This window comes from Chiroxiphia lanceolata, chromosome 8 (genome assembly GCF_009829145.1).
Source record: "Chiroxiphia lanceolata isolate bChiLan1 chromosome 8, bChiLan1.pri, whole genome shotgun sequence".
Taxonomy (NCBI): Eukaryota; Metazoa; Chordata; class Aves; order Passeriformes; family Pipridae; genus Chiroxiphia; species Chiroxiphia lanceolata.
Window position 1 is genome coordinate 2,053,278 of NC_045644.1, and position 71,903 is coordinate 2,125,180.

At 39.9% G+C, this 71,903-nt stretch overlaps 1 protein-coding gene across 2 annotated transcripts; it reads left to right on the plus strand.

Annotated features, from left to right (window-relative positions):
* Window positions 1–1,904: 1,904 nt before the first annotated feature.
* Window positions 1,905–41,995, plus strand: WDR11 (WD repeat domain 11). 2 transcript variants are annotated; one of them, XM_032695152.1, is made up of 29 exons: window positions 1,905–2,097; window positions 3,722–3,833; window positions 7,506–7,659; window positions 9,448–9,621; window positions 10,542–10,728; window positions 12,512–12,677; window positions 13,049–13,163; window positions 14,088–14,283; window positions 15,302–15,405; window positions 16,510–16,689; window positions 18,373–18,457; window positions 23,097–23,203; window positions 25,029–25,104; window positions 26,508–26,616; window positions 26,929–27,053; window positions 27,430–27,577; window positions 28,398–28,504; window positions 28,951–29,065; window positions 30,769–30,940; window positions 32,530–32,638; window positions 33,391–33,453; window positions 34,343–34,408; window positions 35,114–35,285; window positions 35,551–35,646; window positions 35,988–36,153; window positions 37,165–37,262; window positions 38,136–38,281; window positions 38,719–38,798; window positions 39,822–41,995. In XM_032695152.1, the coding sequence occupies exons 1-29, from the start codon at window positions 2,012–2,014 to the stop codon at window positions 39,977–39,979; spliced, it is 3,672 nt and encodes a 1,223-aa protein (XP_032551043.1). In that variant the 5' UTR covers window positions 1,905–2,011; the 3' UTR covers window positions 39,980–41,995. The 2 variants fall into 2 exon arrangements, with proteins under 2 accessions (XP_032551043.1, XP_032551044.1); XM_032695153.1 differs by having other exon boundaries at window positions 1,922–2,097; window positions 16,513–16,689.
* The last annotated feature ends 29,908 nt before the right edge of the window (window positions 41,996–71,903 follow it).

Sequence of the window (71,903 nt, forward strand, 5' to 3'; positions counted from 1 at the left end):
GAAGATCCTCTGGTTCTATTGTGCAATGAAAGTTTCAAAGGACCATTCTCAAAAAAAACCCCAATCCAACAAAGCAAGATCTCAAAATCCTCCAAAAATATGAGCAGCAGCAGCAGGTTGGCCAAGGACACTGAATAAAAACACACAATTAGCAAAAAATAACTAAAATTAATGAAGATGGTGCCTGCTTGGGCTTTCACAAAGTTGATCTCTGGAGGTGTAGATCATGTTTCTGAAAAGATAACAAAGGAAAGGGAACAAAAAAGCCCTTTACTTCTCCAAACAGTGAATTTTCAATGTTAAGAGTAAAGAGAGATCTTTTGGGATGAGACGGTTTTGAGAAATTAGTTCCAATGTTAAAGTGACCCGAAAAATGGTACTGAGCAATCTATTGTGTCTCAAGAGCAGCTTTCTTTAGAAGAGAGCTGGAAAAGGTGTCAGCTGCAGGTTGTTTCTTGAGTTCCCATTCGCACAAATTCAACTGTGATTAGAATGAGGAGAAAAGAGGATCAGCATTACCGAATCTTCTGTGACAAAGTGACAGTGCGGCATGGTAAAAATGTGTGGCTGGCATTACATTCTTGCCATCTTTGGCCATCTAGTGGCATCTTTTTCTCTATGAAATATAACAAGCAAACAATCATTATTATTTTGAAGAGAACCCCCCCAACAGTACACGCATGTTAAATAACACGCCTGGAGCTGCGTGATCCTGGTCATCTTATTAATGCTGTGGTACAGAAAACTATTTTGGAAGCCTTACAGAATCAATTAGGTTGGAAAAGGCCTCTCAGATCACCGAGTCCAACCTCAATGCTCTACAGCCTGCTGTGCCCAGTGCAAATGCTCAGTGTTCTTGCTCAGGGATGTGTTATCCCAGGTGGCTTTTCCTGGCACTAGTGACAGCTTGGGGACAGCTGGAGGACAGGTTGCTTAGGTAGGGCTTGGTGCCTTGTGGTGCTGCAATACAATGAGTACCGATGAGGACAACCTTCACTGTCCAAGCACCTGGAGATGGGACGGGGAACCCTGTTCCTGCTGAGGTGTCTCGGGTGCACAGCTGTCCCTGGAGCTGCTCGGCCAAGGCTCACAGGGGCTCTGGCATCCCCACGGAGCCTTTCCCTTCCCATCCGTGTGATGTACAACCAACACAGCACCCTGTCCCCCACCCCGGGGGCTGTTCTGGGGTGTCCCTGCTGTGTCCAGTTTGGGGCTGTTCAGTACAAGAAAGAAAAGGAGCTGCTGGAGGGGGTCCAGCAGAGGCCACAAAGATGATGAGGGGTCTGGAGCATCGCTGTTATGAGGAGAGACTGCTACAGAGCTTAATTTAGAGAAAAGAAGACTGAGAAGGGATCTCATTAATGCACATAAATATCTCAAAGGCAGGTGCCAAGAGGATGGGGTCAGGCTCTTTTTGGTGGTGCCCTGTGACAGGACGAGGAGCAACGACCACAAACTACAACACAAGAAGTTCCACCTCAACACGAGGAAGAACTTTAGGGTGAGGGTGGCAGAGCGCTGGAACATCCACCTCAACACGAGGAAGAACTTTAGGGTGAGGGTGGCAGAGCGCTGGAACAGCTGCCCAGGGAGGTCGTGGAGTCTCCCTCTCTGGAGACATTCCAACAGCCCGTATTCCTGTGTCACCTGCTCCAGGCCACCCTGCCTTGGCAGGGGAGTCGGACTGGGCGATCTGCGGAGGTGCCTTCCAACCCTAATTATGCTGTGATTCTGTAACCGGGGTGGGTGGGCTGGAACCACACCCCCCACACCCCCCAGGCACCTCATACACCTCACACAAACAGCCCGGCCGGGGCAGGGGGTGGTGGCGGCCCCGGAACGGCCGTTCCCGAGCTGCGGGGCCCCGGCGGAGGTCGGAGCGGCGGCGGAGCCGAGGCGGCGCTTCCTGCGGGGCGGGGCCGGGCAGGGGCTGCTCAGCAGCGGCAGCCGGGGCTGGGGTCGCCCCGCCGGGCTCCGCTCCCCGCCGGGCTCGGCGCTGCCGGGGCTCGCCATGCAGCGCTTCACCGTCAACATCAAGCTGCCGGCGCGGACCCTGACGGGCGCCCTCAGCGCGCCCAACCGGGGGGCTGCGGACTGGTGAGGGGCCGCGGGCGCGCGGGAGGGGGGTCCCGGCCCTTCGCCTCAGCCGCGGGTCGGGCTCTGCCCCGGCACTGCCCCCGCCCGCTGTCCCCCGGCCCCGGGCTGTCCGCGCAGCCCCGCGGCCCCCGCTGGCGGCTGGAGCGCGGGGATAGCGGTGGATCCCCGGGAGAGGCCGCAGGCAGGAGCCCGGGGAGCTGCTGGTGTCCAGCGCTGTGCAAGAACAGAGCCATGGGCGAGCACGGCCCAGGCCTTCCCGGGTTCGGATTGAAAGAGAGAAGGTTTAGATTAGATATTAGGAAGAAATTCTTCCCTTTGAGGGTGGGCAGGCCCTGGCACAGGTTGCCCAGGGAAGTTGTGGATGCCCCATCTCTGGAAGTGTCCAAGGCCGAGGTTTGGAGTAACCTGGGCTAGTGGAAGGTGTCCCTGCCCATGGCAGGGGGGTGGAACGAGATGATCTTCAAGGTACCTTCTAACGCAGACCGCTCTGTGATTCCCTTCTCTGGGCGGAGATCTTGCCGGTGTGGTGAACTGTAGAGATCAGAGCAGCTTATTCTGGTTTCTGTTCCTGTTGCCTTCGAGACTTGGTGTACAAAGCCAGTACCTGTACTCTTGTATTCATTGCTCTGAGCAGTGAGTTCGCTCAGCTGGGCTGTAATTCATTGCCCCAACACTGCTGAACGCCAGGCAGCCAAAATGAATGAGCTGGACCAAGGCATGGTTTAAAACTGTAGCGTTTAGGTTCGTCAGCTTGCAAAGCAGTGAACATCAAAGTACTCAGAAGTGCTTAGTTTGAAACTTTTTCTGCTTTGACTGTTGCCAGTTGCCTGGTGTTCACCAAAGCTCGTAGGTGTCATTGGTTACCTGAAGGGAGCCTGCGGGAGAGCTGGAGAGGGACTTTGTACAAAAACAGGACAAGGGGGAGTGCCTTTAAACAGAAAGGAAGTAGGATTGGATTAGATATTAGAAGAAATTCTTCCCTGTGTGAGTGGGGAGGCCCTGGCACAGGTTGCCCCGAGAAGCTGTGGCTGCCCCACCCCTGGAAGTGTCCAAGGCCAGGTTGGATGGGGCTTGGAGCAACCTGGGACAGTGGAAGGTGTCCATGGCAGGGAGTGGAATGAGATGGTCTTCAGGGTCCCTTCCAGCTCAAACCATTCTCTGATTCTGTGATAAACTTCTGAAGTCATACAGGCCAGATTTTTGCTGTTACTGTAATAAATGTTTTACATGCTACTTTTTAGTCTCAGAATAAATGAATGAATAAAAGAAATGCAATTAATTATATAGTGGCAAATATATTTCTCACCTGTGTTCTTACATGTAAAATTTGGGAATGCTCTTCATGAATTCCTGTGCAAAGTCTTAAATTTACAGAAGAGGATTTTTGCAGATGGGCACAAAGAGATGCTTTGTGGTGGCTGAGGGTTCTGTCAGCAAGTGGTTCAGCAGACATGCAGTGACATTTTATAGTGCTTTTATGTTATTAAATGGTATTTACCAGTTGCTAAACATAAAATATTGTGTCCAGTAGCATACATCCAACTCAGCAAAAAAAAAGTCTTGTACTTGATTTGCAGAGCTTTTGTTGTTTTTTGCTTGTTGATGATGATATGTGCTTTTCCAGGGGCTGGCAAGGTTTGATTGCATATGGATGTCATTCCCTTGTGCTGATAGTGGATGCCAATACTGCTCAGACTTTACAAGTTCTGGAAAGACACAAAGCTAGTGTTGTCAAGGTGAGATGTGCATGTTTTAAGGTATATTACTTGATTCTGGTGTATATATTATTTTTCTAAGTCACTGTAAATACTTGACATGATACTGGACTCGATTTTCAGATAAAATGTGTTGTAAAATACCCCTATTTTACAAGAACTCTGTTACAGCTGAGTCAAACCATACATGCTGAAATTTGAGCTGAGGTTGGTGGCATATCTTTATAGAATATATAGAGGTTTTTGAATATCAAGAAAAATTTATTAGCGTTACAGAACACAGAAATGTTTTTAGGAAAGCTTTTAACGTGAGAGAATTTCAAATGGACATTCCAAATATATCACATGAAGCTCTTTGTTGATGCCCTTTCTGATCTTCCCTATGGTGGGAAGTGCACCATTTGTCTAGAAAATTACTTTTAAGCTTTTTTTTTCTGTTCCTACCTAGAGAACAGGAACAGTAGCAGACAAAACTGAACATTTATTTTAGTGATATAAACTGGCTAAAATTTAAGTTCAAGTATAGGGCACCTGAACTTTCCTTTGAAGGTCCTTGACTTGAAATTGCAGAGTTTGAGTCAAGTGTGGAACAGGATGTATGTCTTTGATACATCATTTCTTTGATTGTGGGCAATGACAGATTCAGCTGGGGTTTAGAGGGATGTTTGGCTGGCACACATAGTGTTTAACAGTCCTTGGCACAAGTGCTGTTTTAGAAGGCAGTCAGTAATGTATGAAGAATAACAGGTCCTTAGATAGGGGGATTTTGGTGGGGTTTTTTTGGTAGTAAAAGGTTGAATGTGCCTTCTGCAAACACACTGTTTTTTCCCACACGGAATTTTCTTTAATATCTATTTCCATATAGATACACTAGTACTGTATCAGACATGGCCACTCTGGTATTTTAAAATTAAACACAATTATTTTGTCTTTAGGTTTGGTAATTTACTGACTTCTGAGGTATCATGTTATGATGATTTCTTTCTGCACACTAAAGTAGTTTAGTCTGCAGAAAAAGATTTGCCAATTTTTTGGTGAGTGGCTTTGAAATTTCAGGATATTCAGTAGTTGATGTTGTTTGCATATCTTTATATGGTATAATATATATTTTTGTGCTACAGAGTCCAGTCAAGTGAGCTTTTGAATAATAATAAATGGACTGCTCAAATCCTGAGTGAAAATTTTGGGTAGGGCAAAACTGATACAGGTCCATACAAAGTCTTGGCCAAGAGTCGTACAGATAATGACACTGTAGCTTTTAAAAATGCTTGTAAAGTTCAGGAATTAGTTTTGCTTGATTAGAAAGAATTTTTAATTGACTGGCAAAAAAAGGAAGTTATAAGGGTTAGGTTTCAAAGCAGATCCTTTATGTCATTTTTTGAGACTTAGATAATAAATTGTAGCACAGTTAGTTTTTTTTTATCCATGCATCTTAATGTGTTTTGGTTACATTCACTGGCATTGAGGAGTAACACCATTTCAGTAGGAAACCAAATACTGAAGTCCATTAATTTTTAAGATAATTTTTCAAAACCACTTCCTGAAGCTCTAGGAACAGAAACATGCTGTAAGAAAATGACTAATTCACGAGGTGGAAGAATGAAAAGAAATTCCCTTCTACTTTAAGAAATAGGCATTATATAGGAAATTATTATGAGGTCATGATCACTGCAGATACCTTTACACCTCTAAGAAATTTTTCTTCAATTCCTAATATTTTTTAAGAGTTTATAAGTGCTAAGAGTGTAAATAAGCTGGAGGGGATCTGACAGAAGTCTGCAGTGTATGTCTGACAAACTCTTTGTAGCAGAGGCTCACACCAGCAAACTCAGTGTTCCAGGGATCTTCTCCTCAAGAACCTGTGCTTCAGTGCTGAAAAATGTCAAAACACACATCACATCTGTAATTTAAAAAGCAAAGAATAAAACAATTGGTTCATAATCCTTCTGCAGTGCATTTTACTGGTTTACTTTAAATACTTCCTGGCCTTTGGTTGTCATAACTGTGTCTGGAATAGTTAATGGATTCACTGAGAGCTGATCTGTGTTAGTTGCCCATCTGTACAAAAGGTGTTTGTGGGAGACTGATGGCCTTGTACAGAGTGGATTATATCTGATTTTACCTTTAGGAAGAGTACTTGAAAGCGTGCTTCTGCAGAGGAAAATCTAATTACAAGAGAAAGGGTTTGATCTGTCACTAGAATGAGAGGATTGACATTACATTTGTATCCTTTTTGATGTATTGATAAACAGAGATAATAAGGCATTATAAATGAGATGAGGTAGACTGTGAACATTAAAAAGTCACCTCTGGTTGCTGTTTCTGACTGATGCTGCTGTATTTTGAAGTCAGGGTAGACAGGCAGTGACCAATATCATAAGAAAATAATTTGTTTTAGCAGAGGGTCAGGTCCTGTGTTGGACCTTGTTGGAGCAGAGAGAAACGAGATTTATGTTGTGAGAGCACCATGTGGGCTCTGGTTAGTAAAGATCTCCTTTTTGTTGTTCATAACTTGGTGACAACTCCTCCCCTGAGAAATGATGTCTTCCAGACTTGGAATTTGCTTTGAAGTAATAAGTCTTTACCTGAGGAATAAATGGCTTTGTAGGTTTTTACAGTTACAATAATTGCAGATATCCTCATGGGTGATTCTTTTTTGAACAGCAGGGAAGCAGGAATTGCAAAAATGAAATTTGTAGGTAGAGAAGAGTCTCTCTAGAATTCTTTGTGTTTCAGGTAGAAACATGCTTTGAGTTTATAACTAGAAAAGTTCTGTGTTTGGCCTCCCCCTTTCTCTCTCAGGTGGTGTGACAGCACACACGTAGTGGAATTTTTGTGGCAAGTAAATTCCCATTAGCTTTGCATTAAGGTTTCTTTATTCTGTCAGTGTCTTCAGTCTCTCCTAGTGACAGAAGTTCACCTTAAAACCAGGTAGCAAAACAACTCCATATTAAAAAGATAAGGGAGAAATCAGTGTTGCCTGTGCCCTTTTAATCTGGGAAGACTTGAAGACAAAATATTTCAGATTTCAAGACATGGAGTTTTCACAGGTGTTGCCAACTTGCAAGCCCATGAAGCTTGAAATCCCAAACCAGAAAGTGGTGTGTGGAAATCAGTGGGCTGAAAAGTTAGCAAATGTCAATAATACCTTCTTTTTTTGATTATTTAGCTATGAGACAACACAGAGATGAAAGACTTAACCTTCTTTCCTCCCCAGTACCATAATACACCTATATTTGTCACATTACAAAAATGACATGTTTTAGGGCGTATAGAAAAATTGGATTATAATTTTTCCACTTCCATTTGTTTGGAAATCAGTGGGCACAGGTTTGTGGATGCCCACAGAACCATAAATATTGCCACTTAGTTTCCTCTAAATATTTGAGTGAACTGTTTATATACATAAGGTGTATGTTTGGGTTGCTGTAGTTACCTTCAGGAACAGGGATTGTTGATTTAAGTAATTGGAGAATATCAGCCATGCAGTCATGCAGCTAAGTTGGGACCTACCTTAAATTTATTTGCACAAGTGATGGAAGCTTAAAGATATTTTACACAGGTGCTGTTGACATTAACTATTACAATGCTTTTTATTGAGTTCATTATTCTTTGCTTATCCATCTGAAAAATATGAAGTGTGTGTGTTGTATGGGTTTGTCTCCTTTGACCAGTTTCCCTCTGTGTGTTCAGGTTAAATGGGCTAAAGAAAATTACCATCACAACATTGGCTCCCCGTATTCCCTACGTTTGGCTTCTGCTGATGCCACAGGGAAAATCATTGTGTGGGATGTGGCAACAGGAACAGCTCGCTGTGAAATACAGGAGCATTCCAAACCAATTCAAGGTAATGAGAGTGGATGGGTTTTCTATGGAAGGTATTTTATGGAGCATTTTGTGTACAAATCCATCACCTGTGTTTTATAAACTGGGCTCTGTTCTGACAGTGAATTCCGCTCCTGGCATTGCCAGCCTTCTGTATATTTGCTTGCTCTTTTTATGAGGAAATGTAAGATTTACTGTCTCCCAGAGGAATGTTGTGAGATTTAATTCATTATGGTGATGTTTTCCAAGACAAAAAGTTAGCATCCACTTTTATGGATGTTATTGATTGCAGTAATAACATTTACAGTGTCAAGTACATCTTCCTGCTTTTCAGTTGGGGTTGTGGAGCAGTTTGAATTGCACCTGAGTGCTGCTACCATCTGAGGGGGTGCAGTGCTTTAACAGCATTACATTTATAGAAATTAAAGGTTTTGATTGGGCACATATATTTTGACAGTTATTTAGATAGCTCATTATGTAGCTACTTCTGATCAAATAGATTGGTATGATAACATACATTTGCAATCTAAGCAGAGAGAGAAGGTTTTTTTGAGCATTTCAACTATTTCAAAAACTTGTGATGATGCTTTATTATACCTGGTGTTTTTTTTAAACTCCTATTATATAAAAGCCTGCTTATGAAAATAAGTTGTTTGTTTTTTGTTATTCTGGTTTTATAAATCCTGTGAAAGAAGATAGAATATTGTAAGTCTGATAGTGAGTCACTGCAGTTAATTTTATTAGTTTTATTACTTTTTTGTTTGTGTGTGCATTATGAGTTGGGTTTTATTTACTCCTGACGCTGATTCACTGAATATTTGGTGGAGTTTGGGTGGAGAAATTCGGAGATTTGTCCATTTTTTCAAACCCAGTGAAGGCTTTCCAAGCTTCAGGGCAAGGAAAAAGGCTAATAAGCAACAGAATTAAAAATTCTGGGTTGTCCTCAGTCGCTGATTTGATTCAGCAATAACCTCTAACAAAAGCAGCTTCTTTTCCCTTCCTTTCCACGTGTTTCTGAGGCCTCTGACTTTCTCCAAGCTGTAGAAAGTGGTGCAAATACAGAGATTGAGCACCAGAGTGATCTGGTTCTCTGGGTTATCTGCAAGAGCTTTGTGGGATGACAGCTGGAGCCTCAGGAAAAAAGCCTCACACTTTTCTCCTCACTGTTTCAGGGAGGAGAAAAGTGGTGCATCAGTGTAAGGCACTCTCCTTTTATTTGATGCAAACTTTGCATTCAGCTGAGGAGTTAAACCTTTTGTTCACTTCCAGTGTAACAGATTTGGACACACGTGGCTGCTTTTTGTCCCTCTTTTCTTCCCTGTGAAACCCAGGGAAAAGCACTTACCAGCTCTGAAAAAGTGTTTGAAGTGGAGAAGACATTTGTTTCCAGGTCCAACACTGATACCATCTCAAATATTAATTTTAGATGGTGTTATGGCTCATGGTGTCTTCCCAGATATTAATTGGGATGGTGTATGGTGCTTTTAATTTTAACTCTGCAGTGGTTCTGTACAGTGGGTTGTTTCACATAGAAATTCAGTGGCTGAAAACATGTGGTTTCTTCAGGTAGGACATGGATTTTGTGCATATGTGTAGACATGTGCAACCCAGTTTGTTGCTGATTGTTAAAAACATAAATTCAGGCTATAATAGGAACTTAGGTTTTAGAATGGTGAAATAGAAACATCCTGTTGCTAACAAGCCACTATTAATTCTATTAAAGATGAGGCGTAGAAGAAGAGTAGTTTTAAAATAGAACAACTTTATTTTTAAATGAATTTCACTATTGTTCCTTCTTTTCTTTTGACAGACATGCAGTGGCTGTGGAATCAAGATGCTTCTAGAGATTTGCTGCTTGCAGTTCACCCACCTAACTATATTGTACTGTGGAATGCAGACACAGGCACCAAACTTTGGAAGAAAAGTTATGCTGAAAACATCCTGTCTTTCTCATTTGACCCCTTTGATCCATCACACTTAGCTTGTAAGTTTATCTGTGTAAAATACTGTGACCTGGTTACGTGTGACCAGGAAAAATGTTAGGCTAGAATGTTAATATTGAGATTAAATGCAGTGGATTGGAGAGAATAATGTCATAAATGCCATGAAGGAGCCTCAAAGCAAAGATAGGGAAGTCTTTGGCCAATGTGAAATGTAAAAAGTGTGAGAGGATAGTTGCTGAGGGAGAATCCAATAAGTAGACCAAGAATAAATGTTATTTTCAACAGAAAGGATTTTTTTTTTTTTAAGGAATACAGCATGAGCATCAGCTTCAGAAGCAATTCAGGTGTCAAGGGGGGGATGGAGGGAACATTTATTCATTTTAGCAGAAAGAAACTGAGAGAAATAAGAGAGTCACCATTTTCTTCTGGAATTCAGCTCCATCAGTCCTGATCTCTAATGAGACAGCAGAGTTTGAGGCTTTGTAATTTTGGGGTTTTTTCATCTGCAATACCATTCAGCCTCCTGTAGGCATCTTAGTTATTCAGCTGAGCCAAAACTTTATGCTGCAGCATAAATAACATGAGTTAAGAATTCTTTGAGCCGTGCTCTGCATGAGAACAAAAAGGGGTGATGCAGCCAATGTGCACAACTCTTCTATTTACATTGTGAAGCTTAAAGAAAAACAGTTATGGGAGAGAATAACTGAGTTTCTGCCAGTAATACAGTATTTTTTTCATATAAACTTAATTTTGAAAGGGGAGTTTTGTGGATATTAATTAATTGTAATGTGCCATCTGCTGCTTTTTCAGTAGAAAAAGTGGTCTAGAATGATGTATTTTCTACCTGATAGAGTATTATTAAAGTTAGTAGCATTTCTCCTCACTGAGATGTCATTAAACTGGAATGCCACAATCAAATTGCAGATTGAATTTTGCTTTTTTTATTTTTTTCTTGGTACAGTGCTCACCAGTGAAGGAATAGTGTTCATCTCTGACTTCTCTCCTTCCAAAGCTCCTGCCAGCTCAGGGAAGAAAGTTTACATCTCTAGTCCCCATTCCAGTCCTTCTCACAACAAGCTGGCTGCTGCTACAGGGGCCAAAAAGGCCCTTGATAAAGTAAAAATCTTAATCAGTAATGAAAAACCGAGGTAGGTTGCAAATATTTCTTCTCAGGTAATGTTTTGTATACCTGTATATCTTATGGATATAATAGCCTGTAAGGTAATTAGTTTAAAAAAAGAAGATTCACTGGGTAGGCAGATGTGAAGGTAATATTTAGTAATATTGACATCCAGTTCTGCTCATAAAACCCACCATATTATCTCAGCATATTTTATATAACTCAAATGGCATAATTTTCTCCTTTTGCTGACAGATTTTTATGCAGGTGTAAATTCAGAAACAGCTTTCTTAGTGGAAAAAAAAAAAAGATGAAAATGAGCTCCCATAATTCATTTTGATTGTGGATTGAGGAGTGATATAGCTAGAGAATAAAAATTATGCAGGTACCTGAGAAGAGTTGTCATTCTAATGTTGTACATGATACTGCAGCAGGAGGCATTTTCTAAATGATTAGTGCATAAATAAAATTAGAATTTTATGATTGCATTCCTATTTGTATATTTTCTGCCCTTCTAAAACTTAAATTGTTGCATTATGAGATTATATTTTTTTATTAGAAATTCTCTAGGCCGCTTTCTTCCATAATAATTATCTTTGTATTTTCTATTTGAGCATTAAAAATATTTCTCAAACCTATGGCAAATGTGAGAACCCACTAATCAGGTTGTATCAATTAGAAACTTATACTCTGTTATAATAGGGAGTTTAAATTGCAAACTGAGGAGAAGATTTTTATATGAAATTAATGGGCATGATCTTATCATTTTGTGTTCTATAATGCCTGATTTGCAAATATTGAGGCAACACATAGGCTGCTGCAGCCTTATTTGTGCTCTGCATTAGCAGCAAACCATCAGAGATACCATTTTTATGCTTTCTCTTGGTTGCATTTTAATTTAAATATGAATGCTGCCAAAGGTATGACCGGCTTCTCTTTTCTCCCTCCTTTTCAATCCAGAATAGAAAGACTAGAATGAGAAAAAAAAATAGGAAGAAAAATTGTAGCAGCAATGATTTGTGGGGTTTTGTATGAGTTGAAGGAAACTCTGAGGAAAGAGGAGCAGGAGATTGTCAGGAAAGTGCAGACAAAAGGGGACTCAGAGCCCCAAAGGAAGGAACGAGGTGCAGGAAGTGTGTGAAGATGTTTAGTGTGTGGTGGAATGAGATTAAAAACAAACAAAACCCCTCAAAGGGATCATGCATTAAATGAGTTCAGAGGCTTTGAAAACTGAGCACAGGATGAGGATGATTTTCTTCACCATGACCCAAGTTCCTTGGATTCCATGTCCCTAAGGAACCCCTTTATCTTGCAGCTAATCTCCCGTTCACCTTTCATAAAATGATAAACTTTCCTCTCTTTGCTACTTTCTCTGAATATTTGAAGACTGGGATTCTTGCTACACTGGTTCAGATCATTTCTAAATAAAGTAGTATGCATAACAATATAAAAATTGGAGTAAGCAATATGTTTAAGGGTAATTTCCCATGAATGTCAGTAAATGTCAGGGCAGCCAGCAATTCCTAAGTGAATTGCTTCGTATGTGAGATGTGCAAGAATTACACTTGTTCCATTTGAATGAAATGCTATTTTTAAAATTGCTCTCTAATCTTATTTAGACAAAAGCCAACAGGGTGTGTTTTTGGAGCTCAGTGATGCTCTGCACAGCTGTAACAGTTAAATGGAAACCTGCAGTTGCCTCATGATCACAATAGAGGTTACTTGAAACAAATGCAGCTGCAGGAGAAATCATGCTGTTAATTTTATTTTGACACAACCTGATAAATGTTTATGTATCTGACATTTTACAGTGCTGAGTCTGTGACACTCAATGACTGTCTCCAGTTGTCATATTTGCCTTCCAAGAGAAACTACATGCTGTTATTGTACCCCAGAGAAATTCTGATTCTTGACCTGGAAGTGAATCAGACAGTGGGTGTGATTGCAATTGAAAGAACAGGCGTGCCTTTCATACAGGTAATGAAGATTTGATGGGTTTTTAATCATTGAAATATTTTATTAAGATCGTAGATAAGTTGGTGATCCTCTGAGAGTTGTATTTGGTTAGTTCTAGAGAATGAAAATAAGTTAGTTCATTGGGGGAAAAACGTCCTCTGAACCAGCAAACAATTCAAACAAAACCTTTCAATTAATTTTTCACATTAATTGACTTCCTCAGTCACAAATCCTGTACCTAAAAAAAAAAATAAATCATGGAAATGTTGCATTAACGGTAACATTTTTTATGACTCGCTTATAGATCAGCAATCAGTGTGTTGTATTTGCAAATGCCCTTTGCTAAGGTTGAAGTTTTGATGATGTGGTATAATGTCTCTCTCTCTGTGCAGGTAATTCCTTGTTTCCAGAGGGATGGGTTGTTTTGCCTCCATGAAAATGGTTGTATAACTCTGAGGGTTCGCAGATCCAACTGCAGCATAACTGGAACTCCAAGTGAAGAGCCAGGTAAGTTTTGTGTCAAAAACATCCTGAAATGCCTTTTAATGTCCTTTGATACCTTTTAATTAATAATTTAACACCAGTATTAACCATCATGCCTCGTATAGGATGGTGAATTACAGCCCTTCTAGTGTTTTTCTCCCTGTGCGTTGAATTTGAATTTAAATTTGTGCTGCTTTTTCCCAAAATGGTTTTTCACTTCTCTGATGTTAAGTGCAAAATAGATTACGTTAATATCCTCAAAATCCTTTTATCACTAAATAATACTTTAATTATAAGCTGGCTTAGCAGTCACAGATACAAGAATGTTATACATAAAAGATGAATAGTGTCTTCTTTTTATGTTTAAGAATGGACATATTTTTCAGGCAAACACAAGGTTTTGGAAGTCATTTGGTCAATTGGAAGAACTGATTTAGAACTAAGATATGGGGTTTAGATTAATATCTAAATTATTAAACTTCTGTCTCTTTTATGAAATGTTACTAAGGATGGTCTTTTAAATGTAACAGAGCAGATTGGAAAAAAAGGGAAAACATAGTTCTGTAAATATAAATAAGTGATTTTTTTGTGGTTGTTTTGGTTTGGGCAGTTTGCTAATTTCTAGTGAGCTACTTTACTGGCCTCCAGGTCTACCAGTAAACCTGGAACTTTGGATTGTGGAGAGCAGATGCACTTTGTGCCCAGATATGAAACAGTTATTTTTTAGATTTTTGCGAGATTCACGTGGAATAAGATATTTTAAAGCCAAAGTTACACTTTGGAGAACTTTTCAGAGCTGTGTTGTGTACAGCAAGATCAGTAGTTTTTGATTGCTTTTCCCAAACATGGATTTCAGTCAGAGAGCTTCAAACGTGGCTCTGATGATTGATCCCATCACGTGTTTTTCACTCTAATTATTTGTCCTCTGTGGGACCATTGGTGTTACAGATCCAGAGCCAGTTCAGGAGCTGATTTATGACTTAAGAAGTCAGTGTGATGCCATCAGGGTGACCAAAACAGTGCGACCCTTCAGCATGGTGTGCTGCCCAGTGAATGAGAACTCTGCAGCTCTCATAGTCAGTGATGGCAGGGTGATGATCTGGGAATTAAAATCCAGTGTTTCTGGCAGAAATATTCGGAACAGGTAACGGGATTTATTTTTTCTTACCACGGTTTCAGTCCGTTACATTTAGTGCGATGTCCTTCGGTTGTTTTTTTGGTATTGTGACATGTGGGAATGAAAGGAAGAGGAACAAAATGTGTCATCCAAAAAGATTAGTTCCCTTTCCTTGGGGAAGTGAAGGAGCTGTATTTCCTCTTCCTTCTTTAAAAGATAATTCCATCCTAAGTGGTTGGAGTAAGAAAACAAAAGATAGAATGAATGTTCACATTATTTTAGGGGAATGTCACCTGAGTCTTTAAAGAACTACATTTCCAGGAGGGGAAGGGTTTTCTGCTTTTGACACTGAACAATATGAAGCTGCACAGCTGGAATATGGGGGTATAAAAAATGTTTTTGTGTACAAAGCCTCTAAAATTTTAGACTTTGAGCAGTCTCTACAAATACTGTGTGAAGGAATGTAGTTCTTTGAGCATTCAATGTGTTAAGGTCGTTCTGCTGCAATAACCCTTGAAAGTACTGTTGAATAACATAAATAAATAAAATAAATAACTAAAATAAATAACTTACTGCTGTAAAATAAATAGATTTCTTAGTGCACTTTCAAATGTCCGTAGTACCAGGTTTTCAACTTAGACCCTTTTGTTGCTCATCAGTGATTTAATATTTTTATTCTTGGTGTTCTCAAAAATACTACTGGTTGGACTCCTTGTGCTGCATATCCAGGAAAGCTGTTTAGAATCCATATGTTCCTGGGTTTTACTTCTTGTGTCCTTAAGAGTAATTTCCAAAACATTGATCTTTGTCATAATTATATAACCCCTCAAAAAATATAATAACATTAGAAGAGCCACTGAGCCTTGAGGATTGTGGATATAAAGCATATTTGTAATTGGCACAGAGTCTTTAATGGATTTTGAAGGAGTCTTCCTTCGTTAGCTCTTTATCCTGCTGGATTTCATGGTCATAATGAAAATGTGAACAGAAAGTGTTTTGCAGGGAGATTTTAAAGAAAAACATTTTGTTTTCATTCCTTTTGCAGCAGTTCAAGTGCATCACCTTTGTATTCCCCAGTCTCCTTCTGTGGAATTCCTGTAGGAGCATTCCAAAATAAACTTCCAGACCTCTCATTAGACAACATGATTGGTAAGAATTGCTTTCATTAATATTACAGGGTTTTTTAAATGGTTGTGCATTTTAGCTTGAGAACTGCATTTGTTAGAATTGTTTTCTATGCAATTCAAATAGTAACTCTGAAATGAAAGAATTCCTGTTTGCTAAAGAAGTTATCAAATGAATCCATTTGAGGACCAATGCTTCATTTTCTCTGAGGAAAAGGAAAAGTGTTTTAAAATGAAATTTGGCCAAAACTCTTTCATTTTTTGATATTAATCTTAAACGGATGAAGCCAATTAATGTGACACATCCCAGGTATTTGCCATCAACTTCAATATTGAGAAATTCCCCATTAAGATGCTTAGGTTTATGTTTTAAAACTAATTTCTGTTGGAAAAGCCACTCGTGCTGCTCAGAGATAGAGAGGTACAGCTTTGGAGCTGCATTTGTTGAGAGGTGTCTGGATGAGCTACTGTAGGTACCGTAACACATTTTCACTTTATCTCATGTGTTTAAAGATGCCATTTAGGGCATGAATTTTTAAGTCCAGCCTGGAAAAGGCTCTGAGCAACCTGGTCTAGTGGAAGGTGTCTCTGCCCATGGCAGGGAACTGGAATGAGATGAGCTTTCAAGTCCCTTCCAACCCAAACCATCCTGTGATTCCATGAATTTTTCTTGTACCTGCATTTCCTGTAGTCATTGACATCACAGCTAATGTTGGTTTTGTTCCTTACAACATCTGGACTTGTTCAGCTGAGTGCAGAAGGTGCACAGCACTGGAATTACATCTTTTTTGGGCCTCTCTTTATTGCTGTGTCTGAAACAATTCACTGTATTTCTGGAGGTAGATTGCACTTTACTGTCTGAGGTTGAATTCTGGAAGAAGACTGGAATTATTGCACTTGCTTTCTTTTCTTACTTTTTTTCATGTCCTTCTTCGTGTTAGGAGAGAAAGTTAGTACTGGAGAATTAGTAGAAGTACAGTCTTCCAAAAAGTTTCCTCACACAAAGCCAAACAGGAAGGAACGTGTTTGTGCCTTATTTGTAATATTTAATGATATAAATTTCTGTGTCTCATAACTGTCCGTGACATCTCTGATTAAAACAATCCTAACAAGAGCTTTAATTTTTAAGCAGGGCAAGGTGCAGGTGCTGGAGAAGAGCAGTTAAGGAGCTCATTTCTGCAAGAAGTGCACCTCAAATTCCTGCTGACTGGACTCCTCTCGGGGCTCCCTCTGCCTCCGTTTGCCATCCGCATGTGCCCACCCCTTACAACAAAAAACATCAAACAGTATGAGCCAATCCTGGCTGTTGGTAAGTCCTTGAATAGCTTATTCCTTGCTCTGAAGAGTAGATATTAAATGCAAATATAGTTGCTAATACAGAAGAGAAAAATCTGTCTTTTGATCCCATGTGAGTAATTAAAAGATATCGACCCTTTTTCAGCTGTGATAGTCCTTGGATTCTTCTTTCCTGCCTTGAGTTTCAGCAATGCTACCTGAAAAATTGCAATACAGTAGCAAGTTTGTATTTATCCTTTCCTTTACTATGCTGCTGGTCTGTCGATACACTCAGCATTTTACATGCTGCTCTCACTTCATTCTAAACATCTAGAAACAGGGATTTCTGCAGTTCTTATTCCCGCATTCCTGGAATAAGGAAATGAACTTTACAGAGACTTTTTTTTGCTCTGATTTGAATATCTAAAAATACACTTGAAGCATATTATTCTGTCTTATTCCAAATGTAGTTAAACTCATCTGGGTATTAGAATAGTTGCCAGTGAGCACCTGATTTATTAACTCTGAGTTCTCCCTGTTTAAATCTGATTTTTCTAGTGTGCTCTTTCAGACCACATCAGGGATCTCACAGTGCATCCACACAGTCTGCTGCCTCTGCTGTCAGCAGACTGGAAGAGCAGACACAGAGATGCTGGAATGTAAAGATTGTAGAGCATTGTAGAATTAGACCTCGGGATTTGGGTTCTTCCAACATACTCTTAGAATATCTAAATATCAGTCCAAATCTGTGTCTGTCATAAGTCAGACTTGGGAGAGTCTTGTTATTCCTGATGTTGCCTGTGCTGTAGAGCCTTCCTAGATTCCTGGATGGGGTGGGGGAATTATTACAAAGATGTATGTTGGGCAGGAGCTTGCAAAGAGGATGTCACTCCAGTGACAATACATGTTTGTGTGTGTGCAATTCTCATAATACTGGTATTTACTGAGCTAAAATACCACCTAGAATTGTGCTCTAAAACATAGGCAGGCTCTCATGACATGATATGATGCTGCTAAAATTGGATTTTTATAAGCTGTAATTCTTAAAATAAGTGAAATACAAAGATTAGGAAACAGGCAGGTATAAAGTGCATTTATAGCAAGGTCTTTCTTGACTTAAGGTACCTGAATTGCTCTTTAGGTATCCATTGTTGTATTTTGTGAAGTGATATGAGTATAAAGAAGTGCTTAATATAAAATCATAACTTTCAGTGTTTCTGAAGGTTTTTGATGTAGTTGAAGCTAGTAGCTACCAAGTTATTGATTTCTAATTTGGAAGAGGTCATTATTTCAGGAATGAGAAAGCAGAATTGCTGTAATGATTCAATAAAATCTGCCCATGATTCTCCCCTGGCATTATTGGTGGATAACAATTAATAAATTTCCTTGGGGCATTTACTCCTCTCCAGGAATCAAACCAAACAGAAACAGTCCTTTCCTCTGCAGCTGGATGGGTATGTTGTGAAAATGCAAAAAGAATGAGCAGATTTTCTCCAGGCTCTATAAACAGGATCAAGAAAAGTCTTGATCCAAGTGGATATCACTGGATGGCTTTAATATTTGGGATTTCAGTGCTAGAAATCAAAGTGCCTTTTCTAAAATTGTAAAATGTAATAGTTACAGAGAGGGAGAAATAGCTGTAAACCCTGCATTTTCACTAAAGTATAGAAAAGAAGAATAAAATGTATGCCTGTATTTTTTTTATCACTTTTTATAGGTACAAGTAATGGCTCTGTCCTGGTGTTTCACCTTACAAGTGGAGTCTTACACAAAGAGTTAAGCATCCATTCCTGTGAAGTCAAGTAAGATTTTCATTTTAATTCCTACTATAATCCTTCTAGGAAACAAATCCTAACCCCTCTGACTGGTGTTCCAGCAGCAGTGTGGGTGTCCTGCCTTGCTGTTCATGACACTCAAGGAAATTTCCTGTCAAGTCTTTACCCCATCAGTGTCTTTGCTGTGTATAAGCTGCAAAACACTGAAAAAATTGGAATAAAAATGACATTGAAACAAGTATATGCTGCTGATCTAGGATGCATATCAGCTCCTTCCAGTCTCTTTAGTCACTGGAGTACAAAGGAGTCTTTTTAGGACAAGAAACCTTTTTTCAGTGTAACAGTCAGGACTCATGGATTGTGTCCTTTGAAATAATTCTGATTTGTGTGTCAGGGTTTATTTACTTTGTCCCCCTGGGGCTGAAATAGCTGTTGAGACAGATCTAGTCCTGACTGAAGTCAAAATAATTGTATTGTTGAGAGATTTTAAAGACTGAATATAGGAATCAGTATTTATCCATCCTAAGAAGGAACAGAATAAGTTTAAGGCTGTTGTACTGTGTGTTTGTGTACACGTTGTGCACACCATGGCTGAAGTTTCTGATAACTAATGGCAAAGATATCAAAAATAGTGCTTACTGGATACATATTTCCAAACAGGATACATATTTCCAGACAGAATTAAGCATGAAAAATGAAATATTTCTAGTACTGATATTAGTAAAAATTTATCTTAGAATTGTGTCGTGAAGTCTTTATCTGGTTAAGGGCTGCATTTTACTCTACACTCTCCAAAAGGTAAGAAAAGTAGAGTGACTGAGAATAGGTAGCTCTGAGAGTTCATTATGGAAACCTGCATGGAATCTACCACAAAAATTAGGTAAGTTTATTTATGTTTGTAGTATGATTGGCTGGCACTGTAAGAATAGAATTCCCCTTTATGTTCTGAACCATTTGAATCTTTATGGTTTCATCCCATCAACTACTTATGAAAATATTTTCATTTTATTTTCTGTTCTGCAGCACAAGAGAGTAGTCCTTTCTTTGTTAAAGTGATTGTAGAATTCAAAATAAAAACTGCTACTGACATTTCACAGATGAAAAAAAATTAAGATAGAGAGGAAGAAATAAATACATTTCTAAAAAAAAACTTTGTGTATTATTGGAAGTATTGTTAGTTTGGGCCTTTCAGTTTGTCAGAAGTTTGCAGCTTTTAAGAAACTTCTTCAAAAAAAACTGTCTTCAAAAAGTGGTATTTTTAGAAGTAAAATAAAATGTTTGTGAATTCTATTTAACCATAAGCTGGTATCTGGGTAAGTCTTCTAAATATTTGTTCTAATGTCCTCAATCCCAGCCTTAATAGTCTGAATGACTTTCCACAGAATTTTTACAAGTTTAAGGGAATGCTTCAAGCAATGTAGTCTGAGGCACAGGAGTTCTTTTTGATTTAAATTAATTTTCATGGAGTGCAACAGTTTTTCTTCCAGTGGGAATTCTTACTTTACCTGTAAAATGCAGATAGATTGGATAATTCCTCTGTATCTGAAAATATACCTTCAGGGAACATCATTATTTTAGTATGTAATTGAGAATACCCTGGAATTATAACTCCAGGCCAGCAGAGTTTTCAGTGCTCTGTAGTTTGAGAATGTAATAAAAATAAGGCAATTGTCCTTTTCAAACAAAGTGTGCTAAAGTAATGAGTTGATTGGGTGTTAGCAATTACAATTTTTTTGAGATTAAAGTGTTCTTTTGTAGAAGCTACATAGGTATTCACAGGCTGATTGTGTTGTTTTGTTCGAATTTTTGTTTTTATTTAAACTTTGAAATTCTGTGTTGTGATTAGGAGGAGGAAGAATTGTCTTTCTGTCCTTTAAAGATAGTTCATACTTAGGAGTAACCTTGAATATTTATTTTATCCATGATTATTGCTTGGCTGTTTCACTGTTTGTTTAGAGCAATGTAAGTAAATACTAGAGAGAATTCCAATAATTCTTATTATGGAGGGGAATTAGAAGAACCATGAAATACCAAAGTCTGATCCCTGTTCTCCATGGACCAGTCTAAGCTATTGTGGCAAAACAGGAGATGATAATCCATCTTCAATACAGAGAATATGTTTGGGACATGGAAATAAAATTCCTCCAATGTTCTTCTGGTCCAGTGGCACATTTGCACCTCTCACTGCTGCTTTTCCTTGTCCTGATAGAGAGATTGCTGTGACTGGAGCAGTGCTGCTCATTCTTTTTCACTGAAGCTCAGCAAGTTCAAGGCTGAGCTTTTATTTTTAAATTTAAAATCTCACTGATTGTAACAAGAATGTTTATGGCCTGCAGGCAAAACGTGGGAATTACATCCAAGTTTTAGCAGTTGAATTGAAGTTGCTTCAATTTGAATTTAAGCTGAGTGCCCTTTGGGAAACTGCTTTGCAAACATTCTACACCTCCTTAAAAAAAAAACTTCCCTTGAATAGAGAAATTAGAATGAAAAGTATCTACTGTCACTTTGGTCCCACATATGGTTTTATTTCCCATTTTGTCTTGCTCTTTTTCTTATAATCCTTAGATTTAAGTAGCAGGTGCCATGTCATAAAGTCACAGCAATCCATTCCCAACTAGAAAAGTAATTTGTGTTTTTATCTCCTTCAGTACCCTCTGTAATTTGTTTGCATTGGAAACATTAATCAGAAGAACCTGAGTCTCAGTTTTAAGTAACTGAGACAAGCTGAATGTATAAAATCCCTGAATTTTTTGATTTTAAAGAGTGGAATCAGTCTGTGCAATAATTGAAAGCTGAATATAACCCTTAATTCTGGTGGGCAGAGATGTCTTTTATGAGGAAATGGAGCTGTTTCAATAGGGAAGGCATTACTTGTTTCCTTCATTGGAGTTTAAACCACTGTCTTCACATTCTCAGTTTGCCTGTGTGACAGTGACAAAGATGATATTGTTTCAGGTGCAAGCAGTTAGCCAAGCTAAGGTTTCCTCTTGCTGATGAGTGTCTGGGGTTTCTGTAGGTTTTTATTAGTATTGACAGATGGCCAGGCAGCAGCAGAGAGAAAGGACTTGCCCCGTTAAACCTGAGCTGATGAAAACTATAGAAAGTGCTTCAGGTCTTTGAAGGAGAAGGGTGAATAACTACCAGCAGTAACAAGGCATTATGAGTTGCTGGGCTTTCTCCAAAAAACATAGTGGAGCAGTAGATAAAAAATGGAAAGGTGTCAGAATTCCCATTTCTTCCATTTCAGAAAGCTCCCTGTATTTATGACCCTTTGGAGACCTGCAGTGTTACCACAGTTGTAGATTCCTGTTCAATCATTCCTGTCATGTTTCAATTAATCATCGAGTACTTCTCATTTGGATTGAAATTATTGCTTGAACTTTCATAGGTCCTGCTGGGAAAAAGGCTGGGTCTTAAATTTTTAATTTTTCTTGAGGGCTTAGGGGTAAAGCTTCCTCTATTTTTAAAGCTTGGACTAAAATAATAAATATGGCCGTAAATTATATGTGCAGAATATTATGGGAGTGCTTTTTGTTTTCACCCATCTACACTACATTTGGGGAACTTCTACTTAATGCAATGTGAATTGGATTTACTGACATTAAATCATAAATACTGGTATTTATCTCCCTCATATTTCACATATATTCTTGCAAAGCACACCATGATTTTACAATTGAAGTAACAGAAGACTTGGTTGTCCTGGAAACATTTCTTAAATGATCTGTGTTTGAAAGATTTGAGGAAAACCTAAATCCTTTTATCCATGTTAAAATTAAGTTGGGCATATGTATGTGTTAAGAACAGTCTCAATTTTCTTTTAGATTAGTTCCTTGATTTATGTCAATATAATGTCAAAATGATAAAGCACTCAGCAGGTTTTGCAGGCACAAGGTGTGTGAGTGAAATGGGGATGGAGGATGATCTCCTTTTGGAACAGTACCACCTAGTGCCACTTTCTGTCTTCTTTGCTCTGGGCTATTATTCTAAGATATTGTGGATTCTAAGAGTTTTCTTAGAATCCATCTGTGCTGTGTGCAGTGTAACTTCACATCCTTGCAGCACTCCAAGGTAATTTGGTTGGGAGCTACCTTGGAGTGAGCAAAAAGAATAAAAAAAATCACCAGGTTTTCGTTTCTTTAATGATAGCCTTTAAAATCTCTTCAGGGCCTTTCTGTTTTTTATCATCTTTATCTCTCCTCTCTGTGGACTGAAGGAATGAAGTCCTCCTGCCCTGCTATCCATATCAATATTTCTCTGTATGTTGGCCAATTTGAGTTGTTTGATAGTAACCACTGACTTAATCAGAGCAGTGCTTTTAGTCCCCTGTAGAGCTGACTCTGTGTGAGGGATTTCTGCAAAAGCTGACAGTGATTTTAGCTGAAATTTTTGCTTTAACCAAAGAAGAGCTAGTGTGGTCTGAAAAGAAAGCTACTCTTTAATTTAATTCAGTAACTTTATATTTCCATTATACTTGTAAAACTCATAGCTTATTTTTATACTTAAATATAATGTTTCCACAAAGTGCAGAAAATTACTTCTGTGCTGTTTTCTTTAAAGAATATGCAGGAAAAAAAAGATTAATTGTACTTCAGGTTATTTTATTATTATCAGGCCATTGAAATATTTTGGCTAATGTGCTCCATGTACTCCCTTCTGATCCCAGGGGGATTGAGTGGATAAGCTTGACTGGATTCATTTCCTTTGCCACATCAACACCCAACAATCTGGGCCTGGTCAGGAATGAGCTGCAGCTGGTGGACCTCCCAACAGGTGAGTGTTTCCTTTTTTTTAATTCCTCCTGTTGTCATGAAAAAATGAAACAGTAAAGAAGAGTTTTAACTGCTTTTGCTCTTCTGTCCTTGTGAAGCCACGTGATGTGTTTTGTCTGGTGCTCCACAGGCAGACCTGAACCAACAGGTTTGCAGAAACATCTGTGCCTTGGACTGATTAAAAAATATGAATAAGTGTCAGCAGGGGGTTTAGAAGGAGTCACAGAGCACCAGTGTTAGTGGTGGGTTTTGTTCACAAAATGCATGTATTTCCAAATGTGTACTGTCAGGGTGTGCACCCACTGCTTCACGTGCACCTGAAATAGTGTTGAACCATTTATTGTGCTTTCTGTTGGCAACAGATAATTTTTCCAGGTAGATCAGGCCCATGGCCAGAATCTGAGTGTGTGAATGTGTGTAAAATAAGTATTTCAGTGATAAAATCTGATACTTTTAGAAAGAATTGGTAACGTTAAAAAATAAATAACTTTTTAAAAGATACTGTTGATAGCAAAATGAACAGGTTGTGTGTGGTTTTCAACTATTCTGGCCTAATAATGGATGACAAACATATTTGTGATTGAACTCAATATTTGCACAATACTAGGAGGTGTAACTGGGAAAATTAGCCCAAAATAGGAAGCACTTCAATAATTTTAAATTATTTTTGAATGTGAAAACCTGGAGCCATTTAATTTCTAATTGAAGAGCCTGAATCTTGTAACACATGGCTAATTCTGAATTACTTTATGTAGCATAAAGTGATTTTTTTTTTTTTCAGTGGAGTTTTTTAAGCTGATGGAAAAAACTCATTTGTTATATTTCCAGGATGCTGCACAAAGAGTTTATTCTTGTAACATGACATTATTTTAATTTTTTTCCATATAATGTCTTTTGTTCATCTGTTTAAAACCAAACCCAAAAAGATACACACACTGTGATATTAATCTCATGTAAAATGGGATTTTGCCTGGGCACTCAGCTTGTAAATCAGTGCTGAACATTTATAAACAGAAGTGAGACCTTAGCATATGGTTTGCTTAAAAATGTTACATTTCCTCTTTAAAGCTTTCAAGAAAGGCATAGCAATTTAACTGTTTGCTTGTTGCTTCTTCTATCACTTGTGTGCCCAGCTTTCTATTTTAGGGCTAAGAAAAAACTGTGCTGATTTGTGTTTGCTTTGCAAACACTAAGACAAAATTCACATTTACATTTCTGAACAAAAGAAATGAAAGAAAATTCCTCAAGTGCTTCATCACAAATGAAGAAGATAGAGATGGAAGATTTCCTGTAGCCTGGCCTCTGACATGAGAGCTCTAACCAGCATTCTTGATAACTAGATTTATTCATTATAATTAGTATATAGACTTATTCATTATAATTAGTATAAATAACTTAGCTACAGGCAGCCACAAGAGTAGCTAAAGTTGAAAAGCTTGAATTTTCCTTGAAAGCTGAGGAGAATGAAACCTGCTGTGGTACCCCTGTGTTTGTAGGTCATTATTTATTTTAATGATATGTGTAACATCTATAATTCTGCAACACTTTGTGCAAGTGGGTGAAGATTTTGTTGGGTGTAAGATTATAAATTCTTATGGGGATAAGATTATAAATTCTTAGGGTTTGTTCTTTTAGCTGGAAAGAAAGAGAAGGAAAATGTCGACAACGACAAGAGCAATGTAAGAGACATCAGGTTACTTGGGGATGTTCTGGCTTGGTTTATAAACTATTTCTGTTTGCAAACAGAATTGTTGATAAACTATTTCCATGTTTATATCTAGTTTGGTAACTGTTTCTGTTTTCTCTCTGTTGTGTTTGTGTTCCAGGCAGGAGCGTTGCCTTTCGTGGGGAGCGAGGCAATGACGAGCCAGCCATCGAAATGATAAAGGTGTCTCATTTGAAGTGAGTGCAGCAGCCCTGGGAGGTTTATATTTTTTATTCTGCTCCATGAGGATCCTCATGACACCATAGAGATTCTAGGAAAAAAAGCACTTTGGGGTGAATAAAAAAATATACAACAGCATCAAGAGAAAAATACTTCACAATATTAATTCTGAGTGCAAAAAGCTGTGGATGTTTCTGTGGTTGACTCTGTAACTTCAGGATCCAATCACATTGCAAGATCAGTCTTTAATATTTTATTTCTTATAAAAATTGTGTTGACTGAACAGACATTTTGATAATATTAGGGAGAATGAAAGTGCTGAACACTTTGTGTCGACTTTGAGTTTGTTATGAGTTAATTCTCTTTTCTGTAACTTAAGCCTAACTTAAAACTAGGAAGCTTGGTATTAAAAATTGGATGATTTTTCAGGTTTATTAGTTTTTTCTAAGTGTTTCACACCTTTATAATAATTGTTTACTGGAAAACCAGATGTGAGATATAGTTGTTTGAAAAGTCAGCTGATAAATGACCAAATTGTTTACTATCAAGTCCTCATTATTTTTAGCTCAGGCCTGTGACAGGAGACTCTGGTCTTCATAGTATCAAAAATAATAATAGTAGTACTCTGGGAGATTACTTCCCTTTCCTGTCTAAATGAAATTAAATTGGTGTTGAATTTAATAAGGTGTTGTTTCTAAATCTTAAAATTTTTTTTTCTTTACAGTAGAGGAAAAAAATTAATGTCCTCTAGCTTGCTTAGGAATATTTTCAGAAGTATGTATACATTTCAGAGAATTTGGAAGAGTTCAAGCATGTAATGGTCTTACTAACACATTAAAAATTAAGAGCAGTCACGGGCTTAGATGAAGAGAGCAGAAAGTGCTGAGTGAGAACAAGAAAGAATAGAGATAATTCATTTGAATAGAGGTAATTGCAGTGGCAGAAAGTACATATTCTGCACAGCCTCTCTATTTTCAAGTTAAATGTGAAAAGTGGTAGATTAAAGGCATTATACTTGTGTAGCTCCACAGATGAACAGTCTGAAGACATAACTGACAAGTGGAAGGTGGTTTTATGTTCATTTATTCCTGGATTAGGAAGAGGCCTCATGGCCAAATCAGAAGTGCTGCTGCTTTCTCTGAACTGCTTCCCTGGTCTCCTTCACAGTAACTGAGCAGAACACCTAACAGAAATTTGTGTTAGCTTTGAGGAGAACTCTTTTTCAGATGTTCTTTAGCTCTTCAGTAGCTCAAGGGAATCACAAGCTTCAGAGGGGGATTTGAGCTGAATTAGTTTGCTCTGTTTCCTCTTGGTTTTTGAGGATTTCCAGAATGCTGATATGAACAATACGTGTGAAGTAAAGTGCTCAAAGTAAAATGGAATGATTACTTTTGCTGTAGTAAATTCTCATTTGTTTTAGGCAGTATCTGGCTGTGGTATTTAAAGACAAACCACTGGAGATCTGGGATGTCAGAACCTGCACTCTGCTCCGAGAAATGTCTAAAAACTTCCCTACAGCAACTGCTTTGGTAAGGAGTAAATTCTGTTACTGCTTATCAAATGTGGTAAGCTGAGATAGTATAAAAACCTTTGAACAATTTTGTGGCAAAATGTTACTGTATCTGTAGCATATATATATATCTATAAAGTGCTTTACCATTTCATCTCTCACCATTTTCATCTCTCATCATAAAGAGGCAAAAGGGAGGCACTGGTGAAAAACCTGGTCTGTCCCTCGGGTGATGGAGGGAGGGATCATAGAAAACAAAGCATTATAAATCCACAGTAAGTTCAGGGAATAAACATTTGTCTTTTCTGTTTTTCTGGACAATTTTACACAGGAATGGTCACCTTCCCATAACCTAAAAAGCCTGAGGAAGAAGCAGTTGGCAGCCCGGGAGGCCATGGCCCGGCAGACGGTGGCATCAGACACCGAAGTGACCAGCGTGGAATCCTCTGTCATCAGGTCTCTCTCACTCTGATCTGATGCTCTTCTACAGCACTGGTTGTTTTTCCACCCTGTGTCACTGTTCTGTGGAACAGAATATTTTTGAACTGATTCTTGAGTATGCAACAGGCAAAACAACTTTATGGTCCTCCCTTCAGATTTTATATGTGGGACTTTGATGTGCTTTGAAGTTGCTCTCAGGTGTGTCTGTAGCCCCTTGGTTACCTGGTTCTTGTTATTTGACTCCAGACATTTTCACTCTTGCTTCTAGATAATTCACTTTAAGGGATATATGGGATTTTTTTTGTGCTGCTTGTCTGCACTAAATAGAATTTGCCTTGCAATTCTCATCTTGAAAAAGAAATATTTATGTCTCATTGTGTTCTTTTTAAAGCTTGTTACAGGAAGCTGAAAGTAAATCGGAGCTGAGCCAGAACATTTCTGCCAGAGAGCACTTTGTGTTTACAGGTGCTGATGGGCAGGTTTATCACCTCACAGTAGAAGGAAACTCAGTAAAAGACAGTGCAAGAATTCCTCCTGATGTGAGTCCAAATTTTCTATATCATTTGATGCTTTAATTTTTTTCTTAGCTATGAGTGCCTGAAAAAAAAAAGTCAAGGATATACTTTGTAGCAGCAAGTGGTCACTAATGGAGTAGTTTGAAATCTGAAATACAAATTCCAACTTCAAAACTGTAACAATTCTGTTTTCACAATCTTATAATTTTTTTGTTGAAAACATTATTGAAATAAATGATTTTTTTTTTTACAAGTTGGAATCTTCACAGGTCCTGACTTGCTTTCTGAATAAATTACTTACTGAATATATTTTTAAGAATTTTAGTAAAACACATACAAAATGTTGAATAACAGAGGCAGTTGTTGAAATGTGATTCTGTTCTGTTAATGGATTTTGTCTCATAAGGAGGACTTAAAACTGTGAGTTTTATGTTTGCTCTTTTCCCAGTTACTCTGAAGAATTCTTTCTCTTTTAAATTGTTCTGGAAGGCTTTGATACTTATAAATAGGTGTTCTTTTATTTTTATTTCCTTCTTTAATGTATGCTACTGTTGTGATTAATGAGTTCTGTCATGTTGGTGCTTCCTTGCAACAAGAGACAGAGAAGTGATTTCTGTTGCTATAATCCCAAAATTTTTTACAAGGAAATCTCTTTTGAAGCATTTTGAAGCAAATATGACTGACTTGATAAATGTTTATATTTGATAGAACTGTTTCTGTTTTAACTGAGTAGAATTTGGTCTTTTCTGTCATATAGTATTTTTTTTTTAAATGTTGAAATGTTTATTCATATTTCTGTCTCTATTAACCACAAGATTTTGTTCTGCTTCCTAAATATTTTCAGGGAAGTATGGGTAGTATTACATGTATTGCTTGGAAAGGGGATATACTGGTTCTTGGAGATGTTGATGGAAACTTAAACTTCTGGGATTTGAAAGCCAGAGTGTCCAGGTATGAATGCAAATCAAGTCTGTCAAACATGAGTGTTAGAATTTGGGCTTCTTTCATCCTTCCTCATTTTTGTTCTTCACTGTAGGAGGTGTTTGAGGGGAAAATTTCAAGCATTTTGAAATAAGAATTCAGAAAATGCCTACTGTGTTACAGTTCTCTACATTTCAGCTTTTGTGTTTTCAGAAGAAGTAACATTTAATGAAAGTTTTAAAACCAGCTAGGTATCTTTTTTCACATTAAGTATTGTAGTATTTATTTCAAGCATTTAATCATCTTAGTTTTAATAATCTGTGTAGCTATTTGTGTGTGCACATACAGATAGGGAGATTGTTCTCCTCCTCAGCCTGTGCAATGTCAGGGTCTGCAGAGTTCATGGGAAGGATTTTATTGCCCACAATATGAGGTGGAGAGTGATTAATATTGATATTACACTTCCCTTTTCTCAGGGGGATCCCCACACACAGGAGCTGGGTGAAGAAAATCCGATTTGCCCCAGGGAAAGGAAATCAAAAACTTCTTGCCATGTACAACGATGGGGCAGAAATTTGGGATTCCAAAGAGGTGGGTGCCTGTGGGTTGGATATTATTTTCAAAGCACACCTCTTACTTCTGAAAATCAGGGATTAAATTTTACAGAGTCATGATTTCTTGCTGACAGTTGTATGATGGAGTCCTACAGCTTTTCTCAGAAAAATTTTACTTCCTATAAAGCGTTTTTAAGCTGCCATCAATGAAAAGTACCTTTCACTCATAAAGCTGACAATGTGTCTTGAGTTCTTCTTTGTCACCCTCTTGGAATGGGTTTGAGGCAGACCTTGAAAATTTAATGGGGAGTCCCCAGTTTTAGAATTTAATCTGTGGACAAGTGATTACTTTTACTACAGGTTTCTTAAATTCTGTGCATAAGCAAGAATAGATTTAATTTGTTAGGGAATACCAGAAAACCAGACATTTTGTTCATTAACATTGTCTAGCTTCTCACCTTACTCTGAAATTCTGCAGTTATGTTCACAAATCTTTTGGGGTTTGGTTCATAGGTCTTTCAGGGGATGATAGTACCATGGGGAAGGAAAGATAATTGTAGTGTTTTAACTGAGCCCCCTGGACTAAGTTCAGGGTATGAGGGTGTGAAACAGGAATTTTATTTTTTTTCTTCTTGCTATGTGATGAGCACCAGCTCCAAACTCAGGTACTTAATTAGTGCAATGTGAAAATCTGTTGGTGATAAGAGTTGGACAGCAGATATGAACAACTGCTGTGAATTACCTAAGCAGAGTAGAGTATTAGCCCATGAGTCTCTCCTTGAAGCACATTTGAATAGTTTTGTTGCCATAAGATATTCCTCCCTCTTTTTTTCTGGGCCAAAGGAGTTTCCTACATGAAAGCATTTAAAACTAAAATCACATTTTCAACTGATTTCAACTGAAAATCTTTTAGAAATCTGTATTAATATTTTATTATCTCAGTCCTATTATAGATGTTATCATCTCCTTAGGACTTCAGCTTTTGCCTGCAACCAATCCTAATTCTCTCACTCATGAAAATAATGGTGTCCTAGAGCTGTTGTACCTTACATCTCTCTAACTCCTTACTTTGCTCTACAAAAAGTGAAAGGAAACAGCAGAATGTTGATTGCAGTGGAATTCTTGCTACTATTTCCTATATTAACAATTGTCATGTCCTGTGATGCTACAGAGGGGTTACAAAATGTCCAGCTACTGACCAGTTAAAAGCACAATTTAGAGTGTTTTGTTTCTCTCTCTTTTGTTTGTGGACAATGAACCATCCCATTCCCATAAAGTTCTGTTAATACTACGTCTAAGTGTATTTCTAGACAGGTTCAGTATTTACCAAAAAGGTGTATATTAATGAAGAGCATGAATTAATTAGTAAGAACCTCACTCTGGCCTTGATGCACATGTGCTGGATCAGGGGACTGGAATTAAAGAGGGAATGTAGGTTCCCACCAGTTCACCATGGAAATTTTAGGTCAGAAAAGACAACAAAAAGGCAGCTGTACAGCTGTGCTCAAAAGGATCTTTTTTCTCTCACCTCTAAATTGGGAAAAGTATTGTTTCAGGGCAACCACGTGACCTACTGCAAGGTTTCTAAATTCCCCACTCTCCAGAAAAGACCATTATTAAAATGATTTACAACTAACTTCACCTTTCAGTGTGAATTTTGAGCTGTGCCTCGTGGGTGTGTGACACAACCTTACACTGAGTGATGGAGAGCCTCCTAAAAATGCCAAATAACTTCCCCAGGTACAAATGGTGAGCAGTTTAAGGAGCGGGAGGAACGTGAATTTCCGGATCCTGGATGTGGACTGGTGCACGTCTGACAAGGTGGTCCTGGCATCAGATGATGGGTGTATCCGAGTCCTGGACTTGTCCATGAAACCCTCCTGCTTCAGGATGGATGAACAGGACCTCATAGGTATGGTGATTTCATTTTGCTATCAGCTGATAGGTAAAATGCACTTGTGATTTGAAAGGGGACCATGAAAACGTTCAGCATTTCTGTTAGAACAGAAAATTATCACGTGTAGAGATTTTGATGCCTCTCTAGTGGTTTTCAAAGATACAGATAAATGTTTTAGGCTTAGGTCATATGGATGTTTTTTTAAACAACTCACACTTTTGACTATCTGAATTAGAATGAATAAAAAGAACTTTTTGTGCAGAAAATCTGGGAAGTTGACTTAAAAAACATGGTACATCACTTAGGTATCAGAACCTACGTCACTGACATTCATGACATGATTCTGAATCATTTGTGATGTGTGAAAATGTCTTTTCTGAATTTTTTTCAGGTATCAAAGGCAGTTTGTAGACTGATTCATTGCATTTCTCACATTGCTCTTTTACTTTTTTACCATATGTTTAAGAAGGGAAATGAAATATTTAACTAGTTAACTTTTTTTTTTTTTATTACTAATGTTCCAAATAACTGCTTTTGTTGTCATCTTTGAGTCAATCCTACCTTTACTCATAGAATTTCCTTAAAACATTAGATTCCCTTAATGTAGGTTCTAACTGAGACATATTTGGAAAGTTGTGATGGTGGGGAGCTGTGGAATGCTTGAGAGAACATGTAATTTATCACAGCTATTTTTGCTATCAAATGAATGTTCTGTAATATTAAGTTGTAAAGATTAATGTTGTAAAACCAAGCACACTTCAGTTAGGATGTGCCAGCTGTCAGGTTGCCTGTGATTTAGCTGTCCTGCCTCTACACTCTGGTAATCTTCTAATTACAGAATCACATTTACTGGATTCCTGCATCATTCAGTGCATACAAAGTGCAGGGAATTTCTGAATATTTAATAATTTAATATATAATATTTAATATATTAATAATAATAATTAATTTATAAATATTTAATTTAAATATTCGATAATATTTAATAATATATTTAATAATAATATTTAATAATTGGTTCTTGTTTTACTCTTCAGTCACTGGTTGCATTTCCTGCACAGTCACCCAAACCTTGTACTGAATACGGAGTTACTGACTTTTAAATTTGTGTGACAGCAGTTAATCCTATCATTTTCATCTTATTTCTCTGCTAAGACAGACAGGTATTAAACTTCCCAACATCCTTTCCAGATGATGGGTGCTAATCTTGTATTATACAGTAGAAACCACAGGGGCAGAACTAACCATGCATTTGGGTACAGCTTTCCTTGTTTTTCAGCATGCCCCTGTAGTAGCAATAATCATTGTATACAGCTCTCCTTCATGCCTCTATAATGTATTCCAGGAGTCTGTGGCTAAATCCAATGTGGAATGTCCTGAAATTCTCATTAGAGGATGGTTGATAACCCTGTTCTTTCTATGAAATGTTTTTGCCTGAGTGTAGAGATAAGCTTTTATATCTAGTAACCTGGGCTAGCTGTATGAAAAGACTGTTATTTATGATTTTCTCCTGCTGGCAAACAAGATGGGACATTTTCTGTTTCCTGAACACAGTGTTATTGCATATTAACCACTCCAAAATGAATCTTTTCCTTTTGTTTCAGAACCTGCCTGGTGTCCCTATCTGCTTGTTCCAAGGGCTTCATTAGCTTTAAAAGCATTCCTGTTACATCAGCCATGGGATGAGAAATATTCTCTGGATATAATGGACGTGTAAGAAGAAATATTTGTCTTATTATTTTTTAAATCCTACATATTTTGTTGGTCTTTCTGTGCAAAGAACTGTCAGGTATATAAGTTTTCTCAGTCTTCAGGACAGTCAAAAAGATAATAAGTTCAATATTTATTGCTAGAAGTAATAAATAGAAAAGCCTTTAAGGTCAAGTATTTTATTTATTTTGGCTTTCAGTAGCACTTGAAAACTGCCTCAGTAGCTATAGAAAACTACTCTCTGCTTTAAGGTACTGGCAATATTTTTAGGTCATTTACAGGTTATTTTAATAACTGTGTGTTCTCTTTGTTCTAGAAGTTAATGTAGTGGTCAGAGTTGTTCCTGAAGTGTAACTGGAAGTGATACTCTGATAATCTGATAGGCCTGTCTGTACATCTTCACAGGAGCACATTTTGTATCCTATATTGTGTTTGGGTACTGCCTGTGGGCACAGAATGATGCTCCAGGCATTGTCATTTTCATTGATTTTAAGGTTAATGAATAAAAGAAAAATGGGAAAAGAAAGATTGACACTGGCTCTGAGATTGAGAGAAAGCAAAACCAATCTTGCATTACTGTTTTGGAGCTAGGAACCAAAGAATCTTTCATGAGTGGCTTACCATAAAAATGTGAAAGATTGTTTCCTAATATGTTCTTGTGTTTTTTCTACTACTTCCATTTCAGGTAATTCTGTCATTTTGGTAATATAAGAAACCTTTTTCTTTTTTTTTTTTTTCTTTGTTTTTTGATCCAGAGGTTATCCAGAGAATGAAAATATTAAAAACCTTCTTCAAGAGCAGTTAAATTCATTGTCCAAGTAAGAATTTTCCTATTATTACTTGAGTAATGTCCAGAATTCTGAAAAGGCAAAAAAACTGAAGGTTGTGGCAATTCACAGCTTTAAGGAGAAAGAATGCTTTTTACCTCTCTAAAGATGAGCTTGAGTCATGACAAGCTTTTATTTTAAACAAAGTTAATTTTTATGTAACTCTTAAAATTGGTGCTTCAAAGATGCTGATTAGTGTCAATATATATTTGGAGCTGACCAGTGAACATTTGGAATTTTTTAAGCAGTACTTCCCAGGGATGTGTGGTTCTTTTGATGTTGGTCCAGGCACTGCTACTTAAATACTTCAGGGTTTGTTAGGATATTTAATTCTTCTCTGAGGAAGAAAAGACAAACAATTCTAAAAATCCTTTATTGAAGAGATATTTCAGAATAATGTTCATGCACATTGCTCTGCTTGCACAGCAAACAGATTTTGACATTCCATTTAAACCATGAAAATTGTAGTTAAAGCTTCCTTTAGTAGGACAGAAAAGGTAACAGCATATTTCTACCCAGTCTGAAACATATGTAGGAAACCTAAATTCATGCATGTGTATCCTTTATGAATTATTAGTAATTGAATTAATACTGGAATTAGTAGAATTAGTGCAGAATAATTTATGGCTTTGTATACATCCTTGTGCTGTTTCCCTTTATTGCAAGGACAGGGAGTTCCTCATGGACTCACTGGACTTTGCTCCTTGACATCAGTTATATCTCAAATTATATATAACTGTTTTCATAGATTTTAATTCAGAAAGGAAATTGAGGTTTGATTTTTTTCAGTTTGTATATGATATAACCTGTTAGTGCTGGAAACCAACCAGCCAAAAACACTTGCACAGCATTTTATTATTTGTGGCCTTCTCTTTTGCAGTGACATAAAGAAACTTCTGCTTGATCCAGATTTCACTCTCTTGCAAAGATGTCTCCTGGTTGCCAGGTAGTTGAGATTAACATAATTTTACCAAATGTTTCCTGGTTAAATCTTGATGCTCTTAATACATATGAGTGAGCTAAATTTTAGATACTCAACCAATTCTTCTTTAACTCCTGAACTGCTTTGTCACCCATGTACTAGAGAGTTTTTAGGACCAAGAATGGAGATTTTACCTTACTGAAACATAATTTTATTTGCTTAATGGATACAGAGAACTTCCCTCAGTCTTGGTGGTACTTTTACAAATGCAGTTCAGCCACCTGTGTTACATTTTAGTTGTACAAGACCCAAAAATGTCAGTCAGAACTTTCACAATAGATTATATGCAAACAGGGGTGGGCCTGGTTTTTATTTCAAATGTGTTTGTTCCCTGTGGTTCTTCTGCCTAAACTGAACTAATTTTAGTCTGTCTGTACTGAAAGATGTTTTTCAAACTTAGTAGCTTGTGGTTGAAAGAAGATACTACTGATTAAGCATAAAATAATAATAAATATCAATTTCCACTTATTTCTGTGCTGAACATTCCCTGAGCTTAATTGCTAATATGACTTTCCTTACTCTTCTCTTGTAGTTTGTCCCATTAATGCAAAGTACTTGTGATCTCCACAAGAATGCATTGATTTTGTAAAAAATTAAATGTGTCGTATTTTTATGTGACAGATGAAAAAAATACAAACCTGTTTGACATCCTGATTTGTGTCTTCTCAGGCTGTATGGGGATGAATCTGAACTGCATTTCTGGACTATTGCTGCCCACTATTTGCACAGCCTGTGCCAGGAAAAACCTGAGAAACCAAGAGACACAGCAGTCCCTCAGGAACAGCTGGTTAATCCTTTGGATATCTGCTATGATGTACTGTGTGAAAATTCCTACTTCCAGGTATTTCAAAAAGTCCAAAACCAAATTTAATAAGAATGTCATCAGCACAATAAACACTCAGTGTTGTAACCTTCTTATCCTAGAGCATTTCCCTGGACATATTTCTCTTTTCTTAGTGACATACCACTCTGGATTAAATCATTCCCCGTTACTTAAAAACAGATGATGTTCCAAAAATTCTCAAAATACTTACATGTCTTTTAAATGCTTTTTTTATTTCTTACAGTAGACTTATATTTAAAATATTTTTTCCTCCTTCATCCAGAAATTCCAGCTGGAAAGAGTAAATCTCCAGGAAGTGAAGAGATCAACATATGATCATACCAGGAAATGTGCTGATCAACTTCTCCTCTTGGGCCAGGTTTGTGGGTAATATTTGAATTTTTTATTCTTCTTCTTCCCCTGTCTGTTTAAATGTTCCTCTTCCTTTTATAACTCTACAAAAGGAAATAAATGGCTATAAATAAAAATTAATTCCACATATTAATTTACATTATATTCATGATGGGTTTTAAGTGCTATCCTTACTATGGATGCTTTATTGAAATAGAATCTTAATTATTGCTACACCAGTAGATATTTTTATAGTCTGGTTTAGAATAACTTTCATTTGCTCCAATGTCTTAAAAAGGGTAAAAATTGAAAGACTTTTAAACAGAAGTGAATATGTTGTGGTCAAAGTTCTACTTTTTCTCTTGCCAGACTGACAGAGCAGTGCAACTGTTGTTAGAAACCAGTTCAGAGAATGCACATTATTACTGTGATTCACTCAAAGCTTGTTTGGTCACAACTGTCACCTCATCAGGTCCCTCTCAAAGCACCATTAAACTGGTAGCAACCAACATGATAGCCAATGGAAAGCTTGCAGGTAAAGTATCACTTTCTGTTTGCTTATAAACTAGCAATTCTGATCATTATTAAGGGTGCCAATAGAAACAGGAGAGCAGAGAGTCCTGTTGTAGTAGATCTATATGCTGCATATGTTACAGCTTGTGCTACCTTTTTGAGTTAACACAAGTTAACCCAAAAATAATCAGTAACTCAGTTATAAAGTTCAACTGGTTTTGATTCATTTTCGTTGGAAAAGTTACTTCTGGAGTAGATCTTGTGGCAGTTGTTTGCAGAAAAGAAGCTGAGCACATCAAGGTATGTATTTTCCACTTTTCCAGTTAAAGAATTGATTAAAATTTGGTGTCCTGTTACAAAGATGAAATATGGACTTGGTTTCCTTTTTAGTTCAGACCTTGTTTCAAAACATGTGTTTTCTTACAAGTACAGGTTAATTTTGCTTCATGCAGGAGCTGTTCACCATATAACAATTGACTGAAATGCTCAAAGACATGCAGAGAAAGTACCAATGTCTGTACTTGTCTGGAAAAATACTTTCCACTCAGTAGACAAGTAACACTTCACTGTCAATACATTATGGGCAACATTGTAAATTAAGTAAATACATTTCATGGCTAATCCTTTATTTTAATTTAAAGACCATTATCTCTTTATGATGAGAAATCCTGTGAACCCCTTGTCATTTTTACTTAGAGCAAATACAAGTGAGAGCTTTGTGTGGGAAAAGATCCAGTAGCTGACACCCAGAAGTTAGGAGTTTTCAACATCTTTGTGTGCTAAGAAGGAAACAGAGATGCTTTTTGGGGGATGAATGACCTGATCACACTTTTTTCCCCCCTAACTTACTCTCTGGAGTGGTTTTTGTTCTCCAGAGGGTGTCCAGCTGCTGTGCCGACACCCAGAAATTAGGAGTTTTCAACATCTTTCTGTGCTGATAAGGATACAGAGATGCTTTTTGGGGGGGGATGAATGACCTGATCACACTTTTTTTTCCCCTAACTTACTCTGTGGAGTGGTTTTTGTTCTCCAGAGGGTGTCCAGCTGCTGTGTCTCATCGACAAGGCTGCTGACGCCTGTCGCTACCTGCAGACCTACGGCGAGTGGAATCGTGCAGCTTGGCTGGCAAAGGTGTGTCATTCCCCAGCTTCCAGTTTGCCAAACTACCTCCTCAGCATATGTATGAAGGCTGATGAGGGTGCTGAAGTGCTCTAAAGTTAAATAACTGAAAAGTTAAATCAGTTTGAAATACCATCATCAGTTCTTCCCATGTCTTAAGATCCAATGAGCCAATCCATTCAATCAGCTTTGGCAGGTTCTTCAGCCTTTTAACTCCACAAAAAGGGCCTAAAAAGGGTTGGAATACTCAATTTTCTAATTTTTGAGCAGTGGTTTGTGAGGTTGCCTATAGCTGCAGCAGTACAAAGTTTGTAATGATCTACAAATCCACTTCTGGAAGTCAGTAAGCAACTAGGCAGTGGATTTGTGCTGAGCTCCATGTGATGTGTGCTCATTTCAAACTTAGCACCACTCATCAATTTGCATCACCACCTGTTTTGGTTTGCAGACATAATTACAGTAAGACTGCCTAGACACAGCATTACCTCCCCACGTTATAATTGGCAGGAGTCAGTAAGGATTTTTCATTGTCTCTGAGGAAGTTTCTGGTATGTTTCCTGAAGAAAGCATGGCAAATTTGTACTCAGATTTTCTACATGAGTGAATCCTGCTTTTAAGAAAAATAAAGGTGTTTTGTCCTTAAGTCTTCAATAAGGGGTGAAGATTTCTAACTTCTTCATACTTGGGACTATAAAAAGCTTGGGGTAAAAATAACGTTAATGACATGTAAAAATTCAGTGACCCGAGGGGAGTACTTTTATACCTAGATATTTCTCAACCCTTCTTTATGTTGTATTAATTCAAGGGATAGGTGTACTTTTTATTAATAACTGATAGTTTCAGCAGCTTTTCCTTCTGACACCTTGGCTTTCCCACCTCCCCAAGGTCCGTTTAAACTCGGAGGAATGTGCTGACGTGCTGAAGCGGTGGGTGGATCACCTTTGCTCTCCACAAGTCAACCAGAAGTCCAAGGCCATTCTTGTCCTCCTGTCACTTGGATGCTTTACCAGAGTGGCAGAGATGTTGCACAGGTAAACATGGAACAGCACAACCTGTATTTAATTTTGTCCAGAATCAGACAAGATGTAGTGACTCAGATGTCAAGGGGGACTCTGCAGTTCCTGACATTTGTTTCTCCTTTAGCATGTTTTTCTGGAATTAACTTCAACCTCAGCAGTGCATCATTTCTGTAGGCTGCAACTGCTACATTTTTAAATTTACTGCAGGCTTTAAGATTGCAAGCACCCACTGACCAAGCAGCAATGATTTGTAGTAACTGTGATTTTTTTCTGAGTAACTTGAGCCTTGATCTTTCAAACTGCATCAAATGCAAGTTACTTTGAGTGCAAGGGAAGATACACAGAGGTTTTCTAAAACTTTCTTACAAGTGTTTTGGTGCAATGTCCTGGAATACTTTCCTGGTTTGTATGCTAACAAATGATTCTCTCTTTTTTTTCCCATTTCTCAGCATGAGGTACTTTGATAGAGCAGCTTTATTTGTAGAAGCTTGTCTGAAGTACGGGGCATTTGAAGTTAATGATGATACAAATATCCTTTTCTTTGAAATCCTGTCTGCATCTGTGTGGTCATACACAGTTGAGTATGTGTGAACCTATGTTAGATGAACTAATCTGCATAGAAATAGGAGTTCCAGCTTTTATCTTCCAGGTTGTGCAACTTGGGGGAAGTATAAAGAAACAAGTAAAAAGGTGTAATTTCCATTATTACCTTGTCCTGATGACCTGTGAGGTCTGAGGTCTGGAATACAAACTAAAACTGAAAAAAATACAGTGATAGGAGAGAAAAGAGGGGATGATAAAATGTTCTTGGAAATAATTGCTGCAGCCTGTATAGTGCAATCAGTGGTTCACTTTATGTCAGGAAAAAAAACCCCTTTCTTGAACCCCTTTGTACACCATAATATTGTTTCAGTGACTGATGTCCTTTCTGAAGGAGTCAGTTCTGAGACAGTGCAAACAAAGAAACTAAAGGTCCCTATCAATGAGCTGAAAATGCAGTAAGTATCATAAGAGGTGGCTAAAGAATTGCTCACTAAAATCTGCACATCTGACCTGGTGTTCTGGAAACACTGAGCAGTGTCTGCAATTTTTGTACTGTATGCAATAAGTAATAATGCATAATAATATTACGTATGTAAGTGATACCTGATCCTGGTTTGTGGAGTCATTACTGATGTCACCTTGTAAATAAAAAAAGCCACTAATAAGTCATGTAGATAACTCAGAGTCTAATTAACAAACAAATCCTATAATGTGACCTTATTTTTTTTTTTAATTTCTATTCAAAGTTACACCATTGTGTCATGGTAGGTATTTATGCATATCTGAAATGTATCTGTTGTAGTTTATATCACTCTACACATTGCTTGATATTCATTCAACAATAGGATTTAAAGCAACTTTGTTCTCTTTATTTGTGCTGAAAAGTATTGGATTAACACAACTGACAGCCATTTCACACCGGGGGAGCAAAGGAGTAAGAAGGAAAAAAAAGGCTTCTGAGTTTTTTCATTGTGCTGTTAATTTGTGTTTTCCTTAATGCTTCATTTACATAAATTGATCCATGCTGTGTATGCAGATTATGCCAGAAGCTTGAAGCTGCTGGGCTTCAAACAGGGAGCTGTTCTCTTTGCCTCCAAAGCAGGAGAAGCTGGGAAAGAGTTACTGACTGAACTCAAACAGCCCAAGGAGGAGGTGACACAGGAGTAAGAATTTCATGTTTATGAGCTGATCTGGCTTGTCAGACTGAGATTCCACTGTGTGAAAATACATCTTTCTCTTGGATCACTCTAATAGCTGATTTGTGTGATTTGAGCCCATACTGTTAAATGTGTTTGAAGTCAGAATTAAGAACTGTGGCGTTGTTTCTTTTTGTTAAAATTATCTCCACTTTCACAAGAGGGGAAAGAAGCCTGTGATAAAATTATACAAGAATATTTCAACTTCTTCAGCTGTAGCAGGAATAAGATTTTAAAGTGTGCTGAAAGAGTTGCATACCTGTGTAAAAGTCCAGTCCATTTACTTCTAGAAATCAAACCTTTATAGGACTTCAGTACTGTTGTATTTATATGTATAAATGATTGAGCCTGTACTATAAAATTATAAATATATTTAAAAATAAACACAGATCACAAAGCACACGGTTCTTCCCTGGAACATTGTGTTTTCTCAGTCCAGTTTTTCAGTTTAAAATTCCTGTTATTTTAGATCAGTTCACTGTAATGTCATTTCATAACTGTCTGGAATGGAATCTGTAACAGGTTCACTTACCAATGTTACTCTCCTGACATTCCAAAAATCCATGAAATGTCCTTTTTTTTCAATTAAGGTGTTGTTCTGTTCCATGTCATTTTTAAGTGTGCACTCCCTGCACAGCTTGGGAACTAAATTCTGCCTTATGTTGCCTGGGTCATCGGATCAAAGGCTGGGAGAAGTATCCCAGGAGCATCAGGGTGGGCTCCTGCAGGACAGGCAGGACACTGCTGGTGCTGTCCCAGTCACTGTTTTGTTTGTTATTTGAATGTGTGATTAACAATATGGTCCAAAAAGCCAAAATTCTGGCTTTTTCATTAGATCCTTCTAACCCTAACACATCTGATGATCCAGATACTCGAGGATGCCACCAAAATCATATCCTCCCATTTGTGTGCCAGCATTTCAGTATTTAAGTATTTGTTTGCATTATTGTTTCTTGTGTCAGATGTATCTTTTCTGTGTGTTACTGGTGAGGAATTTTACAGCTGGGGAGCTGTAAAAGCGACATTGCCCTTGCAAATTGAAGACTGTGGCGTGGGAAAAATAGTCTGGGCTAAAAAATTAAGTTCTTCCTTTTCCCACCTTTTTGGAGCTACTGAAGTTTAATATGTTGTAGTGAAAAAAATCCTGTAAAATGTCTCTCATTTGAACGTAATTGGTGGCTTATCTACTTATCTAATCCAATCTACATTGGATTCTCCTTATGCTTGAGTATTGTGGATATGTGTTCTACATTCCTTCCTGGAGGAGCATCAGCTTTGGGACATCTCTAACTGCACAAACTTTTTGGTTCAAATCTAAAATAACGTTTCCAATAAAACTGGAAAGGTTGGACTTGTCAATAATCTTGTTGAATATAAATTGAAAACGTGAGTTTCATCATTCTGAGTAGAAAAGTGAGAGTTATAATTGCAATGTATCTTCTTTTTTCCTGCCACATCTTACATAGATCATAAAATACTTTGTTCAGTGTATGGTGAACTGTGTTATATAGTTACTGTAGCTTGGGAAAATAAGTACACAAGAAAATTTGCCTTAAGTATTAACTGTTGAGAAACAGAATTAAGTAAAATTTGACTGTCATTACCAGTGGCCTAAATTCTGTCTCACATTGACCACTCCAACACTCCTCAATCCCTGCTCTTATTTTTCCCAGCAGTGCTCATGGATGGGGTTACTCCAGAGTTACTGTGAGCACACACAGGCTTGTTCTGTGACAGATCACATTCAGTTGTTTGTCAGTGAGTCTCTGGAATAAATCTGCTTTAATATGCACTTGGATTTGTAATTAATGTTTTTAAAGAAACACATTTCAAAGGCCTTTTAATACTGAATGTTTCTATAAAAGTGTACAGGCTGCAGTACACTGTGTGACATCCCCTTGATGATGAAAATGGAGTGTAAAAGTGATTGAAAAGTTTATTTAGATAATGTTGCAGTCTCACTACAATAATAAAAAGATTTTTAAAATCTCTGTGTGTCTTGATTTAATACAACACCATCATCTGCTGCCTTGGGATTGAATGTTATTGTGTAACCATTGTCATTGTGCCTTCAGGACAGGAACAATGCTCAGGGCTGGGTTTAACAGGGGAAGTGATTATCCTTTGTACAACTGAGTCACATTTTCCATATTAGTACTAATGAAACATTGTGTTTGTGTCATATTAATTCCCAAGCTTTACTAGCAAACATAAAATTTGTGTGGGTTAAATTAGAGCAGGACATGGGCTGCACATCCTGATTTTTGAAAAGCACGGAAATAAGTGATGAAAGAAAATCCCTCCCTTTCTGTTTTTATGCTGCCCCATAAACAGTCTTAGAAAGAAAGGCAAGTTGAGGTTTTCTTTCAGTCTTGAAAATCTTAGATGAGTGATTATGATTATGTGATATTAGGTTTATTTCCATGCTATTTGCTGAAATTTTTGGGCCCCTTTCATATGTTAAAATTCCCCTTCCACCTTTCTGTTTTCTCCTCCTTCCCTGTGAATGTACCAGCGGAATATGGGATCCAGGATGATGGGAGAGGTGCAGCTCCTGAGCAGGGAAACCCAGGGTTATCTGTCAGACAAACTCAGCAGGTGGTAAAGGCAAGGTTGTCAAATACTTCTTTATTGGCCCAGCTTAATGGTTTTCTTTTTGAGAATCACATCCCCAAGTTGAAAATACCTTTTTTTCCCATGTCATTGTCGCTGCTACTTCATTTAGCAAATGCTCCTGCAGGTCAGTGCAGTTCCCACTGACAAACTCCCTTTCAGTGGCTGCTTTCCAGAGGGTTATGGAGTGATAATATTCTGCATTGTTCAAACCAGATGCCAACAGGTGTTTTTTAAAAAAGAAAGGCAGTGTTATTACTTTTCACCCCCGTGTGGCAGGAGATTAATAGAGTTATATTGCACTTGCCTGGCTCCTATTTCACTTGCTGTAACTAATAAAAAGCTGTAGGCAACAAATCTCAGTTGCAAGAAGAAGAAGGTCATCTTTGTGCTTTTCTTTTGTGAGTGGTCACTTTTTTCAAACACTTGTTTTGTGTTATGGCCCTCGTGAGTCAGTCCTTTTTTACTCTGAGCCTGCTTTTGGAATCCAACCACAGATTCACAAATAATAGTGTATTTAGGTGACCCTTTGAAAATTATCACAGGCTCTGTATCCCATCTGGAATTTACTATGCAGTTCTTTTCTATTGCTTCAGCTCTAGCATTTTCTTGTGTTAGGGAAAACTAGCAAGATTGCTGCTGCAGGTGTCATTTTCATTTTCATTTGAATCTTATCTTCTTGTCTCCTAAATGAACTTTTTCCTGATGTTTGGTAACCAGCTCCTTTTCTTTTTGCAGAATAGAATTGCCTTGGGAGCAAGAGAACATGTATTGAAGCAATGGACCTAATGTTTGGAGAACAACTGGGGATCCTTGGGGTGGAAAATATGGTAATAATAATAAAAAATAATAATAATAACTGTCCTCTTTAATATAATTTCATTTGCCTTAGAAAGTCCTTGCAAAGTAGCTATTCCAGATGAATTTCTGGGGGATAAGGGCATCCTGGGCACTAGCCATTAATACAGCAGTTTGGATTCTTGTTGCACAAGAATTCCACTTCTTTTCCTGCCAGATAAAGTGTCTTTATCTAAACCAGAGAATTATGAGCGTTGAAAGCCATATGAACATAAGCTGATATTTTAAGAATAATTTGATCTTTCTTCATAATCAGAAGGACTTCTGAGTTATTTTTGGCCTGTGTTGACTGAGAACAAAATCAGAAAGCCTTTTCTTGGCCTCTCAGGAGGACCAGGCAGGGATTTTCTAATTAAAGAGGTCCTGGCTGGAGAGGTTTGTGGCTGGAGAGAGGAGACTTGGCTGGACTGCCCTGACTGGGAGGGTTTCCACCTGCAGCCAAAGCCACGTGCTGAAGGAAGGTTTCTCTGAGCATCCACATCTCAGCTGAGCCAAGATCATCCCTGTCATTACTCTGCAGCTTCTTCTGAACAAGTTAAGGTAAGCCAGTTCTTCTCTCAGATATCAGCAATATTAATTATTTTTTACCCTTGACTAACAGGAGAATTCCCCCAAATGCCTTTTCTGCTCTTAATTCTTCGAATTACCTGGCACATTTTTGCAGCTTTTTGGCTGTCCCTGACGTCTTTTTTTGAATAAGGGAGTGTGTGCTGTCCATCTCTCAGCTAGGACCTATGTAGTTGCACAGGCCCAGGGCTCCTCCAGTCCCTCTGGAGCTTGATCCATGTGGAATGTGCTCTCCTGCCCTCCTTCACCTCCCTCACACCCACCCTGCTCTCCGACATCCCCACTCACGTGTGGTGCTTGTGTGGCAGAGTCATCAGCAGCAGGAAATCATTAAAAGGGAAAAGACAATCCCAAAACACACACAAACACACACAAAACCAAACCAAAATCCAACCCAACCAGCCAAACAACAGCAACAACATCTGCTTGCTTGCATGCCATCCTTCCCTGGCACAACTGATTGGTTTGGAGTACTTGTTTGCTTGTTTCTTAGTTCCTGACAGACCAGAAATTCTATTTCCACAGTCTGAGAGGATTGATATAAAATTATCAGTGTCAGTTTTTTTACTTTCTCTCTGTTGCACAACTAAATACTGCAAAATACTATACAAATAACACCTGCAAAATACTATACAAATAATGCTGGCAAAATACTATACAAACCAGCTCTATTTGTGAAAAGAAGGCAGGCATAGCCATTTCTCCAAACTGGAACAAAGTGGAGTATTTTCTTTCTCCCTTACCTCTAGAAAAATAGTTCTTAAATACTTATCAAGCCATGGAGACTTTTCTTTCTGACTGTTTCTTCCAGTTCTACTCTGTGGTTTACCTCAGGATCTGCAGTTTTTCCACTGCAAAGCTAAGCCTGGCTTTGATTAAAAGCCAGCTGAAAGGCAGATTAATGCATTGCAAGGAAAAGCAGCCTTGCTAATAGGAAAAGAGAGCAGGAAGGTAATTTGTCAGAGATCACCTGGTCCTGGATGTGATGTTTTCTGGTAGCAGCTTTTTCTCCCTGTAGGACTAAGCCAATGTGTGGGGAGTTTATTATTATTCTGTGCCACAACCATCTCATCAAAAAGCCAAGAGACATTCTTTGAACTGAGCTGAAATCATCTGTTTATCCTTTCTGACTGCTTTGCAGGCAAATTCCTCAGCCACGAGAGTGTTTGCAAAGCATGTTTTTCTCTTTCCCGTTCCACTACATTTTCACGTTTGATGGACTTTTGAAGTGTTTGTGTTTCTGTGAAATTCCAGCGTTTTGTGCTGATATCTGATGTGACTTCAGGAACACAAGTCCTGTGAGGAGCAGCTGAGGGAGCTGAGGTTGTTCTGTTGGAAGAAAAGAGGGCTCAGGGGAGACCTTGTGACCCTCTGCAACTCCCTGAGAGGGGGTTATGGCCAGGTGGGGTTTGGGCTCTTCTCCCAGGTAACAAGTGATAGGACAAGGGAAAACAGCCTCAAGTTGCACCAGGGAAGGTTAAGGTTGGATAGCAGGAAAAATTTGTTCACTAGAAGAGTCTCCTCAGTAAAGTGGTGGAGTCACCATCCCTGGAAGGCTTCAAAAAACAAGTGGATGTGGCACTTCACAATATGGTTTAGTGGGCATGGTGGTATCAGGTCAAAGGGTGGACTTGATCTGGGAGGTCTTTTCTCAACTTTAATGATTCCATGATTATTTAATTTATTACCATTATTATAATTATTATTATTATTGTTGATATAAATATTGTTGTTATTGTGTTTATCATTCTTTCCTCCTTACTGCCCTCAGTAATCTGTCACGAGCAGCTTCCCTCCACAGCTTCAGTTTTCCCTTATCCTAAGACTCCTTCCCCATCCCCTCTGGCTTTAAACTCACCATTAACAGCCCTAATAACGTGTTATTCCATTAAAATCCTGGAAGGAGAGTTTCCAGCTCCTGCAGGAGAGGGCAGCAGAGATCAGCAAATGGAGAGGTTTGGGGCCACTTGCGCAGGGAAACAAACTGAACCAAGGGCTCGAGTTTTTTCTTTCCTTCTATTCAGTCCTTAAGGAGTGGAAGCTTCCAGGCACCAGCCAAGCAGAAACAAGCAGATATAGATTTTAGTGGCAGCTGTAAATAGCTGCAGACTGTTGGGAAAGGAAAGAAGGGCATTGAGGTTGTCCAGTTTTCTTATAAGTAGGAGTTCAGGTCATTATTAAACAAAACCACTTGAAATCTGTTCTGATTTAGCAAGTAAGAAATGCTTGAAAATGCATTAATAAGTATGATCTAAAACATTATTTTGCATCTAATGCCTGCAGGGTAGGGTTTGCTTTTTTTTGCTTGGTGGCTTGTTGTGGTCAAGTCTTGTTCAGTTTATTTTTATGCTGAAGGATTTCCTCTCAATTCTTTACAGTAAAGGGAAGATTTTCTTCCTAGAAAGCACTGAGAGAAGATTTAATGCACACATAGAAATTTCAAAGTGTGTCCTGTGTTCAAGCAACAGAAGTGAACTGTTCCTGCAGTTACTTGGAGGATCAGAGGATGGTTGTGCCAATAATCCCCAGTAACTTCCTGGCAGCTTTTCAGTGATCACAGGACCTTGTTCTTCGTGTTTATGTGTTGGAAGAAGAAATGAGCAGAGAAAATTTATGACAGGAAAAGATCTCTCTGATGGTTTTCGAAGACACATCCCTCAGCACTTGCTGGTATGGCTGTTCCTGGTGAGCAGCAAATTGTTTGTGAATTTTAATATGATTTTAGTATATTTAAGTAAACTAAAAAGCACTGGGAGCACAATTGGCCAGAGGCACCGGTGTTGGGACAACAGATATGCTGGAATAATCTTTTATTATTGTTATTAAAGCTTCTAACTCTTGATTGACACACGAAACTCTCTTATCAGCTTCACAGTATCCCCTCTGAGGGGATACCAAACTGAACAACTTCTTTTTCAATGTGTATTTATCATGGTGCTTAAAGCTCTCCTTGAGATATTTCTGAGCCCAGAGCAGTTTCAGTTTAGCAGGAAGCTATCTCTGCATTTTCAGCTGGAAAACAAACACAGAAAAAGGTTGTTTGATGTTTAAGGTCCCTTCCAACCCAAACCATTTTATGGTTCTATGATCCTCCCACCTCTCCTGAACTTCCTCATTTTCTTACTCTTTCTGTATTGCAGGCTCATGAATTATATGGGTTTGTGGACCAGGAAGGTATGTTTGTACCTTGAACATCATTGACATCATTTCTCAAAAAAAGAGCACAGCTTGTCAGGAAGAAAATGCACAAAAACCCCTGAGGACACACATTGTGCAGTGTCTTTACAAAAGAAGGGTTTGTGACAAACAGGAGGGTGAATATTGGCTGATGCTTTCTTCAGATACAGATGATGTATTTTATGAAGCAAACAATTTTATTTTAAAGCACAGGCCTGGTCATGCTCACAGCATGAACCTAGGGATTTAAAAAGTGATTATATATGTATAAGGAGCTCATAGTCCTTATTGAACTGGTCCCCTCCCAGTTTGTATTTGGCTCTGGGCTCCTGTTTGGTGTCTCCCCCGGGGCTGGGGGGTGGCAGGGGGCAGTGCTGGCAGCTTCTGGGCTTCTGTGGCTGTTGGCTGGAGCTGCCCCAAAAGATGCCCCCGTGCCCATGGGTTTGGGGGCTGCTTTGTCTCAGCTCCTGGGAGCTGTTCTCACTTTGGGCTTGTTCTCCCAGGAGTCTGAGCAGGTAGAAAGGTGCTCTGAGTGATGAGGGTTACTGAGCCTTGAAGGCAGCTCAGCCTGACAGCAGCTGCACCCCAGGACAGGGATAAATTGCTTACATAAATAAAGATGATGCAAGCACTGGCAATGCCAGGGGAGCTCCCTCCCAAAAGCAATTCTGGGTTCACTAGTGCAGCCTTTGCTCAGCTCTCTTGTTCTAAGAGATCTGAGAGGTGATTTTCCCTCTCCCAAAAGCAAAGTTGGGCCACAAGGCAGGGCTACACCAGTTTCCCTGCTCTGTGCTTGTAGGTCTGGCTGTTTCTGGGGTTTTTGTCATTTATCTTCATGTGAGTCAGGAATATCTGTTTTGAGAGTCCATTTCCTTTTCTTTTTAACGTATCTCCTTCTTATGGTTTCTTGCTCTGTTGGTGGGCACTTCTAAAGAGGCCTTTTTGGTAGATTCATTCACAGGTAAGCAAAAATGTCACTGTTCATACTTGAGTGCTGGAAAGGCCAGAATGCTCATGAAGACAAGCAGCCTGATTAGAAATCAGTTCCTGACACTTCCACAGAACCAATTAACCAAGCTGGAACACCCTATCTAATGCTGGATGCATGGAACTGCTTGAGCACTGTCTGATGCGTGGGCATGGTGGGACAGTGGCAGAGGAAGCTGAAGCAATTTTCTCTAAGGCTTTAAGTAACTTTTGTCTTTTTTCTCCAACCCTCATCCTCGTGGATATCCATGGAATCCCGGAATGGATTGGCTTTGGCTTGGGAGGGACCTTAAAGATCATTGAGTTCCAACCCCCTGCCATGGGCAGGGACACCTTCCACTAGCCCAGGTTGCTCCAAGCCCCGTCCAACCTGGCCTTGGACACTTCCAGGGATGGGACATGCTGGTAGTCCAATGTCCTGTCTCTTTAGGTGGGTTTCAGAAAGGCTCTATGCAGGTAAGATGTGTGATTTTTTTCTTTTTGTTACAATATGCAGTGCAGCTACGTGGTGCTTTGCATTAAAATCAAAGGAATGACTACCAAATTCTGGATTTACCCATTTACCTTGGGATCACATTCTGAATACTGAGAGTCAGAATCTATATGGTCTATATTGTCAGTATTTTTTTGTGTTAGTAGAGTATTTTTCAGAGTAACTAAATGTAACTTTTAGAGAACTACCCCTCCGTATATCAAATATTTATGTGACTTCTAAAGTATAAAATTAGACTTGATGACAAAAAAATAAGGGAAAAAACCCACCAAATTTTTTTTATTTCTCTTTTTCAACAGTTACAGAGAGGTAGTTCTCTAAAAGTTACATTTAGTTACTCTGAAAAATACTAAGGCAAGAAAAACCCGACAATATAGACAATATTTTCCCCCATTTTTCTGACTCTCAGTATTCAGATTGTGTGATTTCAGTTTTAATCACCTTATTGCTGACAAGTGTCTCAACTGCTTTTTGAGATCCACTTGGTTGCTATTGATTTTTTTTTTTACTCACTGGTTTCTTATGAATAAGAGGAACTGGCTTTCTCCTGGCAGATCTTCCCCATCTTTTTCCTCTTTCAGTCCCTTAGAAATGATAACATGTTCTCACAGAGGAATGACTTACACTGAAAGGCTCAATTCCCTCCAAAAATCTTTCCTTCTTTTCATGTCTCTGTAGGATTTCAGCCTTGCCAGCTCGTCTCCCAAGTTCCATGCTGCTTATGTATGTCACTATTGAAGGCAGTTTTCTTGTCACTGTCTCTGTGGCAGAGGGTTTTTATGGCAGCAATTATCTCAGAATGAATACTTTGTTGGGATTAATGATTTCAATTAATGTCCTTTTGGTTTGGTTTTTTGTTGGGGTTTTTTTTGTTTGTTTTAAGTTTCTGTGTGCAAATCGTGGGCTGCTGTTTAATTTTGTCTTCCAAACTTTTAATTATTTGAAGTTTTGCTCTTTTCTACTAACAGTGTCACAGGTTCCCTGTGGGAGTCCAGGTCAGGATTCAGTAACAAAACCGAGTGAAGAGTTAATTGCTTGGGTTCTATCCCATCCTATTGTCTGCCCTCTGACCTAATAGTTAAAATCCTTAAAATGACATAGCTGATGGGAACAGTTGCATTCACACGAGGTGAATAATCTCCAAGAGAGCTTTTCAAATTCTCTGTGATGCATCTTCAGGATGTGACTGAGCAGAGCTTTCCAATTGCACCCCAGCTGAGGGTCTGCCCAAAGATTCCTTGTGTACCACGCCTTCCCTAAATTCATCCAAGTTATTCAAAGAGAATCAAATGGCAATGGATGTAAAAAAAAAAACAAAAGTCAGCAAAGAGAAGTCATATTTGCTTTGAAAGTTTGTAGAAAAGGGTTGGATTCTTTTCTGCGAGTTTGGCAGGTTCTGATTCAGCTCTGGCAGGAATTATTCAGGGAAAAAAGATGGATTCTGTGTGAGAGAGAGAGAGAAAATACACATAATTCCCAGGGAGTCTTGACAGTCTGTGCAATTATCCTGATTTCTGACATCTCTGGACAGTGGGAGAGGATAAAAATGAAGTTCATATTTGATATACATGAATTCTTATGGCAGAAAAGCCAGCTTGTCTCCCAAGGTGCCATGTGATGTGCCCCACAGTCTCTGGTAAGGCAGGAGGTCAGCTCTTAGATGCCCTCTCCAGATTTAGAGCCTCATTTAAAATTACAACTTCTGCTAAAAATCCATGTACTGTATTTCCAGACTGAACTGGCCCAAATTCAGCTTTTAGCCACTCACCATGAAGGCAGGCTGGGGGTGTTCTGTGTGCCAAAGCCAGGGGGGAGCTGCTGGGTGCCAGCCAGGTCCAGCCCCTGGGCCAGGGGGATTGAGTGGCACAGTGCCTGGCACTGCCAGGGTCCCCCAGCTCCCTGGCAGAGAGGACACATCATGTGGGCACAGCAGGATGGACCCACAGCCCAGGGTTGTCACTGCTGTCCCCCCTGCACACACAGTTTAATCATTTTACAATATCAGGCAAGTTACCTGCCCAAAGGAGAAAAAACCCAGACATGGATATGCTAAAAATATTTCCCATGCTGCTGATGGATAAAGAGTGATCACTAACCTGTCCTTGGCAACACATTTCAGTGACATTTCTATACAGAAATTATAGCTTCATCTCTTATTTTTAATGGGTATCAGGGGTTATAATACAGCTCAATTCAGGCCTGTAATGTTGCTCTCTGTTTCTGCGTGGTCTCCTAGAACGATGTTCAGGGGCAGCAACTTTCACTGCTCCCTTCTATGAGGCAACAAATATGGTGTTCAACACCACTGGACACAGAATAAAACCAAACATCCAGTGGCAGCTGTGACAGATATCCCTAAGGAATGTGATTCGCTTTAAATATTGTTTACAGACTGATTGATGGAGACTCTAAAGCACATCTGGCTTGATGCTGCAAGAACTCACTTTGTCCCGTGCTATCAAGTGAATCCAGAGCATGAATTCAAATTGAGTGGGAACATTATGATCATCAGTGTTTGCTGATGGATTTGTTTGTTTGGTTGGTTTGGATTTTTTTTTTTAAAGCAGAAGCTGCCATCTCTTCTAGCTGGCAAATCAGCAACTTTTACGAGCTATCATATTTTCCCATCTCGTACCCAGCAAAATCATTTTGCCGTGGCCGTTTTGCAAATTAAACTTTAATATTACGGGAAGGTTGTAACACATGTTTTCAGTCAGATGTGAAGCTATAACAGAGGGGGACACTCCTGGTGCAGTGCTTGGTTTCTGCTGCAGCACAGAGCGATGTCACCTGAAGGGCTGCACTGATCCATCTTGGTTCCATTTAATAGAAGAGGAGTTAAAGTGAGGTAAAGCTGAGCCAGTACCAATAAACAATTTACCATAGAAAGGCTTCTCCTTAGAACTGTTGACTCTACAATCTCAAAAGTGATGGCCCTGCCTTTCCTCTTGGCAGGAGGTTTGGATCCTACACCTTTCTCTGCCCCTCAGCTACCCTGTGGGCAGGTCACTTGATTTTTTTCTCTTCTGTGCAGGAAAAAAAAAAGTGAGGGTGATTTCTCTCTTCCTATAGCAAATTCTCTGAAACCAATAGATTAAAAAGTGCTACATAACAGACTAGGAGTTTACAGAGTGCAGATTCAGCACTGAAAAGACGAACAAGGCAGGTGGAAAACTATATCATGCATTTTATTACATATTCAGTGGTTATTATTGCAAAATCATGAGATGAGAAAAGTCTGCAGTGATCGTATTTTTTCCTGAACCTTTGCTGAGTCCTGCAGTGGCATCTCTTGTGAACATGATGTGTTTGCTCCCACTGATTCACTCACAGGTTGCAGTGCAGACACCTAAGGCTGCCCAAAACATCCCACGGGGAAGAAATTAAGGTTTCATAACAGACATAATAACATAATAACGAGATGTCAACACTCCCCAAATATACGACCCATTAGTGGCAGAGAAGGGTTCCTGTGACCCAAGTGCCCAAAGCAGCTCAGATGAGCTTTCCAAAGCAGGAGGGATCTTCTGGGAATACTGGTCAGGCTCTTCCAAACAGACATAAAGCAGGTTGGTTTCCTGAAAAACAGGATTTCACTAAAAATAAGCAAGAGGGATCATCTTAGGACAAGGCAAATGAAGCAGTTGGAAGAACTCGTATCCATAAAACTGTCCTCATCCTGATCCTTCCAGTGTTGTCTGGTGCAATTTTGTTTAAAAAAATGCACAAAATTCACCAAGATTTTCCGTGGCATAAAAGCAGCGAGACAATTTTCCAGTAAAAAAATTCAAGGTAGGTGGGTCAAAGGGGCCTGGGGAGTATTGTGGTGCATGGGATTTAGAATGACAGTGAATACCTCTGTCAGAATTGGCTGTTCAGAAATTAATTATCCCTCTCAAGCCCCCGAAGCTTTTGTTTAAATGCAGGTGGTCAAACTGTGTTCATCATCACTAATTCAGGCCTCAGAAATGCACAACAGGTTAGTGATAATTATTTTGATATTGATGAAATGCAAAGGTTGCATTTAGTAAAACACCTTGTTCTAAACTGGATCTGGTTTCCTCTATTAAGTTCCAGTTTTTCCTGCTGTATGTAAAATTTCATTCATACAAAGAAAAATATGGGTGGAACATATTACAGTTGTCGTGGATGATCTTTATAGAATTATTGGGACTTGCTGCTTATAATTTTCCTCTGGCAGCATTTTGAGCCCAAATTTAAAATCCTCTAAACAAAACCAAACCATGAGCTGCTTGAGGTGGTGACTGTTTTAGATTCTCTTTGATCCCTCTGCAGGCCCAGGCCTAATTTAATGAATTTGTTCATACATTTCAGTTTTTGTTTATTTTCAAAAAAGGTAACAAATTGGAATTAAAAATAATAGAAAATAGAAAAAAGAAGCCATACTGCTGGTTTTCTCCTAAGAAATCCTTTCAGATACACATTGGTGACACAAAATTAACAGAAATGGCCTCAAGTTGCACCAGGGGAGGTTTAGGTTGGATATTAGGAAAAATTTCTTCACTGGAAGAGTGGTCAGGCATTGGAACAAGCTGCCAAGGGAGGTGGTGCAAGTGAATGAAACTTTGCTGTATTCCAGCCTTCCCTGTCACATGAGGAAACAGAAATACTCTCTCTATTTATGATGGTAGCTGCAATACTGAGGAATGATGCAGCTCTTTGATTTGCAGTGTTGTTTTATACTTCATCTTCTAAGTTTAGGCAGGACAGAAGTTGCAAGACCTTCAGACAGCTTCTGGCCCACAGAACACTGAGAGTTTTGTAAAAAATCTGTTTGACCAAAAAGTGAGTTTTTAGTTGGCTAAAGTCCTGCAAATTTGTTTATCATCTTCTGAAAACAAGTTTATCTCTTACATTATCCCCTGAGAAGTATTCATAACTTCTGATCAGTCTGTGAGCCTGCAGTCAGTTGATAGGTTTGTTTGATGCTGTGGACCAGATAAAGGAAGAAGAGTCTTTCCTGTAGCCAAATCTCACCTGGGGCTGGTCTCAGAAGGTGAAAACTGAATAAAAGGTTTCATTTTCCCTAGAAAATGCAATTTGTTGGGACTGAAATTTTCATAGAATCATAGAATAGCTGAGTTGGAAGGGACCTGAAAGATCACCTCATTCCACCCCCCTGCCATGGGCAGGGACACCTTCCACTAGCCCAGGTTGCTCCAAACCCCTGTTGTCCATCGTGCCCTTGGACACTTCCAGGGATGGGGCAGCCACAGCTTTTCTGGGCAACCTGTGCCAGGGCCTCCCCACCCTCACAGGGAAGAATTTTTTGCTAATATCTAATCTAAACCTACTCTCTCTCAGTTTGAAGCCATTCCCCCTTGTCCTGTCCCTTTCCATCTTTCCTGTAGGCTGCCTTCAGCATCTGATTGCAAACCCACATCTTACAGCTAACATTTCCATGTCTAGGAAGGAACCTGGTCCAAGAGGACATCGGAGTCAGGTCAGCAGCCTGGAGGTCACACGTGCCTGAACACCTGGACACCAAGTTGTTAAATCCCCAGGAGTATTTGCTTTCCCCTTGCATTTGGGCAACAAAAAACTACAGGTAACTTTTGTCTTTCCAAGCTACTGCAGAATGAATTCCTGTTGTCTTGTCACTCCCAATTCAAAGTTCTTCCCTGACCTCTCTCTCTCTCCACTCCCATTTCCTCCAGCATCCTCTTTGTAGCTGGAATGGTGACTCAGGCTCAAGCCCTGCTGCATCTTTGCTGACTCAATATCTCACAAGAGACCTTTGCAATGTCTGGTTATATATAATATATAACCAATATCTCATGCAATAAGGCAACCAGGTCACCAGATTCTGAGCTGGGCCAGCAGGTTAAGGTAGAGAGCACAAGGCATTGGTCAATACTGCTCTCATCATCTCCAGAAAACTTTTCTCTCAAGTGGTTTATTCCCACTCCAAATCAGAGGAAGCCAAAAAGGGAGTGCTGACTTGAGGGCATCCACAGTGTGTATTTATTAAAAAGAAGCTTTCAAGAGAGGAATGTGTGAGCTAATGCAGTCCTAGAGCAACAGTAACTCGTGCTTCAACAAGTTGGGTGCATTTTTGTGTCTGTGGCTGATTACTTGCCCCTACTTGTCAATGCTAATGATCTCCTGCTAAATGAATGTTCAGATCTTAGTGGTCAAGAGACAACAACTGCCAGGCTGTCAGAGAATGGGTTTCCTCACACCTCTGGGCCAGTGAGGGGGAGTGTAAACACATTTATTTAGCACAAGGTTGGTTGGTGTCCAAGCATGTGACAGAAAAAACCCAAAAATGAGAGCAAAACCAAGACACATTTCAAATAACAAAAGCCCAAACCATCAGAGCATGTCATAATGCCCTTGTCATTTAACACCTTGAATCAAAAATTGCTAAGAGAGATTTTTGAATCTATATCAGAGATGTTTTATTTTTAAGGAAACTAGGGTACACATGTACTGGGAACAGCACAGATTGATTGTCCAAGGGCAGAAGGTTAAGTGATTGGCATCTCATGATCTCCTTACACTCTGGTTTAATGTCTGAAAAATATGTTTTCACTGCCTGCATAAATTACACTCTCCAGTTTATCTTAAGAGACGTTACCTTTCGAGTTTCAATTGGCATCCAGGTATTCCAGCCATGAACTCCTCCACACAGATCACACGGCTGAACTATTAAAAGCTTTTGTTAAGAGGGGGAAAAAGTATGCTCCTGAACTATTGGAAAGTTCAGGAGGTGAAAAAACATTTCCTGATTTGAAAATCAAGTGTCTCATCACAATGGTCATTTGGAAGCTGCAGCTGGCAGCTCTCACTTTGGGGAGGAGAATGGTTGTGTCTTTGACAGTAGTGAAGCAGCAGTGGATGTGTGATAGCTGGCAGTGTTCATAAAGACATGATTCTCTCTAAACTGAACTTTTAATTTAGTGTCAGCAGCTTTCTGAAGAAAATATTAAGGCACAAATGAAAATATTTCTAGAGAGAGCTTGATTTGGGGGGCAGAAGGAGTACAAGGGAGGGAGGGAGAATGATTTCTCAACTCTGTAGGGTAATTCTGGGAGGGACCTTAGTAGAGCTCTAGTCCAGCCTTCTGCTCTGAGAGGGTCAGCTCTGGGATCACAGCAGGTTGTGCAGGGCTTCCTGATCTGGTCTTGGAAACCTCAAAGGATGCAGACTCTCAGTCTCTTGGGGTAACCTGCTCCACTGGCCCCACAAGGGAAGGATTTCTGCCAGCACGTGAAGGCACTCGAGCCTGGGTATTTGAAGTCACGAGACAGTGTGACCAGTAGTGGCCTTTGAGACAATTCCCTTCCTGTGAAAAGACAGGAATGTACACCTTTGGTTTTTGGGGGCAGAACTTTGTCACTAGACCACACTGTTTTGGGAGAGTATTTATCCCACCTGTCCTGATGGAGCTACTCCAGCTGATGTGGGAGGTAAAGCAAGCAGGGTTCTGTTGGTTGGACCCCTGTAGGAAGGTAGCAGGCAGGAATTCTTGCTGGTGTTTTTCTTTGCAGTGTTTCACGTGGTGTCTTACCTGGGAGGGGTGCTACTGCCTGCTGGATGGAGCCCAGCAGGTAGGGCAGGGACAAAGAGGAGATGGCTCATGATGCCAGATGGAGCTTTTGCAGTCTGGTCCCTGTCTAGACTCAAGGAGCTTTCTGAGGGGTGTCAGGTGCCTTCAGGACCACAGAGCAGCTGATCAGGGTGTTAGAGGCTTTAAGCATGGGCTTTGCATGAGCTACCAGCTGGGAGTTTTGGGGCTGGGTCCTGGAGCCCACAGGGCACGACAGAGGAGAAGTTCCCCCTTTGTTTCACCTCCCTGTGCTGCGAAGATGCAGCAAGGGATGGAAACTGCGCCCAGGTTTCAACTTTAAACCCTGAGAACAGCTGAAGAGCAGGTCCAGGGAAGAGCAACAAGGCTGGGGAAGGGACTGGAGCACAAGTGCTGTGAGGAGAGGCTGAGGGAGCTGGGGCTGTTCAGCCTGGAGAAGAGGAGGCTCAGGGGAGACCTCCTCACTCTCTGCAACTCCCTGACAGGAGGGGGGAGCCAGGGGGGGGTTGGTCTCTTTTCCCAGGCAACCATCAGCAAGACAAGAGGGCTCGGTCTTAATCTGTGCCAGGGGAGGTTTAGGTTGGATTTTAGGAAGAATTGCTTTGCAGAGAGGGTGCTCAGCCATTGGAATGGGCTGCCCAGGGAAGTGGTGGATTCTCCATCCCTGGAGGTTTTTAAGAAGAGACTGGATGTGGCATCAGTGCCATGGGCTGGGAACCACAGCGGGGTTGGATCAAGGATTGGACTTGATGATCTCAGAGGTCCCTTCCAACCCAGCTGATTCTGTGATTCTATGAAAGTTGTGGTGTGGAGCAGCAGCCTGTAGAGCTCAAGTCTTTGGCACACACGGTGTTCCAGCACCACTCCTCACACACTCCATTTAAGCATCTATTTAACCATTTGAGTGACCAAAGCCAAGAACTCTGCATATTGTATAACCACATCTCCTGTTGATACCTGCTAAAATACATGTGTGTGTTTGTTATTAATACTGGATATCTGGAAGTAATTTGAGCTGTGTTGATAAGTCCCCCAGGGTTTTCTTTTTTTCCTTTATTTATGCTTCTCTTAGAATTCAGTTTAACAGATTGTATACAAATATCAATGTTTATTTGTCCGTGGGAATGTAGAAGGGAGGAGTTTGGAGTTTACTTACTTGCTGTTACTGACATCTTTGGGGTCTTAAGAAGTAGCATGTATGTATCCAAAATAATATTTTCTTTTTAATACCTTACAGTCATTAGATTTTATGGCTATTTAATAAATTATTTGAGGAGGTATTCTGAATATAAAGTGTTGCAATGTGATGGCTTATTTTTATGCTCTTCTCTATGCATAGTATATAATGATTTTTATTATTTATTACACAAAACCTGATTTCTTTTTTCAAACACTTTAAGAAAGACTATTGAAAAAACTAAATATTTACCAGGGGTAAAAGCTGGATTTATGATGGATTTTTCTCTGTAAATTTTGACCAGCTTGGAATGGAGACTGATGTTTTAAAACCTGTTTTTCATATGAAATGCTATTGTAAATGGAAAATTTTAATTTTAAATCATTCAAGGGAATAACATCAGCCTCTAAAAATGTGTATTCAACTGAGTGGTCTTTACCTTCACAGACCAGTTACTATGGATGAGACCTCCCCTATGACTGAAGGTTGCAAGACTGGATCCAGAGTAAATACTTGATTTAGTGGGAGAATATTCTGAGTACTTTGAAATGTTATTCAAGATATCCTAAAGTATATTTATAATTTACTGGAAATGTTTGCTGTTCTCAGCTTATTTTTCTTTCTCTACTGGTAGTATTTGAAGTATACTTACTCTAGCTTGTAATAACCCACTGTATAACAGATATTTTCCACTTCCTTTGAACACTGTCAGGTGAAGTAACCATAGGTTAGAATATATTCTTTAAAAAAAAAAAAAAATCAAAACAAACCCCAAACTTTTTCAATGTCTTTCATCATCAAGAGAAGGCTAAGGTCTCCAGATGAAATGTAAAGTAAAAAATACTGAAGTTTAGTCTGAGCCATGAAATGGCTTCTAATATGTTTATGACTCTTTTTCCAAGAAGTCATTTTGAAGACTCTTGAAGGCAGTATTTAGGGGGAAATTTAGATACTTAAAATGGCACATCCCTGGAAATTAGACACCTGTACCAAGAAAGGGATTGGATAGCGTGTTCCTGTCTATTGTGCCTTGCCCAGGTTCCGAAAATTAACTGTCCAGGCTGTCTCCATGGAGCTCTTCCCTCCTCCTGGGATGGCATTGTGTCTCCTAAAGCTGTGGCCAGTGTCACCAAGGCTCACCTTTTCCATGGCTGACTCATCATCACTGCACCAGCTGGGAGGGAGGTGAGCAAGGCTTTCTTTCCTGCACACTTCCATGCTCTCCCAGAATTGTGCAGGTCCCTCCAGGCTCCTGGCTTTTCTGTGCTGAGGCATCATCCTGCTCTCCTGTGGAAGGTGAATTATTGTGCAGCCAGGAACACAAACCTACTGCAGCTAAAAGGAAAGGGGGAGGCAGCCAGGGCTGTGGCCAAGGAGATTTTGAGAGGAGTTGTTTGGTCCCCATCATGGTTGTTCCTGTCAGGGGAAATCTTAAAATCACAAAATGGTTTGGGTTGGAAGGGACCTGAAAGATCAACCAGTCCCACCCTTTGCCACGGGCAGGGACACCTTCCAAGGGCTCCAAGCCCTGTCCAACCTGGCCTTGGACACTTCCAGGGATGGGGCAGCCCCAGCTTCTCTGGGCAACCTGTGCCAGGGCCTCCCCACCCTCACAGGGAAGGATTTCTCCCTAATATCTAAACTAAATCTACCCTTGTTTTATTTGAAGCCATTCCCCCTTGTCCTGTTCCTCCAGGCCCTTGTCCAAAGTCCCTCTCCAGCTCTCTTGGAGCCCCTTTAGGCACTGGAAGGGGCTCTAAGGTCTCCCCAAAACCTTCTCTTCTCCAGGCTGGACGACCCCAGCTCTCTCAGACTGCCTCCACAGCAAAGATACTTCAGCCCTTTGAGCATCTTTGTGGTCTCCTGTGGACTGGCTCCAGCAGGTCCATGTCAGCTGTCCTGGGACTCTTCCAAAAGATGCAACCATTGTGAGTTAGATGATTTTGGCAACAACCATTTAGATACAATATGGAGATCTCTGTGATCTGCAATCATTAACTAAGGACCTCATTTCTGCCCCTAAATGCTGTGCTTGCTCTCAGCAGTCCCACTGAAAGGTCTTACTAGTGAGTACAGTGTATATATTTATATTTTCTGATCACATATTAACACAACCTACTTGATGCTTGGCTTCCTAAAAAAATGTTTAAGAAACTCATTCCTTACAAACCCGTTTTAGGACACTTCACTGAATTATTTACTTCACTGATAACATTTAAATTTCTATCTAAAGAAGGTCAATGGTTCTTGAGAGAGCTGGTTAACAACCAACACCACAGTGCTGGGGCCATGCAGGAATGCAAACGTGTGTCCAGCCAGCATTTTTTTGGCTATACATGTGATTGATGTACTTGGGATATTTCTGCTTTAAGCTGGACTGAACCTGAGCTGACATATTTCAAGCAGACTTATCAAAGCAAAGAGGAGCCTGGTGTGGGGGAGAAGGCACAGGATCAGACCCTTTATCTTCATCTACCTCACAGAAGCCTCCAGAGATTTATTTTATTTTGACTGAGATGGTGAAACATTCCCTGCTCATGCAGGTTGAGATCTTATCACACAAACCTCAGTGCAGAGCATGTTTCACATTCAAGCTATGAATGCTTGGAAACAGAGGCTTATAAGGACATTGCTGACAATGTTTGGTGTTGAAGCAGAGCTGATGGTTGGTTAAAATGATCTTGGTTTTAAGGTAAAGATTTGAATTTGGTTTTACAGAGTAATGCCCTGAAAAAAAAAAAAAGAGGGAAAACATTACTTAGGATGAGTCATAAAAATGCTTTAAAAATGCTATTAAGATTTAAGGCATAATGTAGATCCTATAAATCTAGTCTGCATTCTTGCACTAGGAATGACTGACTTTTATGAAAACTTGGGACTGTAAATCAAGACCCTAAATAAGGGGGGATTTTGACATGTAAATATAGATTGTACATTAGCTGAGCCCAGGCTTGACTGCCTCCCTGGTTCCATGGGGGCCACACAAAGCAGGCATTTATTCTCCTGAGCAACAGTTTTGCCTTGTAAAAGCTGGTAGGGAAAAATATAATTTGTCATTCCTCTGGGGAGAAATGTTTTTCCTGGCGATTTAGGAAGGGGATTTGCTTGCCCCCTCACTCAGCCCTGCTTTTCTGCCTCCCTGTTCATCCATTTCTTGTTCAGGGTTGTTTGTGTGTGTGTTTGAGGAGATGCCATCACTTCTGAAAGTGCTCCTGAAGCTCTCTGGACACAAATGTTAACAGGAAGGATAAACCCACCTAGAAGGATAAACCCCACACACGCAGGCACACAGCCCTTTTCAGTCTTCACAGGTGGAGTTTGCTGTTCCTGAAGCCATTTTAAGAAGCAGCTTCCACTCTAAACTATCTTTCAAAGTCCATTTCAATATCCTTAGGGAATGCAAACAGCCTTCCATGGCATTATCACAAGTATATTTGACCATTTGTATCTCTTGCCTCAGATTAATTTGTTTTCTCCCCGTCCGTGTGTCCCCCCCACCGTAACTCATCCAATGGGATCGTGCACATGGAACTCTCCCCATCCCTCCAGCTGCTCATGGGAGCTGAGCACAGACCTGGCACTTGCACAGCAGCCAGATTATTTAACCTTATCTGCTTTGAGCTTCTATATTTAAACAAGGAGGGCTCTTTGTCGCTGAACTAATAGAAAACATAACTTGACTGGATGCCTGGCTTTTAAAGAAAGGGCATCTATCACTTTTATGTGGCATTTCAAAGAAGAAGGGATTTAATAATGCTGAGAGACAAAGAAGGGAGTCTGACTTAATGCACAACTAGCCAGCTAATGATTAACTTCTCCTAATACTTAATAGGTTTATGATAGAAAAAGAACCCAACAAGCCCAGTGCAATGGTGTGGGTCAGTGTTGTGTGAAGGAGTTTGCTGCACTGTCCAAAGTGATACAAAACCTGAGTGCAGCTGGTGGGCAAGATTATATGATACACTTCAAAAAATACATACAACTAATGCTCAAAAGCTTTTAAAACAAGAGGGTGAGAAGAGAAGCAGGGAGCCTTCATGTTGCAGGAATGAGCAGTGAGTGCAGAACATGACTGAAAGAGAGTAATTTTAAATAAGATATTAGGAAGTAATCCTTCCCTATGAGGGTGGTGAGGCACAGGTTGCCCAGAGAAGCTGTGGCTGCCCCATCCCTGGAAGTGTCCAAGGCCAAGTTAGACAGGGCTTAGAGCAACCTGGGATAGTGGAAGGTGTCCATGCCCATGGCAGGGCGTGGGACTGGATAATCTTTCAGGTCCCTTCCAACCCAAACCAGATCTGTATTTATGAGAAGAACCTGCTGAATATGTTCCTCTCTCAGATTAAAAGAGTGAGAAGCAAACTCTTCATCCTCACTCCTCCTCCAGTGGAAAAATGGCTTCATACGTTCAGTTTCCTTTTATGAAAGCATACTACAAATGAGGGAGAAAAAGCTGGTTTTACTTTCAAGGCATTTCTGTGCAATGGTATTAAATTATTTCTTGCCAATGCGACCATCTGAGGATGGTTGTTATATGTATTCTCAAATAGAATTATTTAAAAATGAGTTAGTTGTGGTAAAAAGTGGGTTTGTTGTCAATTGTGAGCCACTGCACACAGTAACTTTGTGCCTGCAGCTTGTAATAACAGCGATATGCACCAGGGAATTCTGGATGCACTCCCCTCTCAAGCAGAATGGAAAGCTTGAATTGAATGCCCCTGGATAGAGATCCCTCAGTGGTGACCTGAAGGGGTATTTTTTGGGCACCTTCTGAGATGTGTTTGCACCTCAAGTGCATTGTGTGGGTCACTCTAAGGGCAGTTGGACACACTTGCCATGATTTTTCCTGGGAGGGAATCCCAGCAGTGTGCAGTCCCTGCTGCCATCTGAAGCTGCAGCTTCACTCTGGCCTCTTTACATTTTGGCCTGAAGCTCTTCAGAGGTGTGTGAACTCTTGTGAACCCAGCCTGTGCTCGGGACACGGGGCTCTGATTATTAAACACTTTTTCAATGTCTGTAACAGCTTTCACCCAAAGACCTCAGGACACTTGGCTGCACTGGTGATTAACTGCACACTCCACACTCTGTCCCTGCAGAAAACACCTGGTAAAGCCATGTCAGCTCTGAATACACTTTCCCAGCATGAGGACATGGTGGAGAGGGACCTGGACTGAAATCTCATTTGCAGTACCTCAGATGACTCGGCAGCTCTGCTTCCCAGCTCTGCATTTTTGGTAGCCTTTGTCTATGCCATGATTCAAAACATGATATAGAACAACCACTTCCAAATTCAGGGAAAATACAGATGCCATGTACATAAATACAACATACCAAATCTGTTTGATGATTATACAGTGAGATGAAGAGCAGCCACATGTTTAGGGTATTGATGTGATTTCAAGTCCTGGTTTGCAGCATTTTCTTTTCCATTACGAGGTTTTGGAGGGGGAGATTAAACCAGTTCTGCCTCTCTGTTTCATACACATTTTTATTGCTTTATTAAGCTTATTGTGCTTGACACAAAGTAGATTTCTCATGCAGAAAAATGCACTAAAGAGTGAGCTCTTTAGTCAGGGTCACAGTGGCCAGGTAGGTGACATGGACAACCCATGTTCAATCACTTCCACTGAACTGAGAGCCAGCAGAGGGTAAAGAGTTTGCCTTGGTTCCCTTGCCTTGCTCCATGGACCTCCTGCAACACAGAGAAGTCTTTGCCAACCTTTTGAACCCCCTTTGTATCACCTCCACACAGGTGGTGTTTAGGGGGAATTTGCTTTAATTTTCCTTTATCCTTTTTCAGTTGCATTCGTCCTACAGCCCAAACTGCAGGTGAGTTTGCACCCAGGTGAGTTTGCTATCTATGCAACTGGGTTTTGTGTCTTTGCCTATCCTTGAAAGCAACTGTCAACACTGATCTTTAAATGCCTTCTACCTCCTTTCAGTCTTTCAGACACAGTTGAGCATGAAACCACAGGGCTGCACAGCCAAAGGCTTCTGCCAGTTTTCTTACACGGCTGGGATTTTATAGGATATCACCCTTAGGTGTGACTGACAATTCATAAATCCCCAGAAGTGAGAGGTGGAAAAGGCTGTTAGATCACAGGCTCCATTTCCCTGCCAGGGTGGGATATGCTGCAGGTGTTTCAGCTCTAAGATGCACAGAAGTGCTGTGCCAGTGGTGCTTGTCATTAATTCCTGTATTTGTGCCCCTAATAACTAAATCCTGGTAGTTTTTAGCACCGCCACCTTACAGCAGTGAGAGTCCCAGTCACCCAGTTCTTCCCAAACCTGGGACATCATGGTTTGAAACGTGGTCTCCTGTGATCACCTGTGTGATCAAGCACGTGGATGAACTGGGTTGTTCACAGAGTTTCTATAGATGGTGAGACTCAGACAGCTTGCTCTACCCACTCAGTGTGATAACTTAATCTGTCCTTGCCTATTTTTAAGTCAGAGAGGATTTTCATTCCACTACAGAGTAGTTCATTCACAGTTAAGTGTGTTCTTTCCCTCCTTAACAGTTTAGTACTGTGCAAATCACTAGGGCCTTTTATTAGAATATTTTCTGCAGAGCCTGTTTCAAGCTATTCATTACTAGGTAGATATCATAACATTTTTCTTGAAATTGTAGAATTAGACCTTTTTTTCTTTTTTTTTTTTTCAAGTAAGAATGAAATTCTTTTACTATTTCACGAGACTCTGAATATATCTGACACCAAGAAAATAGAATTAAAGTGAAAAAGAAACTAGGCTTTTACCACAACATGAAACCCTGTTTGCTCTCTGATTGCACATCAACTGTTGACATTGACCAGCAGATAGGCCACTTCCATGCCAGGGTTTCATTCCTGGACCATGAGATCAGTCTGACTCTGTAAAAATAAATATTAAAGAAAACATGTTCATTAAAGTGTTCAGCTCATAAAGGCCCAGTGCTGAGAAACCTGGGCAGCTGCTGCCACCCCCACAGAGGCTCTCTCAGCTCACAGCTCTCACCCTCCAGATCTGCATCACAGTTGTATTTTTGCAGGTAGCCAACATGGTCCCATTTCTGTTTAGGGTTACATCATTTCAGTCTCCCCCCAGCAGTGTCTTTGGAATGAGCTCTTCTCTCCCTGCTCAGCATCAGTTCTTTTACTGTTTTCCAGCTGTTTCTGTGTCATGATAACCTGGCACTTCCTTGGCTTGTTTTGTTACAAAGCAGGAGACTTGCTCTTTTTAGAGTTGTTTCCTTCTCTTTTTGAGCTTCCCCAGGTTCCAGAAATGACCCTCCAGAGAGGTCCAGCCTGCTCCATCCCTACTTTTCCTTCACAGAGTCCTGTGCAGAAGTTAAATGTGGCACATGATGTTCTGCAGAAGATGTTGGGGCATAAGAAACTCATGTGTTATAGGACACTGACTGTTTCCTGGAGCTGACACTCTTGGCTGTAGAGCAAAGACCATTTCTGGGTGAGGAAAGCAGAGCTCTAGGAGGGGACAGTGACAGACACGTTAATTCAGCCTTTGGTTATCACCTTTGAATACGTCTAGTCTTGATGGAGCAATCCTGCTGTCTGTTGCCCCTTTCTCTTTTCTCAACTCCCTCTCCACAGAGGGGCAGAGAAACCCAGAAAGTTCCTGAGTAGAGTCCTCTACTGAGTAGAGTTTTTCCTCAGAGCACTGAGAAAGTGAGAGGAGTCTGGGTGGTTGCTGAGCACTTCTGCCCCACGGCCGTGCAGTGAACCCCCTATCACGAGTTTTAAATGTTATGTTCCTGTGGCAGCAGGGGGGCCTGGGCAAGCAGAAGCTCTGTAACACCATTGTGCCATATCTGTGTGTATCCACTTCACCCTTTCTTTGGAGATTTTCCAAATCCAGACCTGCCCTTTGAGGAGCTTCCCCACAGGCAGACCCCATTTGCTGCCAGAGATGCTCCTGGCTGCCCCACGAACCAGCTCCTTTCAAGACCAGAGTCTCAGTAAAAGCTAGATGAGAACAGGTAAGTGAGCAAATATATAACATGAAGAAAAAGGAGAGGGAAATCCTCTTCCCCAGGGTTACATTTAAAGCTGAGTAGGGAGTTCTGAGTTGAAAGGTAGAGAGAGAAATTATTTTCGTTTCAGGTGGAGCTCTTGTTGGAGGGAAGTGTTGAAACGAGAGAGCTTTGGGGTTAAGAAAGTTTTTATGCTCAAGTAAGTGGTGGCTGAGAAATTACTTTAAATAATTTCAGTAAAACTAGTGAGCAGGGAAATTAATTTCCTTTCAAAACGATGTGGTGGAAAGGCAGAGCCTTGGGTTACAGCTCAGACAAAAGGAAAAGGTAAATGCTTTCCATTAAATTCCTCGTGCACGTCATACTTCTGCAGATATCTTGGAAATTTATGGTGCAGATGCACTGGTTTGAAGTACAAGCTCACCTTGCCTGACCTCCCACATAACACAGGTCTTTGAGCCTGACCCTGTAATTTCTGCATCAGGCACCTCTCTCCCTGTCTGAGCTGCAACATGTCCCTGAGATATCCATCTAGTCTTGACTGGAGGCCTGCAAATAAAGGAAATCCATCACATCCTTAGGTAGCTGTGTTTAAATCACTGAGATAAGCCTGGACATCTAAGGCTTTCCCTGAAGACAAGACAGGAGCAAGAATTTGCTGAGGAGGGCAGTGCTTGTGGGAGGAAAATGCAAAGTGTTGCTCGAGTTCCATCCAATGCAACATAACTGTGCCGTTGCTCTGCTGAGGACTTGATGTGAAATGAGTTCTTCACCAAGTTAAAGGGTTTTGAAATACCAGTGGACTTGGATTTACTAATTATTTTATTTGTAAAGCTGGCATTGGTTGGGTAACTAGGCAGCAGTGCTATAGTGAGAACAAATTAAAAACTCTTCGAGAAAAGGGAGGTGATTCTGCCTGTGAAAAAGATTCTGTTTGGTTTTGCACTATCTGATTACAAGTCATCTTTTTCTGTCCCAACTCTTTCAAAAAATTGGTTTGAAAGCGTGTCACTTATGATTTTAGCATTTGGGAGCCAAATTTCCTGTCTGTACCAGAGACTTTGCTGAAATTTAAGCCCAATTAAAAAAGAACGAAGTTTTCTGAGGTTGACATTACATGCATTAAGTTTATTTCAAGCTAATAACCTCCAAATTATGTTACTCGTAGTGGTAAACATGAACCCAAATTTCAGGTTTTTTGTTCTTTATATCTATCTATATGTATCTATATATCTATGTATCTATTTATATCTATCCATCTATATCTACCCATCTATATTTATCTATATATATCTATATATCTTTCTATGTATTCTCAGTTTCTCAAACTTGACCATGAAGTTTCAGCTGGGCTGATTCCGAAGCATTTGTGAATATAGTTTCTATATTATTTAAGCAATAACTTTCTATATTATTTAAGCAATACAGTTTTTACCAAAGTTGGAACACAACTGCCAACTTATGAGCCATCTAATGGCTCTACATCTTTTTTATACAGATATTTTGGTATGTTTTCACATATTAGGGCAGTTTCTTGTCTTTCTGAGGTTCCCCCCCCCCTTTTATCTACTGTGTCTTTGCTGTAAGCCTCTGATGTTCTTACATTTTTGCTTCATTCCTTTTCTATCTCCCACTTTCCTTAATACAGACCTCCTGTTCCTAGTGCCCATCAGTCAAACTTTAAATCTCAGACAAAACCAATCAGTCCAGGTGGCTCCTGAGCGCAGGTGGGGCTGGGGGGCACAGCCCAGGGCAGAAGCTGCTTTGTGCATGGTGATGCTCTTTTAGTGGCCCCCCTTGATGTGTTCTCACTGCATTTCCCTGAGCAGGGATTCTGTGAGGTCCATGTTCACTCTCTGGAACAAGTCCTGGGTGCCTCAGTCAGAAACAACAACAGGATTTCCTCTGGGGTGACACAGGTGTAAAAATGCCCTTTTCAAGGATACCACCATCTTTGGATGCCTGATTATATTTGAACAGCATTAGCTTGTTTCTTCCCCATTCAGTTTTTTCATGCCTTTTGTTTGTTGTTCCACTGGTGAGATCTGTGGACTTTAAAGCAGAAGATTTGAATCCTCAGGCTTCAGAGTGAAGTCACTTCCATCTTCTCATATTAAGTTTGGTTTTAGCTGGGTTAGCCTTCCCACTGATCATTCTTTAGAGTCTCTGTCTTCTGCTCTTTTTTCAGTTACAGACATCTAAATGACATTTTGAAATACTTCAGATGACTGAGGTAACACCTATTATATTGTTCCACATGTTTCTTTGTTCATTTACACCTCTTCAGCATCACATTTGCTCTCATGCTGTAGAAAGAGCCTCTCCAGATTTTTAGTGCATCTTGGGCCATATTGGTGAGCATTGTTCATAAATGACTGCACAGGCATTTGAAAGCTGTTCTGGTTAATTTAACTACAAGGGCCTTTCTTAGAACCAGTAGAAGTCTTTCTAGGTTAACAAATTCCCCCTGCCTCTCAGAAAACTGCCCAAACAACCACTCTAGTGTGCTTTTTTCCTCATAGAAGTCTCTTAAAATTAGAGAGGGTGGTTCATCTCCAGGTCAGGAGCTTTTGGTTATGAACAGCACCTTTCATTTGCTGGAACAGGCACCAACTGAGCCCCATACACAATTTTTGGTGCAGCCTCCTGTCACCAGTTCACCAGTTGTCAGAAGAGGCATCAAGTGTGTGGTTCTGTGCATTATTTCTCCCTGCCCACCCAAAATTTCATTAGCAGGGATACAGAACAACTTTGTTAAGGAAGTAGGCCGGGCTGGATTTGTTTAAGGGCAATTATTTCAAATGCAGTCGACCTGTGCTTCGTGGGTAAAAGTACATTTTTAAAAAAGAAATCTAAATAAGGGATTAGAACAGTGTATTAGAACACCTACCATGTGTGAAATTAAAAAAAAAAATATAGAAGAAAGATGAAAACTGCTTGGATACCTGTGGTATGAAGACCAAGCTATCTAGGGGAAAAAGATGAAAGAGGGGGATTGGAAAATAGAGTGTTACTAATCTATCACCATATATAATTTCTTTTTGGACCTGAATTACATAGGGTATTATCCGAGGAGGCACAAAATCCTAAAATGCATACAAATGTTTACCTTTCAGGTACATAATTTAATTAAGTAAATATATTTAATTAGTAGCCTAATTTCAGGAATATGGACCAGGCTCACAGGTCTGTGATAGCTGCCTTGACGAATTTAGCATGACTGGAAGGGTTTTGTCTGCTTTGAGGTGCTCACATTCAGCTCTTCTGAAACTTCTATTATTACCACTACAATACTGGAAATCATAAAAGACTTGTGGAATTTAGGGCTCCTGTGCATAACACATCAGTACACCAAAATTCATCATTCTTAGGTCCCACTGCTGCTCAGAATTAACCCAACTGGAAGCAGCTGACATATCATTTTTGCACAGAATAGCAGGAACGTGCTCTACAGAGCATTTGGCCACAAAGACGAACACTTCAAGGAACCTATTGTACCAAAAGCATAAAGAGTTTCCTTTTTTTTCAGCTGGCAAAGACGAAAAAAAGATGTGTAGAATGTGCAGAGTGCTGTCCTATGGAAACTTTAGAGAATTGCTCAAGGTCAGGAGCACGCTGGTGGAGTTCTGCAGTCACCAGGGCTGGTTTCTGTGCAGAACTTTTCTCTGAAAAAAAAACATTTTAAACTTCAGAGTAGGGGTAGGATTTCTTGCACCTAGTCCCTAGCTGTTTAAAAATCAGGATGCTATACCAAAATGATTGCCTAGTTTAGATAAAGACACCAGGTAGCTTTTCCAATGTGTTTGTAGCTGGACGTCTGATGAGGGGGTGGGTGCTCAAGCCCTCATTAATCTCTCTTCACGCTTGAGAAGCAGAGGACCCACCATGTTGTGAGGCAGAGCATTGGAAATATGAAGTAAAATGTTTATTTTCCAAAAGCAATTAGGTGTGAGTGAGGTCCTGTCTGTTTTGGGCACTGCTTCTAAAGGAATTGGCTAGAATTTGGCAAGTGCTGACCTACCCAGTGAATGACGATGGTAAAAAATTAAAGTATTAATTTTGTAAAGCAGCACCCACATAACTCTCAGTGCTTTCTAAACCATATCTTGAAGAAAAACCCCCAACCTTATGCTACTACTATAATAAAATTAACAGAATATAATAAAATAAATTAGTACTGTTCAACATAATCCTCTGACTTCCAAAACACTTTGAAAGTTCAACTTAATTGTTAAGGATTCAGAAGAAAACTGTGTACAGCCTTCATCTACATTAGGCTAGATGCATTTTGGGTCTGTTTTCCTATTTCCTGCTTTGATTGCTTCTTTTATTTTGACTTCTTCGCGGGATATCAGTAATTACTAGGGAAGTGAAATGAAAATAAATCAAAGCTTTTCCAAAAGGTTATAGGAAGTATGGACTCACACCCTAGGAAATCTTACCAAATTCAAGCCAATTACACAGCCTGTGGTCACAGAAAGTGTTTTAGGAAATTTTCTTTCATTTGTCTTAATTTTAGGTGCTTAATAAGATGCTGAAGTGACCTGCTTCTACTTTTCCAAGTGGGATTACCTGCAGACAGGCTGGGGTCTGTGCAGTTTTCTGGGGGGATGCTGAGGAGGCAGCAGGTGGTGGAGCAGCCGGTGCCAACCATTACAGCACTGCTGCTGGAGAGAGAAGCCGAGGTGAAAAATGTTACCACATCCCTGGGTCACCTTTCCCTGCCGAGCCTCCCACTCCAGAGGGAAGCCTGGCTGTTCAAAGCCTCACATTGTACCCTCGGCTTTCTGAACAACATAAAACTCGCTCTGGCTCGGCGTGGGTGGGCGGCTAAACCCAAGGCAAACAACCTGCTCGGCCAAGCAATGTTTTCTCAAGCAGCAGGCAAGATGCTTTTCCAAGGGAATAACCACAAAGATATGGGAAACACCTGCAAGCCTTTGTTGCATGGGAGTCTCCACTGGGATCCCAAAGCCCACCTGCAGGTCCTCTGCAGAGCTGTTGCAACAACATCCGTAAGCCGGGGGAAAAAAAATGCACCTATTTATTGGGCGTGTTTTGTTTGGGGAAAGGAGCTTGAGGGCACGCCAGTCACTGGAAATGTGAGGGAAAATTGCCTCCCCATCACTGGAGGGGAAGAGAAAGGTCCAGAGGAGGTGGTTGTCCCCTCCAGGACAGCCCAGGATGGCACACTCGGGGCTGTGACACAGCACTGGCTGTTCACCTGGCGTGTTTAAAGGCCTCAGTCTCAAGATTTCCTTGCTGACACCCCTGCAGGTCCAGCTGTGACTCACAGATGTCAGGCTGGTAGCATATTTTTTGTCCAACACACCTTGTCTTAGCTGGTTTCTTTTGCTGTCTTGAAAATATCATCACCCTGAGTGGGGGGGGAGACAAACTTGTCCTATAGGAACAAGTAACTTTATAAATAATCAAGTATATAACCATTCATAGATTAAGGCCAGAAGGGAATATTTGACTTTCTATGTAATACAGGGGAGACTGCACTATTCCACAAAAGGACATATTTTAGAAAGACATCCACTTTTGTTTAAGAATTTTAAGTTATGGGGTAACCATGCATGAGAAGTTCTTGCAGTGACTGACAGCTACTGAGTAAAAGAGATCATCCTTTTTCCACTTTGAATTTATGTAGCTTCAGCTTCCAGTCTTTCAGTTTTAGTATGTCTTTGTTTTGATTTTTTTTTTTAAATGCTCTACTATCAGGTTTGGGGTTTTTTTTTACATTTCACTCTGGATTAGGGTCGAATTAGTGGCAGATCACCTTTGGAAGTTTAAATAGATCTCGTTTCTAAAATTATTCCCAGTTTTCTAGGGGTCATGTTATTCTTTCATCTGTCTTTTGGCCTGTCTCCAGTGTTTCAGCAAGAGAAGTAGTACATACATTTCTTCCAGCTTAGGTCTTTTACTTTCTTATTCCCTCTACATTTCTTTATAAACTTGTTTCTCGGTCGTAGCGTGGTTGACACCTTCCCAGCTGAGGAGCTGCCATGAGAAGCAGCACACTTGGTGAGGCAGAGAAGCTTCTGCTGCAGCCCCAGGCTCCAGGAGAAATTAGAGGAAAACAGCCCCTTCTCCCTGGGTGTCCTGATCCTCATGAACACAGCCAAGAGCACGGTAAATTAGAATAAATAGGATTGCACTGAGGGAGCCCTGTGCCCACAAAGGGGGTTCAGTGCTGTGGGAAGGTTTGACTTGATTCATCTACATCTGTAACAACTTAGGAAAATACCACTGTGATGTGCAGCACAGTTAATGTCACTGCACCCCTATAAAACCCGTCCCAGCAGTGCTCTCACCTCATGGCAGTGGTGCAGCTCAGAGCTGTGGAGGTCTCAAACCACATGGAGTGTTGGTTTTGTGAAAAGGCTCTTCCTGGACTCTGGCTGAGGGATCTTGCATGTGCTTGAGTCATATTTTACTGGCCCCTCTCTCTCCCTCTGATCCAAGCAAACTGGAGGCTGTGTAGCCATGATTGGTG

Excerpts from the sequence above, each read along its gene's own strand:
- WDR11 (XM_032695152.1), top strand. The coding sequence starts at position 2,012 with ATGCAGCGCTTCACCGTCAACATCAAGCTGCCGGCGCGGACCCTGACG. Across the intron at positions 2,098-3,721 it reads AACCGGGGGGCTGCGGACTG|GGGCTGGCAAGGTTTGATTG; the intron begins GTGAGGGGCCGC and ends GTGCTTTTCCAG. Across the intron at positions 14,284-15,301 it reads GGCAGAAATATTCGGAACAG|CAGTTCAAGTGCATCACCTT; the intron begins GTAACGGGATTT and ends TTCCTTTTGCAG.